This window comes from Ylistrum balloti, unplaced genomic scaffold, assembly GCF_031769215.1.
Source record: "Ylistrum balloti isolate Yb309-2 unplaced genomic scaffold, AGI_CSIRO_Ybal_v1 Utg371050, whole genome shotgun sequence".
NCBI classification, from domain to species: Eukaryota; Metazoa; Mollusca; class Bivalvia; order Pectinida; family Pectinidae; genus Ylistrum; species Ylistrum balloti.
The window spans coordinates 48,833-120,921 of NW_026782581.1; the positions used below are offsets into that span (position 1 = coordinate 48,833).

Below are 72,089 nucleotides of genomic sequence, written 5' to 3' on the forward strand. Positions count from 1 at the left end.
TTGTTTATAATTCAGGATTTCTAAATCGCGAATAAAAAATGGTAAATTAAATAAACTTGTTTCTTTATAATTACTAATGAATTATAACCATAATGATATGTTTAAAAAAGAAATATGAAAAAGCTACCGTAAACACCATTGTAAATGGTTTATAGGAGAGGGAAAAATAATAATGTATAATACTGGAGCAGGTAGCTGTATAATACTGGGCCAGGTAGCTGTATAATACTGGGGCAGGTAGCTGTATAATACTGGAGCAGGTAGCGTTATAATACTGGAGCAGGTAGCGGTATAATACTTGAGCATGTAGCTGTATAATACTGGGACAGGTAGCTGTATAATACTGGGGCAGGTAGCTGTATAATACTGGGACAGGTACCTGTATAATACTGGAGCAGGTAGCGGTATAATACTGGAGCAGGTAGAGGTATAATACTGGAGCATGTAGCTGTATAATACTGGGACAGGTAGCTGTATAATACTGGGACAGGTAGCGGTATAATACTGGAGCAGGTAGCGGTATAATACTGGAGCATGTAGCTGTATAATACTGGGACAGGTAGCTGTATAATACTGGGACAGGTACCTGTATAATACTGAGACAGGTAGATGTATAATACTGGAGCAGGTATCTGTATAATACTGGAGCATGTAGCTGTATAATACTGGGACAGGTAGCTGTATAATACTGGGGCAGGTAGCTGTATAATACTGGGACAGGTAGCTGTATAATACTGGAGCAGGTATCTGTATAATACTGGAGCAGGTAGCTGTATAATACTGGAGCAGGTAGCTGTATAATACTGGGACAGGTAGCTGTATAATACTGGAGCATGTAGCTGTATAATACTGGAGCAGGTAGCTGTATAATACTGGGACAGGTAGCTGTATAATACTGGGGCAGGTAGCTGTATAATACTGGGAGAGGTACCTGTATAATACTGGGACATGTAGATGTATAATACTGGTTATCTGTATAATACTGGAGCAGGTATCTGTATAATACTGGAGCAGGTAGCTGTATAATACTGGAGCAGGTAGCTGTATAATACTGGAGCAGGTAGCTGTATAATACTGGGACAGGTAACTGTATAATACTGGGACAGGTAGCTGTATAATACTGGAGCATGTAGCTGTATAATACTGGGAGAGGTAGCTGTATAATACTGGGGCAGGTAACTGTATAATACTGGGACAGGTAGCTGTATAATACTGGGGCAGGTAACTGTATAATACTGGGACAGGTAGCTGTATAATACTGGGGCAGGTAACTGTATAATACTGGGACAGGTAGCTGTATAATACTGGGACAGGTAGCTGTATAATACTGGGACAGGTACCTGTATAATACTGGGACAGGTAAATGTATAATACTGGGTAGATGTATAATACTGGAGCAGGTATCTGTATAATACTGGAGCAGGTAGCTGTATAATACTGGAGCAGGTAGCTGTATAATACTGGGACAGGTAGCTGTATAATACTGGGACAGGTAGCTGTATAATACTGGGACAGGTAGATGTATAATACTGAGGCCGGTAGCTGTACAATACTGGGACAGGCAGCTGTATAATACTGGGACAGGTAGCTGTATAATACTGGGACAGGTACCTGTATAATACTGGGACAGGTAGATGTATAATACTGGGTAGATGTATAATACTGGAGCAGTTATCTGTATAATACTGGAGCAGGTAGCTGTATAATACTGGGACAGGTAGCTGTATAATACTGGGACAGGTACCTGTATAATACTGGGACAGGTAGCTGTATAATACTGGGGCAGGTAACTGTATAATACTGGGACAGGTAGCTGTATAATACTGGGACAGGTAGCTGTATAATACTGGGACAGGTACCTGTATAATACTGGGACAGGTAAATGTATAATACTGGGACAGGTAGCTGTATAATACTGGGACAGGTAGCTGTATAATACTGGGACAGGTAGCTGTATAATACTGGAGCATGTAGCTGTATAATACTGGGACAGGTAGCTGTATAATACTGGGGCAGGTAACTGTATAATACTGGGACAGGTAGCTGTATAATACTGGGGCAGGTAACTGTATAATACTGAGACAGGTAGCTGTATAATACTGGGACAGGTAGCTGTATAATACTGGAGCATGTAGCTGTATAATACTGGGACAGGTAGCTGTATAATACTGGGGCAGGTATCTGTATAATACTGGGACAGGTAGCTGTACAATACTGGGGCAGGTAACTGTACAATACTGGGGCAGGTAGCTGTATAATACTGGGACAGGTAGCTGTATAATACTGGGACAGGTAGCTGTATAATACTGGGACAGGTAACTGTATAATACTGGGACAGGTAGCTGTATAATACTGGAGCATGTAGCTGTATAATACTGGGACAGGTAGCTGTATAATACTGGGACAGGTAGCTGTATAATACTGGGACAGGTAGCTGTATAATACTGGGGCAGGTAGCTGTATAATACTGGGACAGGTACCTGTATAATACTGGGACAGGTAGATGTATAATACTGGGTAGATGTATAATACTGGAGCAGGTATCTGTATAATACTGGGACAGGTAGCTGTATAATACTGGGACAGGTAGCTGTATAATACTGGGTAGATTTATAATACTGGGACAGGTAGCTGTATAATTCTGGGACAGGTAGATGTATAATACTGGGTAGATGTATAATACTGGAGCAGGTAGCTGTATAATACTGGGACAGGTAGCTGTATAATACTGGGAAAGGTAGCTGTATAATACTGGGACAGGTAGATGTATAATACTGGGTAGATGTATAATACTGGAGCAGGTATCTGTATAATACTGGAGCAGGTAGCTGTATAATACTGGGACAGGTAACTGCATAATACTGGGACAGGTAGCTGTATAATACTGGGTAGATGTATAATACTGGGACAGGTAGCTGTATAATACTGGGGCAGGTAGCTGTATAATACTGGAGCAGGTAGCTGTATAATACTGGGACAGGTAACTGTATAATACTGGGACAGGTAGCTGTATAATACTGGAGCATGTAGCTGTATAATACTGGGACAGGTAGCTGTATAATACTGGGGCAGGTAGCTGTATAATACTGGGACAGGTACCGGTATAATACTGGGACAGGTAAATGTATAATACTGGGTAGATGTATAATACTGGAGCAGGTAGCTGTATAATACTGGAGCAGGTAGCTGTATAATACTGGGACAGGTAGCTGTATAATACTGGAGCATGTAGCTGTATAATACTGGGACAGGTAGCTGTATAATACTGGGACAGGTAGCTGTATAATACTGGGGCAGGTAACTGTATAATACTGAGACAGGTAGCTGTATAATACTGGGACAGGTAGCTGTATAATACTGGAGCAGGTAGCTTTATAATACTGAGGCCGGTAGCTGTATAATACTGGGACAGGTAGCTGTATAATACTGGGGCAGGTATCTGTATAATACTGGTACAGGTAGCTGTATAATACTGGGGCAGGTAACTGTACAATACTGGGGCATGTAGCTGTATAATACTGGGACAGGTAGCTGTATAATACTGGGAAAGGTAGCTGTATCATACTGGGACAGGTAGCTGTATAATACTGGGACAGGTAGCTGTATAATACTGAGGCCGGTAGCTGTATAATACTGGGACAGGTAGCTGTATAATACTGGGACAGTTACCTTTACATTGGTTAGGAATTTTGGTACAGAATTAAGAACTGATGACGTCAGTTGTAATATGAAAAGATGTCCACGTTAAATATACGTGAATGAATTGGGGAAAGATAACGACATGTTGTAAATAATTTACAATGGCTAAGTTTGGTTCTAGAATACATAGGGACACAAAAAAGATTTCTACATTCCAATATATTGTGGTGTAAATGTATGTTTACTATTGAGTACCTAAGTTGCTAGAACTTGTCTCTGATCAACTTATCTGTTTCTGATACTAAAATATGTTTAAATCATCTGCTTCCACCATAGGGTCATAAGATGAAATTGTATGGAAGGTAGTACAGGTCACTCAATACCAGTGAGAAGGGGATTCCTTATCTGCCTTGCCCTTTTATAAAGTTAAATGCAGATTTTAAAACAGATCAATGAGGAAATACATTTTTATCGAATTTCTACAGATATCTTCTACCATGGTTGTTATCCATTACTAATTTCGGGGCGGGCGATACATCACGCATAAATTACAGTTTGCTGGGGTATAAATATAAATTTTGTAAACCTAGTGTTAAACAAACCTTATCTGAATTGACCACAGTACATTTTTACCATCTTGTGTATTGTGTGGTCTATAATCTGTTTACCATCTCGTCACACTAATTTCGACCTTAGTTTAAAAGGATGAATGTGCAGCCGAAATAATGGTCGATGCCGTTCCATCTCGTACACTACGTACGTCAGTGCTAGTACGTTCAACACTGGTCATTTGTCTGATGAAGGTGACCGTGTAGATCTCGTACACTACGTACGTCAGTGCTACTACGCTCAACACTGGTCATTTGTCTGATGAAAGTGGTCGTGTAGTCATAGAAACGTCACACTCTAATGTTCTACTGGTTGTGTTATAAGATGAAGGCGACCGTGTGGTCATAGAAAAGTCACACTAATCTTCTACTGACTGTGTTATAAGATGAAGGTGACCGTGTAGTCACGGAAACGTCACACTCTAATGTTCTACTGGTTGTGTTGTAAGAACTTCTATTCTAAATTGTATATACGTTCTCTGTTATAATTTTAAAACAATAACAAATAAAATCGATAAATCTAACAAATGAATGCAATATTTTATCTAATATATGTTTCTGTTGAAAGGAGGTAAATAAGAAAATATAAATACGTATAATGTATTGATAAAGTGTTTAGAAATTTAAGTTTTCTCGTATTAATTAGGTAAAGTTGATGTGTCGTATTTCAATTATCATATACATTTTAATACGGAATTAAACTTACGTTCAATGGGTCAGAAGGAATTTAACATAAATAAAATCCAAAAACACCGTGAGATAAAGTTTTGTTGGTGTTTTTTGATAAAGCTCAATCGTCATCAATATTACTAAGATTAAACTGACTTATTTACAACTCAGTGAAAAGAATCGTTATCACGAGTGTTTTAACACCAGCAGATACATAGAAAAAATGGGACGAAACAACAACAAAACAAAACAAAACGAATAAAAAAAGACTGCCTTCTTTATTTATTTATTTATTTTCATCGAATACTTATTCTCCTATCTGTTCTGTTTTGAAAATGAGAAGTCAAGCGCAGTTTAAAACATATAATTAGAATTCTTCTATATCTTAAATGTAATATTACTTTATTTTCTGTTTTATCTTGTCACGTGGGCTTATATTTGACAACTCTAGATCTTAAAACCACGCTGTCTTTGTATAATAATTGGACAAATGAACTTTCTTATTGGTTTTAATTGTCGGAGAGGTTAAATTGTTAAAAGTTAACATCTTCTCTTTATTTAAGAGACCCTGGATCCTAATATCGGGTCTGTAGCTTCCTGGACCAAAAATTATCAAGTTATTTGTAAATGAATTACCTTCATTTTCAATGTTATATGGGTCATCCGTATTAAAATTAAGTAACATCTCGTTATTCGAGAGGCCCTAAGAACTAATATTGGGTCTGTAACATGCTGCCTTTTGAAATGAATGCCATTGACTCACTTTCAAGGTTACAGGGGTGAAATGTATCACACTCTTTAAACAACATTTCGATAAACAAGAGGCCCAGGGTACAGATAATGCTTATACGAAATGCTACCACGTATGTTCATATGTATTATCTTGATCCATTATCAAGGTCGCAGGGGTCAAGGGCGTCATATTTTCATAAAAACTTTTTTCTCAATGACCAATAGGCCCTATGAAGTGATATTTTACCTGCAGCAAGTTTACATAATGAGTTACCATTGAATGACCTTCACCTTTATTGATTGTAATAGAAGTTAAATGATCAAATATCTTCTAAATACCAAAGCAATGGAGGAGGTGTGTGTGTGTTGGGGGGGGGGGGGGGGGGGGGGGTTGGAAATATAAGAGTGTATCTTGTACCATATTCAAACACCAGGATACAAGTTAGCTTTCGTTTCTCTATAAGCTACACACCTCGTAAAGTCAGAATAACGATGACATATCGATGTGAAAGCTGGCGTGGAATGAGACAAGTAGCACGGCAAATGTTAGCTGACCAGATGTCTGTTTGTGTGTGTGTAAGCGTGATGGGAACACAGGTGTAAACTTTCAGCGACGTATGTATACACGATGTAAGACAGATAAACAAGCTGACTCAGTGTAAACAAAGAGACAATAAGTGTAATCGTGTAAATAAAATTATGACTCCCTCTCCAGACAACCCATCCTATCACACGAAGCTATGATGTGATGTAAAAGGTCTAATCGTGATGTTTCAATGACAACACTTTCACTTTCATCAGACGTAAGTAGTGTCCGAGGTGGTAAGGAATCGAAAGGCTTTTTCGGCTGTACTATAATCCTATGTACACCACAATAGAACGTTCTTTTACGAGATGGTAAAAAGATAACTGTAACAATATACTGTAGTCGATTCAACTACGCTAAACACTTGGACATAGATGTGTGAGAGTCTATGGTCCCCCTCGTCCCTATTTAGTACTGCAGATTATCTATTTGGATTCCTTGACCAGCCGCATGAAAAGTTTTTTTTTTTTTTTTGCCTGTCGACTGTCTTGTGACCAAGAAGTAAGCGATGCTTTAAAGAGTCGATACATTTTTATCAAATCCTTGGGAAGATATATAAAAGGATATATTCAATGGAAAGCAACATAGTCATGCTTGTCTTTGCAGGACACTGCACTAAATAGAGGAACTCGTCTTTTATAGCTAAGTGGTTCCTTTACTATAATTTGTATCACACTGGGACCCGAAACTAATGGGCTTTATAGACAGGTACACATTGTATATAGTCAGCCTTTCAAACAGGTTTTACTATGGTATATTGTATATGAAAAACACAAGTCAAAAATACAAAATGTCAAAATAGCGAAAGATTTTATGTTAACGTTCTGCTTGACAAGATAATACCATTTTGAATTGGCTGCAGTGATATTTCAAAGTTCAAATAAACTGATTTTAGTAAATAGGAAGGTAGTAGACAGGAAATGGGTGCCACATGTGTGTAACTCTGTTAGCTTTACGTCACGTGAAGTACACGAGAGTGATGATTTAAAAGAATACGAATATTTTCTGTCATTTTGTACGCAAAATTCTGCTTTTTGATTCGCCAGAAAAAAAACTCTGCGTTCTTGTTAACGATTTGTGGGGTCAATGGCAACACGCCACCTTGCAATGGGTCTGTTTGGACTTATTTTTACGCGCATGCTTTCAGTTTGCAATTCGGTTTTTCCGTCATACCAGCTTGAAATTATAGAAAATACAGATGAAAGCTTGAGTGAAAGATTAAAATGATACACTATTAAGCTCATTTTTTCTGTCTTCTTTTAGATAGGTTATGAGAAATGTGGGTGTTGTCCTCTCATATTATCATAAATTCCAGAGGAAAGTAGTTCACTGAAATGAAAATGACTTTTGTATGATAATTATCATCTTGTGTCATGGTTATTGGAAAATCAATCATTTTTTTCTCAAGACATCGTAATTTATAAAGCAATTATTTTTTATGAAAATAAAAACGAAACGCCCTTGTCAAATAAATCAAGCCCTACTTTCACTTTCGTATTTGCACTACAAAGCTTTTTGTTTTATGTATGTCTCTGTTATTTCGGTATCCGATATTTTACGAACTTTGCACTTCCTGTTTGTACGTTTCTATATTTACCTTCAGAAACTTGAGACCGCGTGACAAACAACACTATCAGGTTATCAGTAACAGGTCGGCTGTTTAATTCTGGTGTACACAACCATGAACTTTATAAACAATTATATAGAAAATAGAACCGGAGAGAAAGGGAGATTACTTCACAGACTGTAAGCTAGTACCGGGACGTGTCAGAAGAAGGAGCATTTGTTAGCTTATCTACACCGTGTCATACATATATAAATGTCCTGACTACGATCACACGTTCTCCCAGAATGCATTACGGTTCGCTACCTGTAATCATACAGGGAAAAGTTAGTATTTTCCAGTTCTCGTTTAGTTCCCGGTTATAGGAATTTATTATCCGAGATATCATTGATTTTATCATTATCATTCCTTATGACAAGAATAACACCATGATTAAACAAACAGCTGTATAAAACAAGGAAACAACTTACATGTTTACTTAAACTTGTCCAAAGACTTTTGTTGAAAACTTTGCCAGGAAATGGTCGATATTATGCGTATCAAATCGAAGAAAAAGGAGTACAGGAATGTTGATCTATTTAAAATGTAAAATGAAATTATCTTGATTGTATACATGTAATTACATAGTTGTATTTGTATTATAGATTAATTATTTTTATACTTATGAGGAATGTTAACATTTAGGTTAATGAATTACCACAATTTATATAAATAATAATTATCTACAAAAACATTTTGTATTCATTTTTGATTTATCACTCAATAATTTTATTCTGATTATCAGGATTATTGGAATGTAGGGATGACTCACATTTCATATAATGTAAAGCCTGAATTGATTAAACAACATAATTAGCCCACTCAGTTTATTAATAATTACGCCCAATAACATTGCGCCATAACACTGCTAACCTGCCTTTTGTATACCGTCGCCTTTAAAAATTACTGATGTCATTTAGGTATTCATTGCCTCAGTGACGCTATGTCAATTTTGACCCCACTGCTTTACAGGGTCAACCGGAAGTTCTCAACAGACGTAAGTAAAAAATAGCTCCATAGGGCACCAGCAAGATCGTGAGCGAGAGTCGACAATTAGTTGCGCTTTCTTTTTACTGAGGTATTATACTGAGGTATATAGGTACCTGTAGATTTCCCGTGTATACAACCTACATGTGTATCCACATAACACACACACGGGATATTACAGAGTACATGCATTTTACGTCACGTGATCAGTGTTGGAAAATACGGGAGTTTTAAATTGAAGAAGCCTTTAATATCATCAGATTCAAGATCAAATGTTGTACAAGTATATATTATATACTCGCGAGAGCTCGGAGTTAAAGCAGGGGTGACATTTCAAGTATGTATACGCTCTTCAATACTATGACGCCTGTTCAATTGTTCTCAATAGACGCTCCCCGAACCGTGTAAATCCCTTAGTCTTTTAAAGGGCACAAGCTGACGGATTTTAAATTGACAAACTTATAAAAAATAATATAAAGAGTTTGGCTTGTTTCCAAATTACCGTAAGTATATACTGGGTATACGGGTTGCCTTTGTGAGTTCTGTGACAGCTATTATACAGACAGGCCCATACCAGTGCTACGACTCGCGAAACAAGCACCGTTCTATTCCAACATGGCCGGCCAGGCACCAGCTCCTGGTTAGCTCTGAAACGAATTCTTGGATTTTTTTACACCGTGAAACAATTATCCGACGAAAGCAAAGAAAAGTAATTCTTCGTTAATTGTTTGTACTTCTCCATAAGGATCGCCAGTTTCTAATCCTTAATTGATAACGTTTTGAGAGTTCGGTGTAACTCTTGGTCTTCCAGAGTTTTGATATTTTTGGATTTGGTGGTGGTTCCAAGCCAAACCAGCCAACATGGGAAATGGACTCTGTGTGGAGACTGGCAGTTCTATGACAGTGTTTGACTGGTACGTATATGGTCAAAAAGTGACCAATAGTGGACAATACTAACAAAACGAGTGTATTTACTAACCCTTCCGTACCTAACCCTGTGTTTACTTATCATGTTCCGTGATTGTTACACAGACTCATGTGAACTGCAAACATACTATGCTATTTTTTTTTTCATTGTCGTTCTCCGTACGATATTTAAACCTAGCATCAGTTATGAGGAATGAAAATTACTGTACTTAATACAGAACACACAACATTCGCGTGTTTTTAATTGGTTTATTTTTCATTTAAAATACATGTTTTTAAAACAGCTTCTATCCAACAGAGCATGAACGCTTAAACTGTTTTATTAATTATTATTTTGAATAAGACGTCAACATAAACAAACTCACACCGTACTAATAAACTTGTTCGAAGTATATATTATATAACATTTGGTAACAAATCAACTTTAAATTACGTTATGGTAACCCCTAGCTCTTGTCGGTAACAAATTCTGTTATCTTGCTAATAAACTGCACGCTCGTGTGTTTCTAATGGGTGCCACGCGACTCGGGGTCTGTTTAAGAATACTCTGCATAAAACTTACAGCTTATATTCAAGTATGACATATCTGTGATACCAACACGTATAGAAACTATAAACCTAATGCTTTATCATCTTCCTACAATATTAATTGATATCTTATACTTTCTAACTACTATGCACAAAATGCCCATCCATGTTCAGAATTCTTGTCATTTTACGAACTTTTGAGTCTATTAATACGTGGACAAATAAATCAATGCCCAACTTTTAATATTCCTGGCAGTAAAAATGTTAACTTGTATATATGAAGCTGTTTCTGCTTGGAGTCGTTTGACCCCCTGGTAAGTCGTTTGACCCCCTGGTGAGTTCTGGGGACTCCACAAGTACAGAATATCTCGGCCAGATGTCTTTCCACTGCATGTTTCTGACAAGATCATGTTTCACGAATGAGAACGTGAAAAATCCACTGACATACTTGTATAGGGGAAAGTTCCATAGTGTGTAGACCAATTAAGTGTACAGAGCCTGTAATGTAATTGCTAATAACACCCAGGATGATGGAAAAGACTGACGTTCTCTGAAAATAATTTTCCACCGCAACACTCACTCGTGAGATAAGCATTACGCATTGGTGGTGTATTCACATCAGAACAAGTCATAATGTGTACCCCGTGCCGTGATAGATAACCCTCTTGTAAAGATATCAAGACGTGCCCCACAGCTACTCATAATTTTTAAGTTAAAATGCTATCTTATAGGATTTAGTTTCATATTCTAAAAAAAATACTTCCCGTTTTCATATCTATAAACATATTCTTTATTACTGTGGATGACGAAACGTTGTGAGCATTAGTTTATCTTTAAGTTATCTAACATGATATAACATTTACTTCACATACATACCCATTTTAATACATTTCGTAATATAGCATATACCCTTAATTATATATTTTATAAGTGTTACGTAAAAAAGCTATCTCCCTTAGACACAACCACTAAGAAAATTCAAGATATAGATATTTCCTCATTTATGTCAGAGGTAATAAATATCAAATTACCGATTTATTTATGTATGGTTTTATATTCACTTCCAACAGTATATTCTATGATATTAATATTCTACTCTCCTGTAATACGTTTTGACAAAGCTGTAATATATCATTGTATGGGATAACCAGATTCAGTCTTACATTAATGTTACATTTATTAACACCTTAACATCAATTCATTGCGTGTTGGCTATAATAAAGATTGTACAAAAGGACACCAGTGAGAAGCACTTACGAATTCAGTATCAGATACAATAGGGCAAATAAATAATCAAACAGCATCATACAGCTGTTTCATCCTTTTCTGACTCGTCAGTGATACCGAATATTAGCCAAGCATTTCTGATACATTTCTACAACAATTTGTGTGTAGATACAGCCATAGGTTAGCTTTATGTAGGCAACGCATAGAAGAAACAGCATGTTACAGTATGAAGTTCAAAATGTACACGTGCATGTGTTATGAATTAGCTAGTATAGATGCAAGAACGAAAAGGAAAAAAAACAAAACAGAAGCACAATTAAAACTTCTGAAACATTGGTAAAAACCAGGAAAATAAATGAAAACACCAGTAAATACTTTACATGTTTTTATTTGTTTGTATAAGTAAAGATTAATTGTGTTAGTGTACCTGCCCAAACAGTCTATAAAGCATTAAAGAACAAAGACATGTTCTGTTTTATCCAAACTCTGCAAACCATCTGAGACAAAGCTGTCTAAATCCTGTTGCCAAGCAACATTATAAAATAAATGCTACAAGTTGTTGTGGAAAGGTGTAAAATTGAAAATTAAGAATATGTGATACTAACAATATGTTTCTATAACTACCCGTCTTTAAATAAACTAGAGCAACATTTTCTGCCGTATAAATTTGTAAGTGCCGAGAGCCTGTTTTCATGGAGACTGCATATAAGAGTGTTTTGATACTCAGCGCTTCACGACTTCTAAAGTGGTAGTAGTACACCCAACAGACTTTGCTAAATTTCCTGAAACATGTTTTGACCAGAATCATCAATGGTATTTTTATAAATCACAGAAAGTTAGAACTTAGTTCTTGTATCTTTTTTAGTTACATACGATTGAAAAGACGTATTACAGCAAGGCTACATTAGGAAAAGATGGGTGTATTTACCAATTAACAATTAATCACGAATGTTATCACTTTTATCAAATTATGTCCTTGGATCTCGTTGTGTTGAAGCACCAACCGTCGGAAAGAGCGCTTGCCTCCGTAACCTCAAGTGAAGGTCCGAGGCATATGAATCGAAGTTCTCAGTTTGTGGCGGTTTGTTTCTCAGGAAGCTGAGAAATGAACCGGTATCTGCTGTTCTGTCCTTAGACAAAACACTTAACCCTTGTTTTCTCTGGACAGCATTTGACGGGACCCCGCTAGTTGTTCAGCGAGGTAGTTACCAGGTACTAAAAGTATACCCTGCCATAAAAACAAAAGCACCAACCGACTATCATTGTTGCGAACAAGTTACATCCTTCTAGACAAACAATATTTTCACTTCATTTTGAGTTCCACAATCTTCAAAAAGACATATACTAAACATTTCCACGTGTTTTCTCTATATCACGTGTACTGCTGTAACCATCTGTCTGTCAGTATGTGTTTCCTTTATTTACAAAAAATATAGCCCCTTATAGACTCTTAACCATACAAAAACGTACAAATAAAAAGTTTTGGTATTTATTTACATAGTAAATAGGAATAAGTGTAATTCCACATGTTATTTTACGTGTGTTACAAAAATATTTATTGCATAGACAGAGTAGAGATAAATAAAATAAGAATGAAGACAAGATTTGGTATAGATGTTTAACAGATACCAGGTGTAGAATTGGAGGGTTACAGGAATACCAGCATTGTAACTCCACGATAAAACACAGAATCCATAAATAAACGAAGATCGACATTATCACTTATTAATCAGCCTTAAACAATTTCTTTGCTTCAGAAAAAACAAGAGTAAAATAAGTTATCCCATAACTAGTTGAACTTCAGTTTAATTCATTGTTTGACTCTACTTTATTTTATCCAAATTTGTATTAAATGGTGCTGTTCATTTGTGTCTGTTGTACAACTTGTACAAGTTTTCGGTTTTCTTACATGGACTGAGGTGATAAGGTTAACACCCTGTCCCTTCTTTCTGACCATTTCTCGATATTTAAGATGGTTTGTATGTCATTAACTTGTCGACGCGGTTAAAATTACGAGGTTTGTAAAACGTAATGGAGACGATATTTCCAAACATTTAATTTCTCAATCCGTGCTGACTATAGATACATGTAAGTATTACGCTTATTGTTACATACACCAACATTAAATTTAGAACCTAACCAAAATAAAATAAAATATGAACAATGCTAAATATACATTCAAACACGATAAAAATGAAAATAAGGTGTGTGAAACAAGAAAAGTTTTATGGCAACCCAATGAACATACCTTGATTAGGTCAAATCTAAGTAATTGACACATTCTTAAATATCAAGAAATGAGAGAAGACAAAGAGCCCAATGGAGAGACAAATAAACATTTTAAATAAGGCTGACCTTCACATCATAGATAGAAAATCAAATTTAAAAATTACCTCACGTCGATCAGAGAGAAAACCATTGCATCAAAACCGTCTCTAAGTTTGTAGGCATGTGGGATTATGGGGATATTTTTTCTTTTTAAACAATGGGTTTATTACAGAAGAAAAAGAATCACCATGTGTTTTGTTTCATCTATATAAAATATACTGCCAAAAACATACAAGCCGTTGTCTAAGCCATTAATACGAAATCACCATTAATATCGATGAACGCATTATATGCTATGATTAATATTATACCCATTCCAAATATATTTCGAAATATAACAGATCTACTTATTAACCTATTTTAAACAAAATATTAAATACGCTTGTCTATATAAAAAGGATGAGTAATATCTCATTTTTCGGACACCGTTCATCCTGCGGGTGGACGGAGTAATCGGGATTGAAAATCAGATTTAGAGGGAAAAGTAATGATTAGGACAACAGCCGAATAAAATAGATTATACAAGGGTGTAACAAATTATGGAAAAATAAATGATTATTTATCATCTTTTCACACGTGGATTCTGACTTTCATATTCAAACATATTTTACACTCTGCTAATACAATTACGATAAAAGTGATATTTTATATTCAATATATTTTTAAAGAAGCCGGTACTAATTAAGGTGATTTTTATATCACATGTGTAGAACTCCCATTGTCCTCTCTAGTTTCTGATATAGTATATTGTGTATACAAGTTCATTGATAATACCTTGATATGTAAAATATCATTACTATGATTGTGAAAGTGTGTAACCGATTTTTTTCAATTAAAACTTATTTTGGTATCCGGAATAAACTACATGAGCAACATATTGAACAGAATTCGTCTACGCCTATTTAATTACGGAGTCTATTCCACCGGCTGTTTAAATGATGGCGGTGATAAGACCAATTAGGTATTGTACGGCTACCTATCTTTGTTTAGCCGGTATCGTCCATTGTGACACATATAACGACCATTGTTTCGCGGGTAGAAACACACTACATACGGAGACGTAATTAGCTACAAATGTAGTTCATTACCTTACACGGTCGTGTGAGTAGAGTTACACTTAACATGTATATGGAAATAAACATGAAGGTATATACTCCGTACACTTGCTTTACACCTGATTAATTTCAAAATTATTTGTCATAAACGCTTTAGTTACATATTTTTTTAGTGCATTAATACGCAGGACGCGCCATTAAATACAATTTTATTGAAATAATGTATATGTTTAAGGTCAGGTAGAAGACGATTTGAATAATTATACCAGAATAAAAACTTTAAATCTGTATATTAGTCCCTGTCAAGTTTTTCTTTTTTTCGGCATTTATACTTTCTGTCAAAGAATGAATGGACATTAATGCTGCTTCTCAAATTTCTACGTATTGAATAAACTATGGCCCATTTAAAAACATCCTTTAGAACTATTATAAGTGTTTTTCGTTATAAGCCTTCCCATTACAAAGTCCCCGTGTAATATGACCTTTCTTCCTATTGAGGTTGGACTAATTGCGCTATGTCATACCGCATTGATATCGCAGTCGAGGGTGTCTTAAATCTAAACAAAAAAGAAAAGAAAATCAAAAAGACCACAATGTTTGGGATTTACAATCCATGTTATTTCGACAAGTGGTGAATAACCTTGTATGTTTCACAGATTTGACAAAGTGCTAATATTTCGAAATTTTAATCTGTTCAGTCAAATTTTAATAGCAAGTGGTAGTTGACATTTAGTAACCTGGAAAGGTTTTATAAAGAAACACACTAGGTTCTGCAGGGTTTATAATTGTCTACACCTGACACAAAAGCCAGTCACGTACTTTCTGTAAGCTGTATTTACTTAACAACTTACTTTTAAATATCGCTTTTACTTATACTTAACCATATACTACACGGACACCAAATGAATACACGATTTCAGTGCCAGATAATAACCCTTTATGATAACATCGCTATTCAGTAGAGCTGATCTGTAGAGAAAATATGTCCTTATCCCAGGTCGTGGAACCTGTCAGAACTAGTAGTCCTTTACAATTACTGCCCATAGCTGATTTTTTGCGGAGCCGTAATTACCGCGAATCGAATGTTTACTATGATGAGAAGCTTGTAGAAAATGTTTTTAACACAACAAGAAAAACCAATATGTCACCATAATCATAACCCAAACTCATATTTTGTAAAACTTTGACAACATATGAACAAAAGAAAGATTTAGATGGAAACTTCAGAACAAGTGCCTAGTGAATGAACGCCATCTTTATCGACGGCACCGTCAATCCAACAAAGTAATGTCACGTTCTGAAATGAGAACAATGTATACAACAACAAAGCTTACAAACTAAAGAGTACCAAACGTACCCCACTTTATATCGCATAAGAAAACAGAATATTTCTAAACGAGATCTTTTTGACAGTTAATCATTTTCCCCGTCATGTTCGTCAACAAATTATACCGTTTCTGTATAAAACAAAATGTTAATTCTATAAGTGTGTATGGTCTATAAAGTTGTGTTGATGTTTACTATTAAGAGATTTCCTCTCTGAATAAGCTTTCAATATAGAAGATTATTTTTACGGTATCCGAATTTTTCAAATGCTGTCCTAAGTAACAATAAGCAAATTAGGGACTGATCAACAAAATCCTCATTAACTCTAAAAATCTATCAAACAAATACAAATCATTAGCAAAAGATATATTTACAATGAGACACCCAGAAAGATAAAATGATAAGACCAGGTGTTCCGAAAAGGTAAGCTTCTGCTTCATCTACGACACACGTCATGTAACCTTTGTTAATCCGAGAAAGAAATGTCATGTTCTTAAATAAGAACAAAGTTAACAACAAATAAAAAAAAAACACCAGACACACGTATGAGTTTCTAACACGCTGACGACTACCGATGATCATAACTTTGACATCGATCTAGAATTTATACTAACACACAGAATCGATTACCTTGGTCAAGAATCGATCACAGCAGCTTAAGTATCTAATACATTACTTGACGTCACCCATCTTATAAAATATAATTTCAGATTGATCTGTAATGGAAGGCCATGTCAAAATGTTAACGGTGTTTGTAGTATAGGTTTCATAAGTCTCTGTTGATGTAGAAATTAAGTACTTCACTTATGGAATAAGATCTCATTAACAGTATTTTAAGCTATTGTCCCTGTAACAGAATCAATATTTTCGATACAAACGTCCTTTAAACTTTATAAATATCTAAGATTGATAAATGTAAACAAATAGTTTGTAGAGTCAGACATTGTAATGTTTTATTGAGTAAAGCTTGGTACCTGACCCATTGTATAGTTTTGTTGATCTTTGAATCAGGTCACTTGGAGATCCCGACAGGTTTTATCGAGGATGATCAGGTCACGATGTAGGGCATTTTGTGATATTCTAGTCAATTACATTTGGTCCTTTGAACATTTTATGTTGAGTTTAACACTATCTGATTTACAGAGCTGGCGGTACAAGTAGGTTAGATATTGTATGTACACAAGTGTACAGATATTTTTATATATAGTTTAAGCTGTCGCGGTTTATAAGTAGCTTCACGTAAAAACGAATAAGATTTCTTTGTTGATGATATTTGCAATGTATTTACAATGCATTTGTCTAAATTAAGTTCCATCCGCAACATCATCGTATATCTATCAACAACAGATTGAAATACAGACATTACAGAGAACCATCATTTTGATGAAACTGTACGATTATACATACGTACATCACAAAACCCTTACAGACAGGGAGATCAAACATAAAACCCATTTATATCGGTTTTTTGTTACTATATGTATACAAATAATTCGTCTGGTTTAAATATCGTAATTGAATACAATAAGTGATTAAGTAAGAAATACACAAAACCTGATCACAGAAAATTTTCAATCTAGCCAACTTGTTTGCTTACTAATGGCAAAGCAATGCTTTAAAATAATTACAGATAATTTTGTATCTATTTAAATGATGAGGTCGAAAACCATCGATAACGGCCAGGTTCATCGGACATGTGTTCCGTGACTAAGATATATTAGTGTAAACCAAGTAACAAATAATTAAAAGGACTTATCTCCCCCTGGCGGAACAATCTGACCAATCACATGATCTGTTTTATTTATATTCAATACAGTTCAATACATCTAACTTAAGTTTGATATGACATGTCGATGAACCATTACAAAAGGTAATATCTGACGTCAGTCAAAACCATCTAATGCTCCTACAGAACAGACACAACAATATATAGGGCACTGTGATATCACAACGTCCTGAGCACCTGTCAGGTGTACGGAATACATTGACAATTAAGAGAAGAAATATGTTACAAATTAGTGAAGATTAAAAAAAGACACTTTTGTTTCTAACTAAGCACATGTCTCGGCATTGTAAACTAGTGACCCTCCCTGAAAGCGCACCACACTTATCAAATATACTCATACTGTTTATTATTAACCAGATAAAAACACTGCAGTTGGAGGGATATACATTTCACTTCAATTTCATTGTATGATAAAAACAAAATGTGTAGAGTGTAGTGAACTGTCACTAAATAAAACAACGGCATTGAAAATTACCTGTTTATATATTGAGCCCAATGTAACATCTAAAACTATATCACTTACAAGTATATCACAGCCTTCCCAGCCTACGTTTGATTGCCAGAACAATATACTGAAAGCCATTGTTGTTGAATGGCCTCTGTGAACATTTTATGATAAGAAATGTATTCTTGATATCGTTTATCTTCATGGTATTTCCTTGTTTACACGTCGTTTACATGGCGATATAAATAGATAAGGTAACTATGAAATGTAGCTATTTTTAGATGATGTCATCCAACGTTTTATCACTCTTGGCTGTGTCTTTATTTAGAATTGATATTAAAACCTCGTAAATTTAAGTTTTTGTTAAGTTTCCGTAAATATCTTAACACACACTTCTTACTAAATTGCCTCTATAGAGTGCACGAACCACAAGTTACACACAAATTACAGCGGATCTTGTCGGTTTCATAACGTAACTGCAATGTAAAATATAATTTCAATTTGTACATACATTGATAAGAACACACAAGTATATAAATTATATTTGTTGATAAGTAAGAGGGCTGAGGAGAACACAAACCGCATGATAAAAGATCATAAAAGAATACTGAGACGGTGTATCCAGAGAAAATAACGATTTAGTAATTATTGCAAGAAACTCTTTAAAGTCAGGTTCCCTAAACACCTATACAACAAACATGTTCATTCACCTAGTCCTAATGTTACACATATACTCACGAAGGTCTTTTGTGGCCAGCAAATACCACCATTGAAATAGATAGATGTGAATGTCAAAAAAGAACCACAAACGATTGTGAAAAAATAACCTCTGTTACCATGGCGTTAGAGTGCAAGCCACAACTAATTATATTTCCTTTCATTTCATCGCTGGGTGACTTTTGCCAGAGATAGTAATTTGTTAACTAACTCAGTAAACATAGTCTCGTCTCATCATTTAATTATAAGAAGAATTGTAAAGAAATCAACCAGTACTGTGAAGGATAACTATAGGATAATGTACAATTAATGCTCGTGTTGCGTTCCTCTTAACTTCGGCATTACATTTTATTCTTTTTGAATTCTCACTAACTTGGCACTTCAAACTGATTTACTATTGATTCTGAATGTTCAACATTATTCATTTTTGTTGTAATTGTAAATTTTCTCTTCATGTTCGGATCTTTGATAAGTCACACCCGAAGTTTCAAAATCTAGAGCCTTAACATCACAAACAACCCCTAAAAATATATGATATGCTGATTTATTGGCTGGCTCTACTGATTATAAATTTGTACTGAAAAGTACTTTTCGGTTGTCAATACTGATTAAAAATCTTTCATATCGTCAATATCAATAGTTTACAGTTATCTTAGATTGACAAAGGGCGAACTCTAAATTTCATTTTTTTTTTTTTTTTTTTCATGATTACATCTAACGACCCTTCTCTGATAGCATACACGCACTTGTTTATGTTCCTCGATTATTGATGTCCTATAATCATTTCCGGTCAAGGTGCAACTTTTTGATCGTATTTTCTTGGAACTTTATCAGTTAGTGATGAACGAAACCAGCACTAGTGAATCATATCACAACCTCAGTGACCTCGGAAATGTTGAACCAGCTAATCATAGCACCAAGGATAGGAGGGTTATAAATCTTTCTATACAAATTCGTCCTTATAACTTTGTTGTCAGTTTGTGGACAGGGCGACGGGTGTGCTGTTAACTCTGTTTAGTAGTTTTCTCAGTACTTTAAACGTGAGTTGGGAGTTTCTTGGATTCGGATATCATGACTAACCTCAACGAAAATATTTTTGAACATTGATTTTTAATCCATGCCCTTCCTAACTTTAGTATATGGATTTTCATTGCAATCCATGCTTTTGGCACAAAGCTAAAGAGAGAATACAGTGCATTGTATACCATGCATATATCATGATGAAAATGTGCGCACTATTTTCTGAACAATTCATTTATTTATCTAACAAACTATCTTCTTACAGGATTTTCCTTCTCATCTAAAAATAAGGCCTGCAACACAGAAGATGTAAAGCTAATACAAAATATCACATTACACAATGGATTTGTTACTAGGCTACAACTAAGTACATGGTGAAAGTATTTGGTAGGTTACCTGTCACCATAAATAACCAGAAAGTCCCCAACAAATCACGTGATCACATACAATAAACTTTCTTGGGTTTTTCCATAATGATGCTTTACCTGAAATAGACTACAGGCAACATTGGTACAAAGTTACGTATCTGCTTGATATAGAAAAATAGGCAAAGATAACGATTTTTTTAAACCACATCAGTTGATAGTGACAGAAAGACTACATCTCTACCTAACATATTTGTTATGAACAAGCAAGGAATAACCAAGGGTAGTAACGCGATGTCAGCCGCTTCACACGCAATATTATGAAAACACTATAAATAGATTACAAACATGAGTCCACAAGAGAGCCAGGTGTTATCAGTTTCTGGTGTGAAAACCACATTCATTACCTTAGTGTTAACAGATGGCTGTAGTCAAGCCATCTTATTGTACTACTTAGAAGAACACACACTGCTTTCTACGTAGATAATTATTTATATTCCTAACTCGAGTACACAGTTCGATATATTAAACACATCGCTTATTTCGAGGTAGCCTCTCATTGTAGTTTTAACTCTATCTAATACATGGACATAGTGAAATCGTAATGTATTTTAATAACTACACAAAGAAATAATAGCAAATGAAATCACAAAGTAGTATTTGATTGCTAATTATCATAAACAGGGCATGCAAGGCCACACGGTAGTCTTAAGGTCAATTATCACAGTGGTTTTACTGGTCACCACGGGGTAGTTTCAAGACTCCATCATCATCACACGATTATTTATGTTCCAGACACCAGTTTTTACAATCAATCAAAACAACAACTTGAATATAAGACGAGGTGTAGTTGTTACAGACCATCAGTTAGTTTTACCGAACTAACAAATTGACTAAATTGTCATACAAAAATACAGTAGATACAGTTTTAACGACTTAAAAACATAATGACGTCATACAGGAACACACAAATCAACAAGACTATATTGTTGTACAAAAACGCAATACATTCAGTTTTAACGACCTTTAAATACGATGACGTCATTCCGGACCGCATACTAAATAACTCGTCCAAAGAGTATGACATATATGAGGCCTTTTCAGCGTCCTTATTTAACCTCAATACAGCGAGGGAATCAAATATGCGAAAACCTTCTTTGCATTCCCAGCAAATTTGTTACCAAAATTACCAAAATCAAAATGACTGTAAATTCTTAGTAGTTCTTCTGTTCCTATTCGCCCCTCGAGGTTGTCAACGTTACGGCGTGTCCTAAAGAGTAACTTCTGTGTTTTCCCTCCGCTGATATGGACGTGTATAGACTCTATTTATATATATATCGTACCGAGTGACTCCGTTTTAGCTTTCTTTGACTTTGACACTTTATAATGAAGCTGTACATTATCCGAGACAGACGCCTGTAGATCCGTAGAGATTCACGAAGAAGTGCAGCAAAGTCTTAATGAGGTGTTTGTTACCTACAGGAACTCTTATAAAGCTCCAATTTTTTGCCTTTAATCTCATTTGCTGTTACTGACAAAACGTCCCAACATATAGCACATGAAAAGTAACCCCAGTTACCTTAGCAACAGGAATACTCGTAGTTGGGTGTATTTTGTTTATGCAGATATTAAATAAAAGTCCATACTTTGATAAATGTGTCTAATTAAGTTTTAGAGGTACATTGAAATTTGCTACATATACTAACCTCGACTTTTGTTTACCTACACTGAAATTTGGTGTATACACTTACATCATTAAGAGCAGTACGTTGCGTACAATTGTACATCCTTAGAGCTTAAGGCATGTCTTACCGACCTGGCTAGCATACTAAAATAGGTCAAATTCATCTGTTATGTATTTTCTGTTAGGTTCTGTTACATCATATATGATCCTGTTTTGAACCCCAGTGCTCTAAATAGGACAATAGAGTATATATATATGTTAGTGATGAATTGAACATGACTGATTCTATGGATCAAAATGTCCCCTCCACCGAGGAATCATGAAATAACGAGAATAGCAAATCGTCATGCAGCCATCGTATATTTATTTATATGTAGAATATAACTATTTGTTTAAAAGTTTGATACCTCGTCAGAATAAAAGGTTGATATCAATGACATAATAACACTAAAACAGTAGGCTCGTCGACGAAACGTTCAAAATTAAATCCTTCTGTACTTGACCGCTTTTCATCAGACATTGTTAAATCAAACTTTTGGTATAGATAATACATCATGTGGGTTAATAGGTATAATCGAGATGAACCTAAATATAGATAGCTATGTTTAACACAAAATGGGTGACACGTTATCATATCTCACGATGATGATGACCATGTAAGCGTCACTCGAGAACAGAAACTGGTGTCAAGTTGACGTTTGTCACAAAGCACACAAGATGGTTGCATGGTAGGTAGATCTTATCGAGAAATATTTTTATTTTTAGGTCATATAAAGCTGGAAGTGGTTTATACTCGGTAGTTTGCCCAATGTTTCTGTTATTGTATACCTTGTTCTCATTTTAGAGTCTGGCATTACTTACTTGGATCGACTGAGATTAACATGGCATATGTAATGAAGCAGTAGACGCTTGCTCTTCCGAAACCTTTTTTATCAATATTTTTGTACATTGTGTATTTTTTTCTCTTGAATTTCGCTGTAGATTATGATTATGTTAACATGTTGGTGTATTTTGCTACTGTTGGTACAAGATGGTTGACATACACGAAAAACATATAAGGTGACATATAACATATATATTAAACCAAAGTATAATTAAAGCTCAAATTCAAACAGTTCAACCATATGCAATCGCTATATATATTCATGACTCCTATAACGTTTACAACCTACCCATCGTAAACTTACAAGGACATCTAAGCAGGATAACATTACATTATTTGTTTTGCTGTTTGATTGAGACGCGATAGATGGAAGGTATGCCAGAGCATTTCTTTCTTTCTTTTTTTTCTTTTAGATCGTCGTTTTATCCAATATCTAGCGATTTACTTTGGTTTTCTTCACCGTGACAAAAGCAATGACAACGGTACACAATTTTTGAAATGATGAGACGCTTGAACATTTTCTAGATGCCTTCTTGCTACTACAGAGGATATAATAAAATCTCGAAAAAAGACATAGTGAAAGTGAAAGTGTCTGTTTTAAGATTTAAGAATAATACATCTTGTTGTAATCTTTATGATAAAACCGCGAATATTGAAAATCAGTAACATAACATTTACAGTAACATATCAGCATACAGGTATTTGTGTTATAGTGTTAACAAATCAAAACACAAGGACAGCTATTTGACATCTAAGATTTTTCTTATTTATTTTTTTTCTTTTTCTCTACTGAATATCATTTTATATTTGTATTCAAGGGAACTACTAACTATTGTCTTTTGTACAATCCTTTTTATATGTGTGAGAATAAAGGGAATATAGTAATTTATATTTCTTTATCAACGCATGATATTTATTGCTTTAAGAGTTTGCTACTGACTTCGTCATGGTTTAACCTGCCTACAAGGTAACGTGTTTTTTATGAATTGAATTTTAGAAGGGATTATTGTATTTAAGGAATAGCATTTAACATAATATTTAAATATTTAAATCCAGATATGGCAGGTGACTCGACTTTCGGTAAATATAGTACTTAATCGTGACGTAATCAAAATCAGCTTATCTATTCTATTTTTGTTTTAGTACGATTACTTTCGTACTAATCTCTAATATCCACTGTAGAGAATAGCGACTTGTAATGGATTTTTTTTAGTTCATTATAAATCTAGAAATGAATTTTACTGGTATTTGCCGTATCATCATACAAGCTAATTCGCAAAGCTGTATGCTAGTCAAAAACATGACAATTTCTTTTCTGAATTTAAAAGGTAATATGACATAAAAAAAATCAGAATCAACGGCAATCTGAAAAAATAGAAACCGTTGTATCATATTCATTGTTATATAATCACATCCCAATAGACCTGGTCGTGACTGCCTGAAAGTCCTACTGTTGTATCATATCCACCGTTATATAATCACATCCCAATAGACCTGGTCGTGACTGCCTGAAAGTCCAACTGTTGTATCATATTCATTGTTAGGTAATGACATCCCAATAGATCTGGTCGTGACTGCCTGAAAGTCCAACTGTTGCATCATATTCATTGTTAGGTAATGACATCCCAATAGATCTGGTCGTGACTGCCTGAAAGTCCAACTGTTGTATCATATTCATTGTAATATAATCACATCTCAATAGATCTGGTCGTGACTGCCTGAAAGCCCAACTGTTGTATCATATCCATCGTTATATAATCACATCCCAATAGACCTGGTCGTAACTGCCTGAAAGTCCTACTGTTGTATCATATCCATCGTTAGATAATGACATCCCAACAGCCCTCGATTATATTAATTCTTATATATAATTTCTAACGCCATGTTTTTGTTTTTTGCCCACCAGGCTCGACCACGTGCTCGGGACAGTTGGACACACCATAGGACTGAAGTCTGTGTATGATGATGATTTCATCGACCGCTTAAGTCACTATTATACAGTGATAATTCTTATAATATTTACTGTTATAGTAAGTACTAACCAGTATGTGGGGGATCCTATTGAGTGTTGGTGCCCAGCAGACTTTACAGAAAATCGGGTGGAATATACAAATTTTGTCTGCTGGGTGTCAAATACGTACTACATCCCGATGCAGCATCAGATCCCTGTTGAAATCGAAGGTCGCCGCCAGAAGGAGCTCACTTACTACCAGTGGATACCAATGATCTTACTCACCATGGCGCTTCTCTTCAAAATTCCCCGGATGGTCTACAAAGTGTTTTCGGCAGCTTCCGGTATAAGTTTGGATCGACTGTGTACCCTGGCAAAGGAAACGCAGTATGCTAATCCAGAAGACAGAGAGAAGAAATTGTCATATATCGTGAAATATCTTGACCAGTGGATTGAAGGGGTTACTCAGTACAGAGCTGGCATGTGTGTCCGATTTCGTCAGAGGGTTGGCCAGGTATGTTGCTTCCTGTGTGGACGTCACTATGGAAACTACCTCGTGACTGCAGTGATGGCGGTAAAACTCCTTTACCTCGCTAATGCTATAGGACAGCTGTTTCTGCTAAACGCGTTTTTGGGTACGAGCTATAATGTTTATGGTTTTGAGGTGTTAAGCAACCTTGTCAATGGCGATGATTGGACTTACTCTCCACGTTTCCCACGTGTGACCTTGTGTGACTTTGAAATTCGTCAGATGACGAATCTGCAACGATGGACAGTACAGTGTGTGCTGCCAATCAATCTCTTTAACGAGAAAATCTTCATCTTCATGTGGTTTTGGATAGTATTGGTAGGAGCGTTATCGGCTTTTTCATTTGTCATAAACATTTACTCTGTCATCTTTCCTCAACATCGGCGATCATATCTTCGGAAATATCTACGATTAAATGACATGTACAAAAAATCTGAACTCGACAAAAAGGTCGTGAGAAAATTTGTTGAATCCTATTTACAACAAGATGGTGTGTTTGTTTTACGTGCAGTTAGTAACAATGCCAACGATGTAATTGCTTCTGAACTCATCAAGTTACTTTACATCAACTTCAGAGAAAAAATGGCAAAACAACGAAATTCTGTAGAGGAACACAGCAATGTATGACCTGTTGTAGACTCTCGTTATTCTTCATGACCCCATTGTATATAAATATATATATGGATTCTTAATTGTACCGTGATCATAAGCCTTTACAATGGATCGATCATGCATGTGCATTGATGACGAAAGTTTTATTTATATGAGTAGCATTCCGTGATTACTAAAGAAAGTATAAAACATCAGTTTTTATAGGAAAATCTAACATCGATTATGATGAGAGGAAACCCTACGCATATCTTGTTGCAAATATTGTGACAAAGGCCGTCGACACCTAGCACGGCCTACTTAATAACAGATCATCTCAATCTCGCCCGTTATAGTTAAAGATAGGATTGATACTGGTTACAGAGAAACCCTTAAACATGTAACACCTACATATAAGATAGATAGGTTAAGTAGTTATATCTTGGTTAAAAAGAGGTTCAATTTAATGTAAGAAGTACAAAGGTAAGGGATTTCCCTGTCGTCTATGATCTGGTTCAGGACACAATGTCTTTTCAGACTGCTCTTATTTTTGGACTTTACAAACAAGGACTGGGTTTCGCTATGGATACGAAATTCGGTTTTAGTAATATACGACCTTTATCGTGGCAGCAGGTCGATTCATCTATCACCAAAGTTCGTTATGATCGAAAAAAAGTATGAAAAAATCAAAATATAACAATCGTTGTCAATAATTCATTTGTCTACAACTATCTTCACAACTTCTTTAGACCAGAGATATACAATTCGTATCTCTACGTTACAATAAAAGTATTATCAAACTTTTTTTTTTTAGAGAAAAAATGTTGTCAGATCGAACTTAACTGAACGACATAGTGAGATTATGAGGTTTAGTTTTGGGTTGTTAAACAATTGGGGCTCCCATATATCACGGGTTCCTATAATATATTTATGGATGGATATTATTATCGATACAAAATGTTACATTTTTTCAATAAACCCTTTTCATATAAATATGAAATCTGACATTGTACATACTGATCAAACTGGTGTATTTTGTTTGCATTTTATAAATATTTCATTTGAAATGAAGATTCAATTTAAACCTTAATTAATCCTATCGTGTAAATCCATTGATAGCCTTTACCAACACGTTTAAATCGAATTTTATCTTTTGTTTTTAAATTTCATTTATGATTTCTGCATTTTTTCAAGTTGCCTACCCCTTGACAATTTTAATTATAACCGATATTCGGGACCTACGAGACATGATGTTTTTGAATCACAGTGTTGATGTGAGACCTATGGATCTAGTTATCAGAGTTTTAAATGTTTGTAATATATTGACACCAAAGTTTATTACGTTGATTTTTTTAATCATATCATATTCTATTACATGTTATATTCAAATATCATAGTTTATGCAACGGACATATTCTTTTTTTTTATTTTGTTTGGTGTGTACTGCTATATAAACACTAGTTATTTCAACGGTACAAAGAGTTCAATTTTGTGTACTTGTAAAGTACTTTTACAATTTATTTGTAAAGAAACACATTTTTCAAACAATTCTGTTACAAATCATGTAAGTAAACTTAAGCTTCATTTAAGAATGAAATAACTTTCAATGTCGTTTAGGGAGAAACAAAACACGTGCGGCTGTTTGTTTGTGTGTTGTGGTTTTATGTATTTGTTTTTATGATGTATTTGGATCAACTTGTAATAATAAATAATCGACACAAAATTATGATGGTTATTGATACACAAACATAAATTCTCATAAAAAAAAGTACTAAGTAATATTAAAAAACAAAAATTTATTCATTAAATTAAATTGAAAAAGGTTGTTCATGTACAAAAAATAGTTACACTTACGTAATTTTGCATTCCCTAAGCGGCATTCTGTCATTGTATGATCGAAAGCGATATCAATTTTTAAAAAAAGCAAATGATTATGAAATTATTATTCAACTTGATTATAACGTCATTGTTATTTCATTTTTTATCAATGAATAAACGTTTATTTTTGTCTGTGATAGAATTACCTTAATCGTGATACTATTCAAAATGCTTTTTTTTTTTTTTTTTTTGTTTTTTGTGTGTATATTGTGCGAGTGATAATGTTGGTGCAAGCTGTAGTGCTACGTTGATCGTTGATGTTTTATAAGGGACCACAAATCGAATTTTTTTTCTGCCTTCATGTAGTCATACCTACCTATTCAAACCTCTAAAAATAGAAACAAATGACACCAAAGAGTTCTGAAAGTAGCATTTCAAACAAAAGTATCTTTTAGATACATGTTATGCAATATCTCACGTAATACACAAAGTTCATCAACGGTGTCTAGCAAATAGATACAGCTTAGATTTTTTTTAAAATCAATAAATAAGATGTAACAGACGGTTTTGTGGTTCCATATTATATAGGAATATGTAGATAATATATTCATATTTATCATTTACATGGATGGATGGGTTTGCATATTATTGCTGGTTTTAATGGTATAGTCGATATACTTTATCATAAATAAATGATGGCATTATTCACGATAAAGCTTTATTTATTCATTCTTGTTTATATAGTATATGAGATAGACTAATATTTTACGTCAAAGACATATGACAGATCATCTAAAATAGAACCTAGAATTTCATGTAAACTTTTCTAACAAGACGTTATGATGTGTCTGTCTACATTCACAGTGCGGTATTCCCTTGCTTAGAGAGATGTCTTGTTTTATTCGATAAACCATCATTCGAATGCTTGTGTGTGGATGTACATGTTTCACTGCATAAGAAACCATTTAATGCTTTGGGATAAAAAAATCGATTATAGTGTGGGGCGGAATCGACATATCTAGAACAGTTTAACATGTTTGGAGAGAGTTGGAGCGAGATTACATAGTTTATACAATAGCAAGATGTCCGTAATTTTATGTTATTACCAGTGTCTGTGATGCCTTGTCTGTTGAATACCTTTTTCTGTGCCTTCCTACATACCGCCATGTAAATAGGTACAACATCTTGACTGCATTATCACAGTAAGAATGAGTGTTGCATGTCGGTAGTAAACACAGGATTGGGAAGGCTTACTTTCGCATTATTACTCACATCAGATACTGTAAAATCAGATATATTTAGCGGGTTTCGTTTTCGTGGCATTTCAAAAAATTAGTTTCATGGACAATAAAATTTCGCGGAATAAGATAGGTCAATAAATCTGTTTAATCGAATTTAAACAGTGCATGGACATATAAATTCTTTGGTTAATTAAAAAAATGTACGCGGAATGAATGAAATAAGACAGCCACGAAAATTTATTATTTTCCATCAAATAACTTGTTTTCGTTTGATATGAAAAAAAACTCTTCTTGAATCTTTTATGACATTACGAGATATGAACATGACATACATGTAACTGAGAATACCTTTTACGGTATATATATTGATTCACACTTTGATGTTTAATACTCAGAGGGTTGTGGTTTTGTTTGTAGACTAAGATGGAGAAAACCCGATTAATTCCTATTGTGATAACAGAAACTTCATTTTGAGTATATGTTGTATATTTTTACTTACTATGAAATTTCCCCCGCTAGTAATTACAAACATTCTATAAGTGTAATGTAAAGCCCGATTCTCTTGTTATCTACAAAAGGTTATACTGAGAAGTAAGATTACGCTACAAAACTCTAAATCCATTTTTATATAAATCATATAGGTAAACAATTCATCAACCATATTTAACTTTTGTATATTTATATCATTAATGTATTTCACATTGCAGTTCTGATAACGACAACCCTTTTTCACAGAAACTGTTTGAATTCAAAAAAGACATAGCACCACCTATCAAAGACTCAAAATTATCATGAGAAATTTTTTTTTGCCAAATTATGTTCACCATTATTTCCGTTTCCGGTTTTAATTACATATTGTATAACCAATCTTATATAGGTATATCATGTGTTTTAAGACAGCGATCTCAGTTATAACATTGCGTGTAATGAACTGCATCATATCCATGACGTCATATGAAATTAAACATTATAGAACAAAGTATAGTATGTGTTTACTTTTCTTTGTTTTCCAGTTTTTTTTTTTTTTTTTTTGTTTTTCAAGATTTTACAAAGGTATGCAACACACGATATATACTAGACTCACATACACATACACACCCTAGCACACATCACACTACACCCATGTACACTCACTCAAAACATGCACTCATTATTTCCTACTCTTTCCTCTTTGCTGACATGACATACAATGTACTACTGTGTTTCATTCACAAGCCCCAATAATAATACAAACTCAATGACTGCTGTCATCATCATCTTCATCATCATCATCATCATCATCATCATCATCATCATCATCATCATCATATCATCATAGTTATCATCATCATCATCGTATCATCATCACTTCATTATCATGATCATCACCATATCGTCATCATCATCATCACTATCATATCATCATCAGCAGTAACACATATTCAGCATTGTAATCATCATATCATCATCACCACTTCATCATCAACCTTTCATCCTCATTATCACATCATACACTGATCAACAACAGAGCTGTTTATTATTATTTGTGTTTTGCCTCATCATCATCTATTCACACCTAATCCCCAAACTTTATTCAAAATTATATGTTTTCAATAGTGTAATCCCAAACCAGAAGTGCAAGCATGGATTGGAAGTAGCGAGATACGCCCCACATAACAGCCTTTCCGTGTTGCAACTTCTGCTTGTTTGAAACAAAGTGTAATTCACGTTAAAAAAAAACATAAAAAAATAATTGAGGTGTGAATAGCTGGTGATGATTCTTTGTTATCTGCCCTTGTTGTCAAAGATTACACAGAGCATAGTACAACCAGACTAAATGAGAGCATAGAGGAAATATCAATAATGTTTTCCAGTTTTTTATCATTAAGTGATTCATACAAAATCATTTAATATGCCTATACGAAATGTAGACCTTGCCCAGCATATATTTCTAGAACCCTTCTGGGTCCCTTTCTATAAAGTTGTACAATATATGACTGATTACAATGAATTGATCGTAAGATATACCGTTCGAACATATCACGTAACTTCGAGAATTTGTCTCCATTTCTTCATTCGTTTATTCCTGCACATCCGGGGTTTATTACATAATCATTATATAACAGGGATCCGGTCACCGGTAAAGATTTCCGGAAAATTACAGAATCAAATCAAGAATTAATAAATCATGTGTAAATCAAAATTTGGATTTAATGTAATTGATTTTCTCTATATTCTACAATTTATCTACAATATGGACCAATAATATAACAACTGTACATGTAGAAATACTCAGTTCAGCATTCCTCCTTTTGCAAATTGGGCGGGAATGAAATAGGAGTTTAGAATTAAACTTATACTGAAATGTATTTTATCATGTATTCTAGATTAAACACTGGACATGTTCACCTCTTGATGAATGTTTCCGTGAATATGGTAGATGTATCGTGCTCTTTCAATCAAGAAGCAAATGCTTTTAAAGAGTTGAAAACTTTCGCCGCAGGACAAACGCAAGACATAAACTAATATTTGATATTTGATATGTCATTCTCGAGGAACGTGTTACAGGGATTTACCTTTCAAACAAAGATACAAGGCGGTACAAATATATGGCTGTGAGATATACTGGAACTATTTCGAGAAAAAAATCAAACTAGACAAGAAGTATACGGATATCAAAATCATAAATATGATCGAATTTCTGGTTGGTAATATCTTCCTGGATTTCCTGACAAAATCTTGATCTGGCATACATATGGGAACAAAATGAAAATTCCAACGTGTCAACATAACCATAATACCAACTCAAATTAAAAAAAACTAAGACAAAACGTGGCCAAAAGAATGATTCACACGAAGACTCCTGAAAAAGTACACGAAAAACAAGACAGAGTGTTCCAGAAAAGTAAGCCTCTTCTGCTTCATCGACGAGCCATTCTATTATCTAACTTAGAAAAAAATCATCAAAACAGGTAACAAATACGTTCATTGACAACTCTGGATATATTAATGTTGTCCTGCACTTAATGCCAATCTACATCTGTATACTTACTGGTATTGGAAATCAAGGACACAGCAGGATCTTGATAGTGTCTTTTCTGTTGACATGTCAGTACTGTCTGTGTTGTTTCTGTTGACATGTCAGTACTGCCTTTGTTGTTTCTGTTGACATGTCAGTACCGCCTTTGTTGTTTCTGTTGACATGTCAGTACTTTCTGTGTTGATTCTGTTGACATATCAGTACTTTCTGTGTTGTTTCTTTTGACATGTCAGTACTTTCTGTGTTGTTTCTGTTGACATGTAAGTACTTTCTGTGTTGATTCTGTTGACATATCAGTACTTTCTGTGTGTGCTGTTTCTGTTGACATATCAGTACTTTCTGTGTTGATTCTGTTGACATATCAGTACTTTCTTTGTTGATTCTGTTGACATGTCAGTACTTTCTTTGTTGATTCTGTTGACATGTCAGTACTTTCTGTGTTGATTCTGTTGACATGTCAGTACTTTCTGTGTTATTTCTTTTGATATGTCAGTACTTTCTGTGTTGTTTCTGTTGACATGTCAGTACTTTCTGTGTTGTTTCTCTTGACATATCAGTACTTTCTGTGTTGTTTCTTTTGACATGTCAGTACTTTCTGTGTTGTTTCTGTTGACATGTCAGTACTTTCTGTGTTGTTTCTTTTGACATGTCAGTACTTTCTGTGTTGTTTCTTTTGACATGACAGTACTTTCTGTGTTGTTTCTGTTGACATGTCAGTACTTTCTGTGTTGATTCTGTTGACATGTCAGTACTTTCTGTGTTGATTCTGTTGACATGTCAGTACTTTCTGTGTTGTTTCTTTTGACATATCAGTACTTTCTGTGTTGATTCTGTTGACATGTCAGTACTTTCTGTGTTGTTTCTTTTGACATGTCAGTACTTTCTGTGTTGTTTCTGTTGACATGTCAGTACTTTCTGTGTTGTTTCTGTTGACATGTCAGTACTTTCTGTGTTGTTTCTTTTGACATGTCAGTACTTTCTGTGTTGTTTCTTTTGACATGACAGTACTTTCTGTGTTGTTTCTGTTGACATGTCAGTACTTTCTGTGTTGATTCTGTTGACATGTCAGTACTTTCTGTGTTGTTTCTTTTGACATATCAGTACTTTCTGTGTTGATTCTGTTGACATGTCAGTACTTTCTGTGTTGTTTCTTTTGACATGTCAGTACTTTCTGTGTTGTTTCTGTTGACATGTCAGTACTTTCTGTGTTGTTTCTTTTGACATGTCAGTACTTTCTGTGTTGTTTCTTTTGACATGACAGTACTTTCTGTGTTGTTTCTGTTGACATGTCAGTACTTTCTGTGTTGATTCTGTTGACATGTCAGTACTTTCTGTGTTGTTTCTTTTGACATATCAGTACTTTCTGTGTTGATTCTGTTGACATGTCAGTACTTTCTGTGTTGTTTCTTTTGACATGTCAGTACTTTCTGTGTTGTTTCTGTTGACATGTCAGTACTTTCTGTGTTGTTTCTTTTGACATGTCAGTACTTTCTGTGTTGTTTCTTTTGACATGACAGTACTTTCTGTGTTGTTTCTGTTGACATGTCAGTACTTTCTGTGTTGATTCTGTTGACATGTCAGTACTTTCTGTGTTGTTTCTTTTGACATATCAGTACTTTCTGTGTTGATTCTGTTGACATGTCAGTACTTTCTGTGTTGTTTCTTTTGACATATCAGTACTTTCTGTGTTGATTCTGTTGACATGTCAGTACTTTCTGTGTTGTTTCTTTTGACATGTCAGTACTTTCTGTGTTGTTTCTGTTGACATGTCAGTACTTTCTGTGTTATTTCTGTTGACATGTCAGTACTTTCTGTGTTGTTTCTTTTGACATGTCAGTACTTTCTGTGTTATTTCTGTTGACATGTCAGTACTTTCTGTGTTGTTTCTTTTGACATGTCAGTACTCTCTGTGTTGTTTCTTTTGACATGTCAGTACTTTCTGTGTTGTTTCTTTTGACATCTTAGTACTTTCTGTGTTATTTCTGTTGACATGTCAGTACTTTCTGTGTTGTTTCTTTTGACATGTCAGTACTTTCTGTGTTGTTTCTGTTGACATGTCAGTAATTTCTGTGTTATTTCTGTTGACATGTCAGTACTCTCTGTGTTGTTTCTTTTGACATGTCAGTACTTTCTGTGTTGTTTATGTTGACATGTCAGTACTTTCTGTGTTGTTTATGTTGATATGTCAGTACTTTCTGTGTTGTTTATGTTGACATGTCAGTACTTTCTGTGTTGTTTCTATTGACATGTCAGTACTTTCTGTGTTGTTTATGTTGACATGTCAGTAATTTCTGTGTTATTTCTGTTGACATGTCAGTACTCTCTGTGTTGTTTCTTTTGACATGTCAGTACTTTCTGTGTTGTTTATGTTGACATGTCGGTACTTTCTGTGTTGTTTATGTTGACATATCAGTACTTTCTGTGCTTTTTATGTTGACATGTCAGTACTTTCTGTGTTGTTTATGTTGACATGTCATTACTTTCTGTGTTGTTTATGTTGACATGTCAGTACTTTCTGTGTTGTTTATTTTGACATGTCAGTACTTTCTGTGTTGTTTATGTTAACATTTCAGTACTTTCTGTGTTGTTTATGTTGACATGTCATTACTTTCTGTGTTGGTTATGTTGACATGTCAGTACTTTCTGATTTGTTTATGTTGACATGTCAGTACTTTCTGTGTTGTTTCTGTTGACATGTCAGTACTTTCTGTGTTGTTTCTGTTGACATGTCAGTACTTTCTGTGTTGTTTCTGTTGACATGTCAGTACTCTCTGTGTTGTTTCTGTTGACATGTCAGTACTCTCTGTGTTGTTTCTTTTGACATGTCAGTACTTTCTGTGTTGTTTCTGTTGACATGTCAGTACTTTCTGTGTTGTTTCTTTTGACATGTCAGTACTCTCTGTGTTGTTTCTTTTGACATGTCAGTACTTTCTGTGTTGTTTCTTTTGACATCTTAGTACTTTCTGTGTTATTTCTGTTGACATGTCAGTACTTTCTGTGTTGTTTCTTTTGACATGTCAGTACTTTCTGTGTTGTTTCTGTTGACATGTCAGTAATTTCTGTGTTATTTCTGTTGACATGTCAGTACTCTCTGTGTTGTTTCTTTTGACATGTCAGTACTTTCTGTGTTGTTTATGTTGACATGTCAGTACTTTCTGTGTTGTTTATGTTGATATGTCAGTACTTTCTGTGTGTTGTTTATGTTGACATGTCAGTACTTTCTGTGTTGTTTCTATTGACATGTCAGTACTTTCTGTGTTGTTTATGTTGACATGTCAGTAATTTCTGTGTTATTTCTGTTGACATGTCAGTACTCTCTGTGTTGTTTCTTTTGACATGTCAGTACTTTCTGTGTTGTTTATGTTGACATGTCGGTACTTTCTGTGTTGTTTATGTTGACATATCAGTACTTTCTGTGCTTTTTATGTTGACATGTCAGTACTTTCTGTGTTGTTTATGTTGACATGTCATTACTTTCTGTGTTGTTTATGTTGACATGTCAGTACTTTCTGTGTTGTTTATTTTGACATGTCAGTACTTTCTGTGTTGTTTATGTTAACATTTCAGTACTTTCTGTGTTGTTTATGTTGACATGTCATTACTTTCTGTGTTGGTTATGTTGACATGTCAGTACTTTCTGATTTGTTTATGTTGACATGTCAGTACTTTCTGTGTTGTTTCTGTTGACATGTCAGTACTTTCTGTGTTGTTTCTGTTGACATGTCAGTACTTTCTGTGTTGTTTCTGTTGACATGTCAGTACTCTCTGTGTTGTTTCTGTTGACATGTCAGTACTCTCTGTGTTGTTTCTTTTGACATGTCAGTACTTTCTGTGTTGTTTCTGTTGACATGTCAGTACTTTCTGTGTTGTTTATGTTGACATGTCAGTAAACTCTGTGTTGTTTCTTTTGACATGTCAGTACTTTCTGTGTTGTTTCTGTTGACATGTCAGTACTTTCTTTGTTGATTCTGTTGACATGTCAGTACTTTCTGTGTTGTTTATGTTGACATGTCAGTACTTTCTGTGTTGTTTATGTTGACATGTCAGTACTTTCTGTGTTGTTTATGTTGATATGTCAGTACTTTCTGTGTTGTTTATGTTGACATGTCAGTACTTTCTGTGTTGGTTATGTTGACATGTCAGTACTTTCTGTTTTGTTTATGTTGACATGACAGTACTTTCTGTGTTGTTTATGTTGACATGTCAGTACTTTCTGTGTTGTTTATGTTGACATGTCAGTACTTTCTGTGTTGTTTATGTTGACATGTCAGTACTTTCTGTTTTGTTTATGTTGACATGTCAGTACTTTCTGTGTTGTTTCTTTTGACATGTCAGTACTTTCTGTGTTATTTCTTTTGACATGTCAGTACTTTCTGTGTTGTTTCTGTTGACATGTCAGTACTTTCTTTGTTGATTCTGTTGACATGTCAGTACTTTCTGTGTTGTTTCTTTTGACATGTCAGTACTTTCTGTGTTGTTTATGTTGACATGTCAGTACTTTCTGTGTTGTTTCTGTTGACATGTCAGTACTTTCTTTGTTGATTCTGTTGACATGTCAGTACTATATGTGTTGTTGATGATTTTTGTTGCATTATTGTGCGGATCTAAGACAAGACGTAATTAAGCAGTTTAATGTAAGGCGAGAAATTACCAATAAGAAAATAATTTATCAAAAGAGGATATGTACAAAGGTAATCCCGGCTATATCTGTTTACGTCTCTCATCGGTGTGTTCATTCATCTATCCTGTAGACATACACACTCGATGACATGATACATAAAGTTTTACAAATACATGCAATGGGTTTGCAATGTTGATATGCTGCACCTGTGGAGTTAAACATTATACAGTTATAATAGCTAATTACCTTTGACCACGAACCATTCAATCAGTATAATTTCAGAACCTTATTTACAATATTAGACTGCATGCAAACTGGTGTGCACTTTACAGATAATGAAAAGAAAGAACAGATGTATCATTTACTATCCTTTAACATATTTCAGGATGATAAAATGGAATACAATTACACTATACAGCTGAATACGTCTGTAAATACTAAAGAAACATATCGAGTACCGAGCTACGACGTCGGTTGTATTTGAACATGGTTAACCCTTGGTGACAGTCGGTTAAAATCCATTGAGCTGGAACAGTTGGTGGCACATTTTAGGACAGTTACACATATAGAATATAGCAAAAGTTACCTTGTTAGATCGTCGAATTGAGGTCAACATAACGGTGATGTTTCTATAGCGAAATCAAATACTTTCATAAACATTAGCAGAAACTTTTGCAAAGAAACATTGAGAGGCATGAAGCAAATTGTTAAACCGTTGATAAGCAAATATAGAAACGTTTTAAATTATCATTACAATCGCTGCTGCAAATTTGAATTAAATATATTGGTTTAAATTTGAAAATACTGTATTATTGTATTTAGTTATATCATAATCAATTCAAAGGAAAGAAAGTTGACTTAGAATTAATCTAATCACAAAGTATCAAATTTGAAAATTATCTTTCGCGCATATTCAATTATTCATATTTCACAAACATTGCATGTACATTTTCAATACAGTCTATCTATAATTGATTGGTTACGTTAAGGGCACGGACAAAGACAATTTTGTAATGTACAATTCTATCGGCGACGTAATCAACAATGCCGAACCATACCTAGGGTTTTGTATCTCCTGATTATACAGGTACAATGGTATTCATTAGAGCGAGTTAATAGCCCTCTTAGTATCAGCGGATCGGGTGTACCGGCCCACGTAATGCTCACAAAAACAAATACCAAATAAGGGCATATGTTAATTATAAGGTATATCGTCTGATATTTTCGGACCTCTGAACTACAAAATTCAACCTAATAGTATTTCCTAAATAGTACATATTATGAACAATACAGTGTAGCTATATTGAAACGAATAAAATAGGTAAAACACGGCGCTTTTATTTAAATTAATGGACAGCATAGATATTTCAAAATTTATAAGCTAACTATGCCTGTTTTAACAGTAGTGCAATGGTCTGTAAAGCCATATGTACTGATAAAATAACAGACAACAGTATATAGCTACCCCGACCAGATAATATTCAGTCTACACAACAGTATAAAACCTATCTTTACTCTATTTAAACACGTGAAACGTTTGAAGTATTAACTGTATGATAATACGCGTAAGAGATTGATACAACAAATACACATACGAATTAATTAAGACATAAAGAAAAATTAACATACATATAACCAATAGTGATTTAAAAGCCAGTTAAATATATATATATCATTTCTGCCTGAACATGGACTTATCGGAACAAGCAACGATATAAACGTAGTGTATTACTTGACTTTTGAGGTCTACTATTTCATTTAACAATAAAGATTTATATCTTGAATACGCTTTAGATGACAAATAAATCTTCCGTTAACGTAGGTGGTAAAAGACGATCTTTCCATCCTGTTTATTAGTATCGCCAACCTTCAAACCTATTGTTCACTATCAAATATCCTACGCCACTTGTATATTTAATACAACTGAAATACCTTTATAGTTCCCACGCATTATGACTCCTGTCAAAACAAACTATTATATACTAATAACTATATGATTAGTAAGGGGATATAATTAGATAGGAAGTATTTTATCAGAGTTCAAATTTTATATCCTATTTGTAATTATCAGTTGATAACGTATCACATAAAATATTTAAACCACCCACTGATAATAAATAAATATGTACACAAAAAGGATAACTTCAGATAATTCAAGTGTAGATACACTGTAATATCAAACGAATTTTTTTATGAACATTTTTATATTTTTTTTTCATGATTCGTAGCAATTGCAAATATCTCTATTCTTGTCTTCATATAAAACAAATATTGCATTATCATTTTAAGTTGATCTTGTTACATTAAATGGTTAGGTATCCAGTAATAGAACTGTAGCAATATCAAGTTTCACTTGTATTGTTCTATGAACCCGTTATCACTTGAATCATTACGCGATGTTTGCTTTATATAGTGACCTTTGACAAGAATTTTCCCTATCTAATGATATCTGTCAATCTCTCTTATTATATCTTTAAATAAAGATAACATTACAAAGTCTGCTGAAAGTACAAAATACACGCATGTGAGCAGCACCTTCAAATTGCAAATCAAAAGTTTAAAAAATAAAAATAAAAAAAAGTTTCCTCAAAAACTAGAGCTTGTATCAAAGTGTAGATGGTTTGTATGTTTATGTTTTACGTTTAATGTCGATGACAGTAAAACTGAATCAGTTATGGTATTATTTTCACGTTGACGTTTCGTGCTTTTTAAAATTATTTTGCAGTTAATCTGGTGAAAAACAGTAATTCACAAGTTGAAGGACGTTCCCTGTACTGACACCGATATTAGATAAATAGTCCTCAGCTGGTTTGTGTTATCGCCGATATATTGCAATTTGCTTTAGCTGTAATCAGGGGCATACTTTTCTAAATGATGATAATTGTCTGCACCTTTACGCACCTTCTAATGTAGCGGATGGACGGTTAATGTTCATGCTGAAAGAGAATTCTACAATACACTTACAACATTTACTGAGATAGGTTAATGTTGATTGTGTTTTACCATAAAACTATTCGCTTAATAAGATTGTTTGGGTAATTAAATGCCGAAAAGAAATGATATAAAAAGAAGTTCTGAATACTTCGTTTAATATCAATGCGTTTGAGGGCTTTTTGTAATGTTGATGATAGCGTCTTAGTGATAAGAATGTTCATGTCATTATGAATGGTGCTGATATGAATGTTCATACTTTTCTGAATCGTAACCCGTTTCATATCATCGCTGGAATGTATTTACATATGTCGAACAGTATTATGACTTTTAATGCCAAGTGACGTCATAAAACGTGCACGTTATTGACGGTCTGGTCAATTACAGCATTTGTCTGTAGTAGATGACCACTGACTTCTTTATTACTTAATTACAAAGATATTGACAGTATATAATTTATGACCTGGCTAGTCCGTAAGTTCGTCTGTAAGTCTAGGACTACTGCTATCATTAAAATCATTTATGAAGTCAGGTAAAGAGTTTGAACGACTCGGGTGACTGGTGACGTCATCAATACGTCATTGATACCTGGGTAAATCACAGAGTTCGCCTTTACATCTAGGATTACTGGTTACATCAACAGTCATTGATACCTAAATTAGTTTGATACAGCTAGGCTGACTAGTAATAACAACTCATTTATGCCTGGGTAAATTAAAGAGTTTGAACGACAACGATCTAGTGACGTCATCAGTACGTCATTAGTGCCCTGACCACGGACAACCCTTGGTCATTTGTCTGCTTGCTCCAACTCTGTAATCCTCCTTTCAGGGTTTTAATTTACAGCATTTTCCAGAGTTTTCTCTCCATTCCCTCTTCCAGAATAGTTATAAATAGATATCGTCAAAAATATTCGACAAACGTTCCATTCTGTTAAAAGGCTCTTGTCATTATTAAGACGTCATGACCAGTAACCTATCACATCAATATTACTATTTATTTGTGAACGTCACCATTACCATACTATGGCCTCCTTAAAAAGGATATGACACTGCATTGGTGAATTTGCAATCCTTTCATATAACATAAAGTTACTTTTTAAAAAGTCTCTGCTTTTTGGCCTTAAACGCAGCACATTATGTTTGATAACATTGATAATTAACAACGGTTTTTAAACGGATATTAACAGACACACAAAATAATAGGACCTCAATCTTCCAGATAAAAAGTTCTTTAAATTAAATGCATTTCGATATTACAATACTTTTTCGACCTTGTCTTGACTTTTAATGGCAATTTTTTTTGTAGCACTTAAACCCAACTAAAGCTAGCCAAATATATTTATAAAAATGTTTGCATTCTCTCGGGGCTAACAGGTGTATCCGACGATCTGATTTGTATATGCATGACTCCTACACGGTAAAATACATTAATGTGTAAGCCATGACATGTCTGGTCATTACAAACCAATGGTATGAGTGTTTGTCAATACTATGTATAGGGATTAGACAATGAATGTCAGGCAACCTCATATGTCAGATATTATATAATTTTTTTTAATTCACATATGTAAAAAATCATCGCTATAGCACTGTTTTTACAAAAATACGAAGAAAATACTTTTTCATTGTTTTTGAAATCAATGATAATATGTCACTGGTCAAAGGATTGATTTTATATCCATTAGGAAAGACACGAAATCTTTATAATTGGATCCTGGTATAAGTAGTTGTACTGGTTTTATATATATAATGTTACATCTGGTTTAATTCAGGAGATTTTATAGTAGATATTCTTCAAGTTATTTCGATTTTTGTTTTAATATCTGTACAGAGTTAATCACCTGTAAAATTGACGTTACCCTACACCATATGCCAGATTGTCTGATACTGTACTTAGTCGTCGAACAATTTAATATGAACAAATATTGATATTCTGATTTACTTATCAATATATAGTATTACACCTGGGAGAAGTCATTACAGATCGTAATGTACTAAAGGACGACGGGAAAACAGTCTTTATTACTGTGCTGTCAGGTAAAGATGGACCCCACTGATTTCAGAAATGATTTAAACTGTTCATGGACACTGGAGTATATAATGGATAAAATTAAAATATAATCACCATAAGTGTTTATTAAGAACATTTACAAGGAAATTTTATAAGGTAAATTTAACCTTCACTAATCCAAGAAGGATAAAACAGCTTTATGATACGATTTAATTCGGTATTTGGCTATACTGTATCTCACTGCATCAAAATTAGTATTAAACGTGAATGTTTTGAATCATCAAGACGTTAAATTTAAATTACCTTTTCACACTTCATAGCAAAGTAAAATTGGGAATCAACAAGTGTTTGTTTAAGACGTTGCATTTGAATGACCCTCTCTAGATTTCGAGGTGATAATACAACTCGGTGTCAACCTATTCCAGTCATTTCCAACACTACGGGGAAACGACATATGTATGGGGTCAAGAGCTGTACAAAACTTCATGAAACTGAACAAGATACACTAAACAATGTCATCATTGATTGGAAGATGACCTAAAATAAATAATTTTTTATCTAAATTACATATAATTGGAATGTACGTATTTTTTTCAAAGGATTGGAACAGAATGTTGTTGATAACGGAAGAGGGATGTTTTGAAAATAAGAAAAAACGAAAATAACAGGAAGGCAACTTATGTCCAGCAATGTATCGCCTGTTTTTATGTTATGGACAAGGTGAATCCTTCTTCACGTTCTCATGTCCTGTCATGTAGGTATCTGTATGTAAATAGTCTAGACTATTTATTCAAAGGTTATAGCCTAACAGAGGAAAACTTTATACAAAATAGTGGGAAATGTAAATATTGATTTGTCCTTTAAATAAATGGCTTGGTTGTTCAAGGCCTCATAAGTTTAACAAATCGTCAATTCAACAAACTAAACTGAGTTTTATTTCTCAAACAACCCTCTTATATTATTCTATAAACTCTGATTTATATTTTAATACAGAATTGTTAGTGAAAGAACCGTTGTCATTAACTTGAATACACACTGTATTACAATGTATAACACTTTTTGAAAATAAAGTCTTCTTTTCTTAAAATATTATACGTAAACATATGCAATAAATTATTCTTTAGAGCTAAATTGACGATCAGTTGAAAAACAAACTTTGAAAAATTGCACGTATAACATAGACAATTTTCAGTATAATTTGATTGTAATAGCCGATCAATCTTTTAGTATGTGGTTTGACGTGACTAGATGGGAGGTAATCCGTGCATCATGGACACTCGATACCCCCATATATCACAGGTGTACTAAACATTCACCATTGTCGACTAAGAACTACGTCTCTACTCTAGCCTGTCGTCCAACATAGATACCATTCATACGGGTATATCTGTAATAAAATGCGATACAAGATAGTAATGTTGTTCGTGATTAATGACGGTTTTTAAATAAATCAAAACTATTACACGGTATCCATTAATGCTAGTATATCGTGTTGCTGAATTGAGTTAATAGTATCATTTCTGTTTAATACCTTATATCGATTTAAATTTGGACAAAATTGAATAAAAAGCAGTGACATTTCCAATTTTATCAGTTTTGATGATCACGTAGATACCAGGCATTCAATATATTTCATAAAAAAGACTTTCATAAAGATAATATCTATAAAATGAAGTATTTGTTTATGTGTTGCCGTCAAGATGTGTTCAGTATTTGTGTGTTAATATTCTATATATATAGTGTTTATATGTGTTTCTGCTGTGTTACATCGAATGTTTGAGTGCTGATATGTGTTATATAGTGTCAATATGTGTTGTAACTGCCATTTTGTGCTGATATGTGTTATATAGTGTCAATATGTGTTGTAACTGCCCATGTGTTATTGTGCAATATGTGTTGATATGTGTTATATAAATGAAGTATCAATATGTGTTGTAACTGCTATTTTGTGCTGATATGTGTTATATAGTGTCAATATGTGTTGTAACTGCCATTTTGTGCTGATATGTGTTATATAGTGTCAATATGTGTTGTAACTGCCATTTTGTGCTGATATGTGTTATATAGTGTCAATATGTGTTGTAACTGCCATTTTGTGCTGATATGTGTTATATAAATGAAGTATCAATATGTGTTGTAACTGCTATTTTGTGCTGATATGTGTTATATAGTATCAATATGTGTTGTAACTGCTATTTTGTGCTGATATGTGTTATATAGTGTCAATATGTGTTGTAACTGCCATTTTGTGCTGATATGTGTTATATAGTGTCAATATGTGTTGTAACTGCCATTTTGTGCTGATATGTGTTATATAAATGAAGTATCAATATGTGTTGTAACTGCTATTTTGTGCTGATATGTGTTATATAGTGTCAATATGTGTTGTAACTGCCATTTTGTGCTGATATGTGTTATATAGTGTCAATATGTGTTGTAACTGCCATTTTGTGCTGATATGTGTTATATAAATGAAGTATCAATATGTGTTGTAACTGCTATTTTGTGCTGATATGTGTTATATAGTGTCAATATGTGTTGTAACTGCCATTTTGTGCTGATATGTGTTATATAGTGTCAATATGTGTTGTAACTGCCATTTTGTGCTGATATGTGTTATATAAATGAAGTATCAATATGTGTTGTAACTGCTATTTTGTGCTGATATGTGTTATATAGTATCAATATGTGTTGTAACTGCCATTTTGTGCTGATATGTGTTATATAGTGTCAATATGTGTTGTAACTGCCATTTTGTGCTGATATGTGTTATATAAATGAAGTATCAATATGTGTTGTAACTGCTATTTTGTGCTGATATGTGTTATATAGTGTCAATATGTGTTGTAACTGCCATTTTGTGCTGATATGTGTTATATAAATGAAGTATCAATATGTGTTGTAACTGCTATTTTGTGCTGATATGTGTTATATAGTATCAATATGTGTTGTAACTGCTATTTTGTGCTGATATGTGTTATATAGTGTCAATATGTGTTGTAACTGCCATTTTGTGCTGATATGTGTTATATAGTGTCAATATGTGTTGTAACTGCCATTTTGTGCTGATATGTGTTATATAAATGAAGTATCAATATGTGTTGTAACTGCTATTTTGTGCTGATATGTGTTATATAGTGTCAATATGTGTTGTAACTGCCATTTTGTGCTGATATGTGTTATATAAATGAAGTATCAATATGTGTTGTGACTGCCATTTTGTGCTGATATGTTTTATATAGTGTCAATATGTGTTGTTACTGCCATTTTGTGCTGATATGTGTTATATAGTGTCAAAATGTGTTGTAACTGCTATTTTGTGCTGATATGTGTTATATAGTGTCAATATGTGTTGTGACTGCCATTTTGTGCTGATATGTGTTATATAGTGTCAATATGTGTTGTAACTGCCATTTTGTGCTGATATGTGTTATATAGTGTCAATATGTGTTGTAACTGCCATTTTGTAATGATATAACGTTTATGTGTTGCTGCTGTGGCACATTCTGTTTGTGTTCTTATATGTAAGAATGTTGTGTCTGTACAGTATACAATTGCTGTTGTAGTATATGACGTGGTATATACATTAAGTGTCAATATGTGTTGGTACTGTAGTGTATCACTTGTTTGTGTGGTGACACGTGGTATATACATTGTCAATATGTGCTGGTACTGTAGTGTATCACTTGTCTGTGTGGTGATACGTGGTATACACATTGTCAATATGTGTTGGTACTGTAGTGTATTACTTGTCTGTGTGGTGATACGTGGTATTACATTGAGTGTCAATATGTGTTAGTACTGTAGTGTATCACTTGTTTGTGTGGTGATACGTGGTATATACATTAAGTATCAATATGTGTTGGTACTGTAGTGTATCACTTGTTTGTGTGGTGATACGTGGTTTATACACTAAGTGTCAATATGCGTTGGTACTGTAGTGTATAACGTGTTTGTGTGGTGATACGTGGTATATACACTAAGTGTCAATATGTGTTGGTACTGTAGTGTATCACTTGTTTGTGTGGTGATACGTGGTATATACATTAAGTGTCAATATGTGTTGGTACTGTAGTGTATCACTTGTTTATATGGTGATACCTGGTATATACATTAAGTGTCAATATGTGTTGGTACTGTAGTGTATCACCTGTTTGTGTGGTGATACGTGGTATATACATTAAGTGTCAATATGTGTTGGTACTGTAGTGTATCACCTGTTTGTGTGTTGATACGTGGTATATACATTAAGTGTCAATATGTGTTGGTACTGTAGTGTATCACCTGTTTGTGTGTTGATACGTGGTATATACAAGTGTTAATATGTGTTGCTATAGTGATATCCTTAATTGTACCTGTTGATATCTGGGTATATCATGTTTTATATATGGTATATTATGTGTTTGTGTGTTAATATCTGGGTATTTCGTGATATGTGTGCTTATGTTGTGGTTTATTATGTGTTTGTGTGTTAATATCTGGGTATATCGTGATTATGTGTGCTGATGCTGTGGTTTATTATGTGTTTGTGTGTTAATATCTGGGTATATCGTGATTATGTGTGCTGATGCTGTGGTTTATTATGTGTTTGTGTGTTAATATCTGGGTATATCGTGATTATGTGTGCTGATGCTGTGGTTTATTATGTGTTTGTGTGTTAATATCTGGGTATATGTGTTATGTGTGTGTTAATATCTGGGTATATCGTGATTATGTGTGTGATGTGTTATTATGTATATCGTGATTATGTGTGCTGATGCTGTGGTTTATTATGTGTTTGTGTGTTAATATCTGGGTATATCGTGATTATGTGTGCTGATGCTGTGGTTTATTATGTGTTTGTGTGTTAATATCTGGGTATATCGTGATTATGTGTGCTGATGCTGTGGTTTATTATGTGTTTGTGTGTTAATATCTGGGTATATCGTGATTATGTGTGCTGATGCTGTGGTTTATTATGTGTTTGTGTGTTAATATCTGGGTATATCGTGATTATGTGTGCTGATGCTGTGGTTTATTATGTGTTTGTGTGTTAATATCTGGGTATATCGTGATTATGTGTGCTGATGCTGTGGTTTATTATGTGTTTGTGTGTTAATATCTGGGTATATCGTGATTATGTGTGCTGATGCTGTGGTTTATTTTGTGTTTGTGTGTTAATATCTGGGTATATCGTGATTATGTGTGCTGATGCTGTGGCATATTTTGTGTTTGTGTTTAATATCTGGGTATATCGTGATTATGTGTGCTGATGCTGTGACATATTTTGTGTTTGTGTGTTAATATCTGGGTATATCGTGATTATGTGTGCTGATGCTGTGGTTTATTATGTGTTTTTGTGTTAATATCTGGGTATATCGTGATTATGTGTGCTGATGCTGTGGTATAGTGTGTGTTTTTGTGTTAATATCTGGGTATATCGTGATTATGTGTGCTGATGCTGTGGCATATTATGTGTTTTAGTTTTGCAATTTGACATAAAGAGTTAATATGTGTTGCCGCTGTGGCATTTTGCTAATGTACTTATATGAGGGTATATGTGTCAATATGTGTGCCACTATGACGTTTTCAGTAGTTTTGCTTTAAAATGAGGGTATATAGTGTAGATATGTGTTGTCGTCTTGGCATAACTCGAGTGTGTAGGCCAAATAGTCAGTAGAATATTCCGTTGTACCATAATATTATGTATTTTGTTTGTTCAAAATAAAAGAATTACACCATTCGTGTGTTGTCGTTTTGGTCTGTTGCTGAAATATATAGCGTCATCCACACATCGTTAATCGGACATGTGTATTGTTTATCATTATTGTTGTCCGATTACTTCAAATGTGCGTGATTGATAGATTAGTAATGAGGTTAAAATAAGACTTGTCTGAACAACAAGTAATTAGTGGACAAACAACAAAGAATCAATGGGACGGTTATATTTCATACGTCTGATACAAAACAATGATATTGTTTGGATTTAAATACCGGTCAGTCAATAGATTTCCACCCTATGTAAAACAGTTATCTCAGCTTCTATATATAAATTACTCATATTTCTGAATTTCATATCATCTTATACAAATCATATATCAATGGAATTCGTAGAGAGCATGTTCAGTCATCTTAATAAGTAAATAAAAGATTTAGTATCATATATTAACTTTGATTTTAGCAATAAAAATATTGTTGTGCATTGTCACAATACTTTTTAATCATATGCATGCATAAAGATTTAAGAAAAGAAATCTGGACAATAAACAGAAAACAAAAAAGAAGTAAAAAAAAAGTCTCGAAAAGCAAAAAAGAAACAAATGGATTATAAATTTCAAAATATAAAATAATAAATGAAAAAGAACGAATTAGCTATTTTATAAGAAACAAGTTGATGATATATATATTGCATAACTTTTATTTAATGTATGTCGTGTTAAAATTTACGTTCAAATTCAAATTTAAATAGTGGCACGGTTCAAAAAAATACACATGGACTTGACGCTATTCTAAAATTATCTGATATATAAAAAAATAACGAAATTTATCGAATTATGGGGCTGTTGTACCTCCCCGTCTAGATTTTTGTCTTTTCTTTTGATCACTTTGAAGTTTTCCTCAGTCGCCTCTTAGGCTTCAAATATAATACCTTTAGTATCACTGACGAGTCCTAGAAGGACGAAACAGCTGTGTGATGTAGTATCACTGACGAGTCCTAGAAGGACGAAACAGCTGTGTAATGCAGTTTTCATTTTTGGCTCTACTTTATCTCATTCTAAACTATGAAAAGAAGCTTTTCACTTGTGTGTCTTTTATACAATCTTTTATAGTCCATGAAAGCATTCAGGTTTTACACATTTACAGGATAAATTTATATGCTACCTTTCTTATTGTAAAGATGTTTTCCTCGAATGTTCACTATACTTACTAGAATGTTTAATCTCATATTTTATAAAACCGTAACGATTCATGAATCTAATCATGCTTGTCAAAATTGATATCAAATATACATCTCAATTCTAATATTTCTAAGTTTAAAAGGTTAATAAAAAACACCGTACCTAATGCTCATAAGTTCCGAGCTTAAACAAAGCAGTGCTCGTCAGGCGCGCCAATGTTCGGTAATTTTGAAGCAACCCTACACCATCTGGAGTTAAAGACAATGGCAAATATTACAATGGGTTCGACTAGTGGCAGCTGTGTATTTCAACAGTGAGCAGTATACCTATATGAACTTTAAATAAACTTAGTATGATGGACGCCATCTTCCAAATCAGTCGAAAATATACCTGCACATCTAATTTTGAAATTATACGAATATTCTATTAACAACGATGGTAAAATATGAGTTAAAGAATTTAAATGGACGAAGAAACATGTAACAGTATACGATATCACCAGCATGAAGGTAAGACATTTACTTATTAATATGTTTACTTGTAGAAACTGGTCAATGGAGGTATGATAAAATGCACGTATCATCTTAACATGTCTTTAATAATTGTATCTGCCAATTTAGGATTATTTTAGACTTTATATGGATTAATACTTAAAATTTTTAATTTAGATAAATGTTCTTACAAGTTGATTGTTAGCAATATTATGAGCAGGTCTGATTAACAAGGATATTGAATAAATAAGCCGTGTATGAAAAAGCTTATTGTGATACTTCAAGCGAAGGCTGGTATTGGTGATCATTCTTCAAAACACAACTAATTGTTGAATTGTGTATCTGTGGAATCAGTAATCGTCAAACGACAGCATGGAGAAGCCCATTATACAAGTAAACCGTGATGGAACAAATCTAAAGCATCTTGACGCCATCTTTACATAAAACATACGAAATAAGTTTTAAACAGGATTAAAACACTTGCAGTAGGTTAATAAAAAACTAATTACATTTAATATGAAAGTGACATATGTATGTGCAGTTTGACAAACGCGTGAATGATTTGAGTAGATTTCCGCTTTACTATGACGTTATCATTGTTTGTTTCGACCCAATGTGAACTTTGTTTGCTTAAGACAATGACAATTTTGTCGGTTTCATTTTGTTTATTTCCATGGCATTGTAAACAATGTAAAAAGCACTTTTCCACCTGCAGTAGAAATAGAGAATCCAGTATGATGGCGATTGGGAGATTTTATGATGTCAACGAAGAAAAATCTGCCTTCTTGTGCGATATAAAGATAGACGTATTGACGTTTGTTGATATGCATAGCGGTTCCATTGTTGTTAACCTTGTTCTCAAGGTTTACATGGCGAGTGTCATCGATGGAAAAGAAGATGCTTACTATTCCGGAACACCTGGTCTTGTTTCTCATATTTCTTCCGGAGTCTCCGCGTAAATCCTTCTTTTTACACATATTGAGCTATTTTTATTGGTTTTGAGTTTGGATTATGATTACATCGACATGTTGGTATTGTCTTGTTGTTTTGAGAACACGGTAGTACATATTTGATCTGACCAAGGTTTACATTGCGAGTGTCGAGTGGAGCAGAAAACGCGTACACTTGCGGAACCTTGTTAATCCTGTACTTTTCCAGGAGTACTTTTTGCGGTAAACACATTTCAATATCGCTGTTACCTGACTTATAAGTATCTGCCCATGTGAAAAGGTAAAATTGATTTACTGATGGAATAAATTAAATGTTTTACTGAAGGGACAATTAATCATATTTTCGCATTTCAAAAGCAATGATTTGTTTTCCACAAAAAGTAAATATAGCTGTGTACCATAAAAAGAATTATATAACTCAATACAAATTTGTGGCAATTGTTTGTATACATAAACCATGCCACATCAAACGGTAAAAGGAGTTTTCAGGATATTTTTAATTGTATAGCACATTAGGAGACCAAGCTGATATTTGTTCTTTGGCAGGCGGTATGTTAAGATATACAAGACCCTCTTCATCTCACACGACGAAAATATATAATATTTTTTTTATCTTGGTGATAAATATTGCGTTAGTCAACGTATTCTCTTATATGGTGGAAAACATGCAATGTGTACTTTTTATCTTTTGATTTGAAATGAGATTTTCATTAATATAAAGTTAAACACTCAGAGTGTCGCACCTTCGGTGAAATGTCAATTTGCTGTATTTATTATAGTCATAAGGTGAACACTTGTCTGTTTTGAGATGTGTAAATTAGATACACGACAGACAATGTATACTTCATGGAATGCTCCCTATGTAATTCCTACAAACAATTTACGTGATACAGTTTAATAAGCATTCATTTTAACACTGGTAATACATAAACAGAGTTTGTATATAGTATTCAGAAATTCAGCTTTCTTTTAAAATGTTTTCTTCTCAAATTATGACAGTATTAAACACTTCACTATTCAAAGGGAGAGTACATATGCAGCTGTAAGTTTTGTAAAGGTTAACCTTAACTGATGGTGTGTGGTTACACAAAGCGTTATATAAAAGTAAAATATGTACGCTTTTTATAATTGCTTCATAATTTTATTCAGACTGATAAGAACACATCATTTGTTTCATTTTGATTGTACAAATATACATCACGCTGACATATGCTGATATCACGATGAGTTTGGTATTAGGCATTTCCTTTGATACTATTAAACAATTTAACCACAACTGTTATGTTAACGCCCACCTGAAAAGAACTTCTCTGTGAAGCAGTCTCCCACAAAGCCTAGGACATACACCTGCAAACCAGCTAACACGTTGTGACAACAAAATCCCCTCCCACGTTTCAGTCAAAACTTTGTGTAATTATCGGGATTATTGTACCTCCCTTCCTATATTACATATATGTAAACCGATCCTGAGTTTCCAGCTATAACTTAAGTGTATTTTTTTTCTATAATATGTATATCCCTTCTTACATTAATATGTATCGTGTAGCCGTGCTATCTAATTTATGCTCATGTACAAACCTTAAGCACTCTCCCCTCCTTCCCTTCTGAATAAGAAAATTGTCATTCTCTCTAACTGACAACAGACAACTACTTTCATCAGCAGCAATATACAGATTAACCTCCTTATTCTGATCTTGCTTACTATACATAAACCGCGGCATTCGACTGTACAAAAATAGACGTTTTGTTGTGCACGCACTGCCTATGCGAAGATATTTACTGTGTTAGATTCAGCTTGTTGTGTTCGTTTGCCAGATGAATTAATCATTTAAACAATTAATCGGTTTTTCCTATATTGTCATCTTCATTTGATTTGTTGTAAACTTACGTACATCATAAGCACAGAAAAAAAGATATGTCTGTTCTGCGAACAACCAAAACTATTGTCTCTTAACATTAGGGGTGACTTGGGAACCGTTGACTTTGGCCTGCATATCCAAACAAGCATTTAACAATTGTATAATATAATCTACATATTACATTTTAAATTTCGACATTTTTTGACTAAAACATTAATATTCAAGTGAAAATAACCTTAACTATCTTCCATGAAGCCAAAGTCATGTCCGTAATGACCAGTGGTTTACATTCACATTAAGTGGGATCATAACACAGTAGTAACACACTCACTACCACAAATGTCTGGGGTTCAATTAACCAAATAGACATTAAATTTGAACTGATACTCATCACATTTATACTTTGTCATTTCTTAATAGATTTAAGCATACCAGTGTTTTTCCCTTAGCAAATTAATCAAAACAAAATAGTGAATAAAACCTTGAATATGTCCAATTTTGCAAATTCAAAACAATTGTAAAAAATAATTAATCATTGACAGTGTTAAATTTCGTACATTTGACTTCAAAACAAAATATTGATTTAAATATCCAAAACTATTGTCTCTTAACATTTAACGTACATAAGCTATGTCTGTTCTTCAAAATATCACATAAAACTTTGGCCTGCATATCCATACAAGCATTTAACAATTGTATAATATAATCTACATATTACATTTTAAATTTCGACATTTTTTGACTAAAACATTAATATTCAAGTGAAAATAACCTTAACTATCTTCCATGAAGCCAAAGTCATGTCCGTAATGACCAGTGGTTTACATTCACATTAAGTGGGATCATAACACAGTAGTAACACACTCACTACCACAAATGTCTGGGGTTCAATTAACCAAATAGACATGAAATTTGAACTGATACTCATCACATTTATACTTTGTCATTTCTTAATAGATTTAAGCATATAATTTAGCACAACCAGTGTTTTTCCCTTAGCAAATTAATCAAAATCAAAATAGTGAATAAAACCTTGAATCCGATACCGTTTCCAACTTTCTTCAGTATCCCTAAGGTGTGCAAATTCAAAATCGAAACTTGTAAAAAACAAATATTGAATTTAGAATAGAAGAAGGGACAATAAGCAAAAGAGACGAATCATTAGTAGGATTGTAAAGAAAACAGCAACAGTGCGTAAACTTTGGGCGATATCACAGACAGGACTTAAATATTATAAACGGCAATATACGCTCACCTTCGTATAAACATGTTATTAAAACTTCTTCATACTGCAAATGATGGACACAAGAGCAAAACTATTATTGAACTGTATGCATTCACAATATCATGGAACTCTAATTTATACAGCCTGTTTGGCACTGTTTATTCTATGCCGAATTCTGTACCGTCTGAGTATGTATAGAATCAGTTGGAACCAATTATGACGTTATAGATCTCAGAGCTATTAAACAATTATCAAATGCTATCGTTTAGATCATATTGTGCGGAACTAGATTTATGTATCCTTTGAATGGCGTTATGCAATCGTTAATTAAATCTATGTTAACTACATGTCTTTACTAATTAACATGATAGAGTGTTTGTATAGAATACAATCGTATTCTGCATCCATAACATTGTGGTGGTATATCTTCCTTAATTTAGAACAATTAATCTAATTATTGATTTAAATAACTTTTATTTGTTTGTTTATATGAATCAATTATTCCTTCGCTTATATATTATGTCTATTTCTTTTTCTTGAATCTGAACAAAGAACTTTTACACTATCTTTTCTAATAATTAGTGGTATATTATTTATCGTTTAAGACCAACTAATTATCATCGATTGTATTTGCATTAATTAATCAGAAGACTGGTCAACTTTACAAGTCGCCGAAACATTGACAAATAAAGGTTTGTTTAAGCAGCAAAAAATGTTTTCGGGACAAGGGACCTAAATTCAGAGTATCCAATTATTCTTGACCTACAGGACGTTCTCTCTAACAGCAGTTTTATGATTAGCCACACAAGCTTTTAAGTTATCATTATTTGAAAACGACCAACGTACAATAGATAGTATAATAAAACAAGGATTTATTCAACGTTATATTTAAAGCATAATGGACGTAAGGCTTTTTATCAAATAAAAAGTATAATTCATATATATATTTATATATTGTGCTTTAACAACAGATCGTAGCCATCCTCACTTGTTAAAGATAGGAAAAAACAATCAATGACTTTGACTTTGAAAAACATTGCTTTACTGATTATTGAAATGACGTTTTCAACAACTAGTTATGATATCGTAATAAACCCCAGGCAGTAGGGCGTATCTGTAATTACCACCATAATTCAAGCCGTTTTGTCAAACATTTGGCTTTAAACATCAGCATGCAGATAGCATGAAACCATTACTACAATGACTACACTGGTAACAGTAAATACACGAAGAAATGATTTTTGTTGTAGTCACTTACCGGCGAAATAACGTAACTGTGTGTTAGGGGAAATTTACCCATAGTTTCGTAATCTTAAAGGATTTTCCTGGAGGCAATCTTATTTTATATCGCAGTCCTAAGATGCTTCAGCACAACAAAACATCTTAATACTCTTTATTTATAAGTGTATTTACGTCGTAAATTACTGGAAAAACTGATATCATAACAACTCGAAAAAAGCATGAAATTAAACCAGTTGATATCTAATTATGATAACAATATTCTTTATTTGTTACATATAAACATATTTAATGTATGTACACAGTCAAACGTGGTAGGTATGATAGAGGCGGATATTCATCCTGAAGGTAAAATATCCATTATCTCACATCACTAAATCTATTTCTCCACTTCCTCTTACTCTAATATATGAAGATTTGGAACGGCAATAAACTCGGTAATATACCAACATACCTACATCCGTAAGCTCATCATGACAGGCATGTAAAATATAATTGTCTTTGATCATGAAATGGAAAGAGTTGTTTAAAACAAGGTCAAGGAAGCTTGTCAAGCTGGCAAGCAATGCTGTGACGGCCTTTTGAGTTAACGTCCTCACGTAGCATTGCCATCTCATGGTCATTAGAAAAAAAAGTAACTGATCTGATCTCCTGAAATAGAGATGTTCAACATGGATGTTTCACATTGGATATGTGTCCCACATATAGGGAGGAGGAAGAACAACATTTTCTTTTACCCTGGACAAGCAAAGTTTCCCAGTCTCACCCTTGGGTTGAGACGGGAAACTTCCCTGTCATGATAATAGCACATCTCAACTATAACAATCACTGACGTCACGTCGACAATGTTTGACTGGTGTGATAAAGAAATCTTAACAGAGAATGATTAAGTTTCAATATGTGGGAAGCCACATGTTGGCTCACTTAAAACTCTTTCCTCAAGGCGTGAGATCTCACTTCCAAAAGGGGTTGTCCTGTATTATTATTCTTGATAATGCATCGTTTGCCCTGAGTACGCCGGACGTAAATAAAAAGATAACATTACTTGACGTTAACTCCTTCAAATCATGAAAAATTAAGAATTTATTTTTTATCATATTTACAATATAATGATTTTGTTGCATCCTTTAAACTCCTTTCTAACACAGTGTTTGTTTCATTGACAGGTTGAGATGGTCATTTAAGAACTGCGATAAGGACGCTTTACCATGCCAGTGGTCACCTAGTACGTATTGTTTCATATCAAGGGTATTACTTCTGTCTAGGTTTGTAGTAATAAAGTCCAGTTTCCTTGTATCAGTGTAGTTTAATTAGTGTATACGTAAAGGGGTATGTATGAGGAGTGACAAATATACCTGAGGTAGGGCTTTCGTTTATACTAACAGTTGAGTGATAACATATAGAGGTCAGATGGGTAGACCATACTCAGCTTGCTATTAGATATGATGGACCAAACAAGTGTCACATAAGTTACATAAGGCACCAGCACACAGATGAGCACCGGCACAAGGACCACACACAATTCGCATGGCCTTATCTATGCTGACCTGCGAGCTATTATTTAGATAATTAACTACATGTAACATTAGCTATAAATCAACAACAACCGCTGGCCATGTGTAAACTACCATTTGATCGTCTAACTTATGAGAACCTAGGAACAGTGTATATGCACAAGTAATAACTATACATTCGTATTTCAAACTAAATTTCTTTGCTATAGTAAAGTATAATGGTTAATTTATGAAACCATCGGAGCCAACTATTCCCTTTCCTTAACGCCACAGTGCTATTTGTTTATAACACAGGTCGCATTCACTAAATCTTCACCAAGAACAAGAGATATAAGACACTAAAACAATAACTGGTCTCCAACATTCTTTAATGCTTAAGCTAGGCTTCCGACTCACATCAAGAGAGACTTTATTTAAAAAGACATCCTGTCTTAGTAGCATGTCATCTTTGCTATTTGGTTGTTATTTATACTACACATACAAATTGGTGATTTTCACTGTTTATCATTATCTTCATTAACACAAAACTTCAATATAGGGCGGCGATTGCCCTACGTACAGTTGTAACCTCTGGTACACCGGAACAGTCTAAGCATCCTAAAAAAGCTATTGACTAAATCATATTCTTGCGAAAAGCGCTAAATTGAAATTACTTTAAAATTTGTACGTTTACGGATTCTAGTGCTTATACTTAAAGTCTTCAAATCTATTTAGAAAGATATTCTGCTATAAATAGTATAAAAAGAGAGTGTTTCACAGCCATTGGATATTGCTTCACCAGGATTATTTAACACATTTTGTATAAATTTTCTTTTTATTTCTAGTATCGACAGCCTCCTTGGGCCTATAGGAGCATATGAAGAACCGAGGACAATTCATGACAATAATTATATAGACAGACTCAGTCATCACTACACCATCATGTTGCTTTTCTTCTTCAGGTACGATACAATACTTAATAAAATAAATCCACTCCCTGGCACCAAATCTAAAGATATCACAATCGATGTCTCTTTAAAAAAGAAATAAATTAAAGATTTATTGAATAATGTAGAATACATATAATTATTTTTAACTACTATTTAAATTATTTAGCAAAAATTCGATGCATTCTGGTTAAATGATTTGATTCTATTAGCAATCTATCCCTAACTAGGATACACTTGCACAAGTACAAAATTTCATATATTGATAAACATTGATTTAACAAATAGGATTTTTTCATTATATTGATACGATATAGTTGTTATAAGGTTAAAGCTTGCGGGAGTTTACCAACGCTTGATGCAAAAGATATATTTTCCCCTTGAAGTCATGGAAAAGATTAATATATTCTTTATTATTCTTATCTTCAAGGTATTTATTTTTGCAATTTAATTCCATCCTCGAAACAACCGAAAATAACAACTGTTACTTTTTGTCTATTGTTGAAACTTTCAGTACTTATCTGACGACAGAAGAGTATGTGGGGGATCCAATCCAGTGTTGGTGCCCTGAACATTTCACAGACGAAGAGGTCTACTACACAAATGCCGTATGTTGGGTTAGCAACACCTATTACATACCCTTTACCAACGTCATTCCACCTCAGTATGAGCTCCGAGCAACGTATGAGATCAGCTATTACCAATGGACACCAATTATACTTCTGCTGATGGCACTTACCATGTACCTACCTAGAATGTTCTGGAAATACCACATCAATCGTTGTGGCATCACAATCAAGACAATTCTGGAAATATGCTACAATGCACAGAACAAGAAAAATCCCAAAGAACGTGACGCTGCACTGAAGAATTTAGCAACTTATATTGGGAAGTACTGTTATAGTGTTCATCTGTATAGGGCAGGCCTGTGTCCAAACTTACGGGAAATATTCGCGAAAAAATCATGTATCAAGATAGGGAGGCATCATGGAAATAATATTGTTACCCTTGCCATTTTTGTTAAGTTTCTCTATGCCATTAATGTCTTGCTTCATTTATTCTTTCTCAATGAATTCCTTAGTCACAAATTCTACATATTTGGTTATGAGGCGGTGATCAACTTCCTGGAGGGAGGACAGAAGGAGTTGTCTCCTAGGTTTCCTCGTGTCACTTTATGTGATTTTGACATGCGACAGATTTCAAATGTCCACCGATATACCCTGCAGTGCGTGATACCTGTAAACTACTATAATGAAATGTTCTTTGTTCTCCTGTGGTTCTGGCTTACTATCCTAGCTGTACTTGCATTTGCTAACTTTTCTTTCAGTCTCCTGTCGACGTTTGTGCCAATAAACCAAAAATCGTTCGCTAAGAAATACCTGCTTTTAAAAAACGAAGACGAATATACTGGAAAAAGAGCTTTTCCAAAGTTACTGAATCGATTTTTAAAACGGTACTTAAGAAGAGATGGACTATTCATATTAAAACTTATTTCCAAACATTCAAATACGTTCCTCTTGATAGAACTTGTGCATCATTTATGGAAGGACTTTTTAAATCGGGGAGGACATAAAGGAATAAAAAGAATTTCTACTTTAAAGAAGACTGTTAAGTTACGAAAACCGGACTTAGACGAAACAGTGCCTCTCCTAGTAAAAAATGGAGTGTTGGCAAGCATTTTAGAAAATCCCGTGCAAGCAAAACCGGAGAAGAGGGTCAGGTTAGATGTACCTGATGATAACAAACTACCCGAGTCGTACAAAAGAAAGTCTTATTGAAGAGAATTAAAACTCGTAACGGAAGATACATAGATATCATGTTAAAATTGGGAAGAACAAAATTACCTCACCTTTTGTAAGTTTTTTCTTTTTAAATTGACAATTACATTGGCATTTCTTTAACATCAAGGTGACGATGACATTATGAAACAAATGTCCAGTTATACATAATTCATGATCAGTGAGTGAGTAAATGAGACAGTCAGTTAGTAAGTCGTTCAGCGAGTGAGTCCGTGAGTCAGTGAGTTAATAAGTGAATCAGTCAGTCAGTGAGTCCGTGAGTCAGTGAGCAAGTGCGTCAGTCATTCAGTAAGTCAGCGAGTGAGTTTGTGAGTTAGTGAGTCAGTCAGTCAGTCAGTCAGCAGGTGAGTCCGTGTGTCAGTGAGTTAGTGATTAAGTGAGTGAGTCGGTCAGTCAGTCAGTCAGCGAGTGAGTCAGTGAGTGGTCCAGTGAGTCAGTGAGTGAAATAGTGATAACTAGTAAAAAGATATATTGTGATTTTGGTTATAGAATAGATTTTCATGCCACTGTTGACAGCATAAGATATTCTGTTACCAACAAGATTTGATTTTCCTCTCCATTATGTTTGGTCAATCAAATATTACCTGTGATGCCGATGAAATATTCTGTCCGTATATCATGCTTTTATTCTTATTGATAATATGTTGTATGTAATGTATACTTTCATATTTCACATATAAGAATTACTATCAGCAAGAATTTAACATATGTTACATTCATTGATGAAATCCAGCATTAACCTTACAACATAATGCAAAATTATGACATATAATAAAGAACATGTTAACTGTTGTAGTAGTTGTTGTGGTTCGACATGACATACAATAAAGGATATATGTTGTAGTAGTTGTTATGATCCGACATGACATACAATAAAGGATATATGTTGTAGTAGTTGTTATGGTCCGACATGACGTACAATAAAGGATATATGTTGTAGTAGTTGTCATGATCCGACATCACATACAATAAAGGATATATGTTGTAGTAGTTGAAAGGTCCGACATGACGTACATAAAGGATTTATGTTGTAGTAGTTGTTATGGTCCGACATGACGTACAATAAAGGATATATGTTGTAGTAGTTGTTATGGTCCGACATGACGTACAATAAAGGATACATGTTGTAGTAGTTGTTATGGTCCGACATGACGTACATAAAGGATATATGTTGTAGTAGTTGTTATGGTCCGACATGACGTACAATAAAGGATACATGTTGTAGTAGTTGTTATGGTCCGACATGACGTACAATAAAGGATATATGTTGTAGTAGTTGTTATGGTCCGACATGACGTACAATAAAGGATATATGTTGTAGTAGTTATGGTTCGACATGACGTACATAAAGGATATATGTTGTAGTAGTTGTTATGGTGCGACATGACGTACAATAAAGGATATATGTTGCAGTTGTTGTGGTCCGACATGACGTACATAAAGGATATATGTTGCAGTTGTTGTGGTCCGACATGACGTACAATAAAGGATATGTGTTGCAGTTGTTGTGGTCTGACATGACTTACAATAAAGGATATCTGTTGTAGTAGTTGAAAGGTCCGACATGACTTACAATAAAGGATATATGTTGTAGTATTTGTTAGTTTTACGTCATTAAAGTTATACATCATCTTGGATTCCGCACAAATATGTGTAGCAGGCGGCAGATGCTTCGCTGCCTGCTCGTGAAGACAGTTGCAAACATCCCATGTTAATGTGTACACTTAAGTGATAGAACTTGTGTTGCTGGCAGATGGTTTATCCATGTATAAATCGTTTACCAGGTTTGAATATTGCTTTATCTTGTACAATACGTGTAGCTCACGAAATTTGCAATGCTTTTTTCAAAACTTCCTAAATTACTATTCCTGGCTTTTCATAGAGGATGTTTACTTACAAGATACGTGAAAGGTTATGGGCGACATTATCAGCATCAAAAGAGGCTTAAAGTCTCATATCAGCAGGTAAACATGTTATCGTAAACAAGTAAAGATACGAAACTAAACATAGAATCAGTGTATGAACAGGAATGGTAGATCCAAAGAGCGAAGTATTGACAATGGTTAAAACATTGAAACCTCACCGGTAGATATAAAAACTTAAACAGTAGATTTAGAACAATTATCAGTAGCTGACTGTTTACAGTAACAATGTGTAACATTAACCATTTAATTCTTAAACATCAACAGTAGCTGTTTACAGTAACAATGTGTAACATTAACCATTTAATTCTTAAACATCAACAGTAGCTGTTTACAGTAACAATGTGTAACATTAACCATTTAATTCTTAAACATCAACAGTAGCTGTTTACAGTAACAATGTGTAACATTAACCATTTAATTCTTAAACATCAACAGTAGCTGTTTACAGTAACAATGTGTAACATTAACCATTTAATTCTTAAACATCAACAGTAGCTGTTTACAGTAACAATGTGTAACATTAACCATTTAATTCTTAAACATCAACAGTAGCTGTTTACAGTAACAATGTGTAACATTAACCATTTAATTCTTAAACATCAACAGTAGCTGTTTACAGTAACAATGTGTAACATTAACCATTTAATTCTTAAACATCAACAGTAGCTGTTTACAGTAACAATGTGTAACATTAACCATTTAATTCTTAAACATCAACAGTAGCTGTTTACAGTAACAATGTGTAACATTAACCATTTAATTCTTAAACATCAACAGTAGCTGTTTACAGTAACAATGTGTAACATTAACCATTTAATTCTTAAACATCAACAGTAGCTGTTTACAGTAACAATGTGTAACATTAACCATTTAATTCTTAAACATAATACAGTAACAATGTGTAACATTAACCATTTAATTCTTAAACATCAACAGTAGCTGTTTACAGTAACAATGTGTAACATTAACCATTTAATTCTTAAACATCAACAGTAGCTGTTTACAGTAACAATGTGTAACATTAACCATTTAATTCTTAAACATCAACAGTAGCTGTTTACAGTAACAATGTGTAACATTAACCATTTAATTCTTAAACATCAACAGTAGCTGTTTACAGTAACAATGTGTAACATTAACCATTTAATTCTTAAACATCAACAGTAGCTGTTTACAGTAACAATGTGTAACATTAACCATTTAATTCTTAAACATCAACAGTAGCTGTTTACAGTAACAATGTGTAACATTAACCATTTAATTCTTAAACATTAACAGTAGCTAACTGTTTACAGTTACAATGTGTAAACCTGGCGTAGATAAATGCACTAACCCAAACCTTGACCGTAGATAAATAAATAAACTAAACATAGTATATTTCTGTTTGTGAGCATGGGCTGTACATAAAACATATAATATAAAGATGTGTTTAATTAGCAAACAAAGTTATAAGCCATAGCGTCATTGCCGAGTCGACGAAAGACGAAACAATGTTATTAGACCGTTTTATGACTATGCTGTTACACCAAGGAATATCTGAATATTGACATGAATGGTACGGAACATCTCCTGTTATTTAGCAATACCACTGTGCATCTATAAATAGTACGTCCTCAACCTGAAAACGTCCTTCATTGGTTATTGTTTGGCATGAATTAGATCATTTGTGTAATGAACTTCTTTTTAATTCTTAAACTTACATCACTGGAAGCGTTTGTTAAGGATTCTAAAGATAAATGAACCGTTTTTCCAAATGACATTGGTTGAATTGTATGTATCTGATACATTGTTGGCACAACAACAGTCACCCTTGTCAACTAGAGCATGATGCAGGCGTTAGAAAGTACTGAGAACGAAATGATTTGTTCGTAAATGTTTGCCTATTTACTAATTGGTTAAATTTTATTTCACATATGATCTCATTTGAACTCAAGTGTCATAACAGCATGTATTGATAGGACGTCTGACTGGGCGGTCCATTCTTATTTTTATTCTCTCCATGATGTCGTCGGTCAAATTCGTTCCCATAAGCGAGGGATTCGCAAACAAGTTTAACGCAATTACACAGCTAGACAATTGTTATAAACAGACGGTTTCTTTGAGAGATTGAGACTCGCCCTACAATAACCAAACAAAAGGTCAGATTTCAACCTACATGTACAATTATATTTAGGCATCTTAGAATTATGGCGATTTGTACATTAGAGATATCGACTAACAAGCTGGCAACATACATCAATGGTATGACGACAATTGCTAATGAGAGAAGGCCTGGAAAATGGTACCAGCTTCCTGTACTAATTACAGACAGAATTATAAATCACACGTTTATCTCATCGTCAGCTACAAGTTATATAACCCACTCATATTGGCTGTGAGACGTAGTTTTGTTGAAGTATAACAAATGAAAGTTTAAGGCATAATTTCTCATTCGTTATACTGATCATAATGAATTAAATAACCGGTTTCAATATTCCTCTCGGACGCTTTGTTCAGATGAAGAAATGAGTGTTCTGCATAATGTTGACGTCAATGTTTGCCACACTATGTACTTTAAAAGCGTTTTCGCGAAGAGTCTCGAATTTTATGACTGCGGTCATGTCTACTTCACCACGCTATAATCCATTCGGTGATCCGTGATATATTCCCGTAAAAATTTACAGAAGTACAATTACGGAAATCACTTAGTTTACAGAATGCTCATCAATCTAAGTCAAAAAGAGAAAAACAAAATCAAACGAATAAAAAATTTGAAAGAATTACAAACAAAAAACATGGCGTAGATATCGTAAGATATTTTTCCATTTTGTTAGATGAAATTCTAATTAGATGATAATACGTTAACATACTTATAGACCTCACAACGCTGCTTATACTGAAAATTAGCATTTTCAAAGCATTAAATCTATGATATCCCTCATCCTTGATACTCTATGGGTTACAGTCACTTTCGCTCTCTGCACCCCTGGAACATTTTCGGCAAAATCGAAGGCTCAAGCAAAGCAATTTGCGTGGTTCCAGGAGAAAAAATCCCTATTCAGTCACAGGTTGATACGCTCTTTTGAAGATTACAAAAGAACGATACCCAATTTCAAAATTATTACAATATACAGTTATGCAACTTTGAGATTCGTTTGATGTACATCAAAGAATCAAACAAGTCATTCCGTGTAGTTCACAAGGTGTTGCATATGGATCTTCAATTTTGCCATGACATATTTCATGGGTGCAGAATGCGAAAGTGGTCGTAAGCCCTGGAGTATCGAGGATGAATCTCATTTGGTTCGTCTATCACTATGTGTGTTTGTTTGTTTGGTTTTTTTAAAATTTGATTTTCATATGATACACTAGCTAACACGTCTGACCTAAATCTACATATGAAACGAGAGTTGATAATTATACTCAGTGTACCCTGGAAACCCCTCAACCTCTCAACAACCCCCCTATCTCCCCACCCCCGAAAAAAATGAAATATACCATTCTTACTTTCAAAGTTTGTGAATCATGACTTGACTCCTGCATCGTATTTCTGTTTATGTAAATGTTACTTGTGGAAGTTCTTTCTCTGAATCAAATAATCAGTGTTAGCGACAGTGGGTCTCTCTGACCGCCCAAATGTTACAACTTTACTTAATGCAGAGTCCTTTGTCACGTTACAGTATCCTTTCTTAATTACTAAGGGACATAAAACATAATTACTATCACGTTAGTGACAAACTGGTGCCAAGGCAAGGCAATGATACGTTTGTCTAGATCGTTGATTCACATGCCGCATATTTTTTTCTGTCTGATAAATTTCATACATAGTCATCAACGATGGCGGAAACGTATATCTATAAGAATATGTATTTATGAATATCAGATTTCTAGAAAACCGAAAACACGCTTCAGAATACATTAACATGACATGTCCATCATCGCCAGTCGTTGGGTTGTCTATTCCTAGTGCTTGTACATTCCTATCGAGTGCGTTCGTAGGTCTGAGATTGAGTCCGGACTTGTTGTTACATACAAATGTGTTTGTCGCGGGTCGAAATTCGAGAATATAGACAGACACGAAGCTGTTCAATTTCGCATTACAATATATTCTCGACTTTGACCTTGAATGATATGGTACATGTGGTCACTACACTGTAATCTTGATGTTCTGTTAGACGCGACTTCGACCTTGAACATGATGGTAGACGTGGTCACTACACTGTGACCCTGATGCTCTGCTAGACGCGACCTTGACCTTGAATTTCAGATAGACGTGGTCACTACACTGTGACCCTGATGTGTTTTTAGACCTGATTTTGACCTTGAATATGATGGTAGACGTGACAATTACACGTGCTTGGTTCTTGTGCCTTGGAATTCTATTTTTATCAATCGTTTCATTACTTTTGGAGCATAACATTATCTACTTGGACTGACCAATCATTACATGGCAGGTGACGTCGACGAAGCATAATAATTGGTCTTATTCTCCTTGTACCCATTACCGGGTCTGAACTTCCAATTACACTAGAATGCATGAGTTTTGGTTTTAACACAAGACCAATTCGAATATTAAAACGACAAATGTCATGCTCTAACATTCGGTATATGTATTCGTTGTAGAATTACCAGTAAAAGTAGGAGACAATAGTACAATTGTATTTAGTTGTGATATTATAGCTGAAGTAGATCCCTGGATTGTGATTATCACACACTGTAACGGTTATCGTCTGTAACGACGTTCTGTCATTACTGTCAAACTCACTTGAAACCGCGAAGAACAATTCATCAGATAGCCGCCATCTTTGGGCTTACGTCAGAATTCACGAGTATATTTGGGATCAGATGATGAAAATTGTCCAATAAAAATGCGTTACATAACCATTGTGTTAGAAAACAAGATACCAAGTCATTGAAAAGAATAAAATCTAGTCCAGCACATTCAACAGTCATTGTACTCGATATGTCATAATCTATTGTCATAAGAACTTATAGATACACAATGTTAAAAGTAAACGACAAAAACAGGGCAAACTTCATTTCGAAATTGGACGCATAATAGATATCTCGAAAATTCAATAAATCCCGAAGGTTTAGATTGGATTTTTAAAGCTGGAAATAAAGAAAAATGAAAGCAATGTCCAACACATATGAGATAAAGGCGATCACAAGCCCCTCTAAATGACTACATTGTATGCGAGGGTGTAGGATAAATGACGGAATACTTACTTGTGTATCGTGACATTTAAAACCCAGGGGTGACCTTAATGAAACAGAGCTGTTCAAGACCTTGGTAACACATCTTACCCACAATTGTTCTGTCTAGGTCGCAAATAGACCAATTAGCAAATTCACATCAAAGCGATGATTCTCATCTACGACCGTACTCGCTGAATATCTCGACATAAAATGGTGTCAAGAGCTATCTTCCTATGTTGGAATGTGTTTGATAGATATGATAAAATCCTTACATCGTTGACTCACCTTTTTACCAATTAACGCATGTGTTATATATGTCAATATTAGGAAAGTCACGTGATACCTTGTTATCTCGTTTTAATTGGATTGTGCTCTCAAGCTATGTTTAAATATAGCATTTTAATATATCTCTATGTACATTTTTTATGAAAAGATAAGTCTCCGTCACAAAGTTGTTAAACTTCATGTCTGCAAATCTCCTTTAAAGTAATTAGTTTAACTGGTATTCCATCTGATTTATTAAATAGTTGTCTTGATCATTCTTTATTAATGATACACGAAAAATGTTTTTAAAAATTAAATTTAAAGTTAACTTTTCCGCAACTCATTGTTTTACCCATTCAGAGACATACGGTGTAGTTTTTGCAACTTTTTTTTTATCTATTTTCTATTGAAACCCATATAGAAATCGTTCTTGCACTGATAAACGTGTCATGTTTGTGAATTACGTATATGCTTTCTCATAATTAAATGTATTTATACTTATTATTCAGATGAAGATTGGAATTTTGCGGATTTCATCAGGTCTAAAGATAGTTGAGTTGGTATGTTTATAAACTGGGTTTTGTAGTGGAACAAACGTTTGAAGCCGATCTTTTAAATTACCTGTGATACAGCAGGTGTTTACTTAAATCTGGAGAGGTACATTAAAGTTTAATGTTTCTAAAAATCTATGTCTCCTTTGTTGAATATTGGTAATTCTATCTTCAAACCTTTTGAAATCGAAAGTGGCCATAAATTATTCTAGAAATCAATTGTCGCCTTGCAGTCGTAAACATAATTGAAAATGTCAAATGAAAACGATAAAATGTGTTTTTAACTGAAGATTTAAACGATTAATCTGAACGCAAACGAGCTGCTTGCAGAACATATCATTCATCATACGTTATGTTTATCCAAGGAGATGGTCGTGGCACAGTATGCATCAAATATATCTGATATAGTGAAAGTAAAACTACGTTGTTTTATTTTAATCTTGTGGTTGGCTTGGTGTTTGTGAAAGTATTAATAATCGTCGGATTGGGTGGCGATATTTATAGTGTACCTTTTTGCGTGTAATCTGGTAATGTTACAATTTGTGACAACATACATCTTTGTTACATATCACAGGTGAGGCAAGTTTATCTGAGGCAGAATTTTGGCACACTGCCAGATCTTTACGGTCTATATCTCAGCTCCTTGTGTGCATGCAGTCTCGTTATCGCCATTGGAAAGTACCACGATCTAAAAATAGAATCTTGCTCGTTTTCTTACTGCTTGCATATGTCACCGATATGCATCGAGGCAGAGACGTGTTTGATCTAAGCCAGGATGAGTACACGCCCTCACACATCTAACGTTGGAATGACTTTCAAATATCACTACACCATGTGCATCATAGTGCTGAACTTCCGGCAGACGTATGTAGTTGACCTTTGGTGACCCCCGATGTGCGACACGAGACAAATATATCATGTAAGTATGCTTCAGCTGCCATCTCTGTTTACGTTAAGTTGTTTTAGTATTGTCTCTATGATATGTGTGTCTGGGAGAAGGAAGAATCACTTTAGTCGGTAAGTCAGTCCACTGAACTATAATTAACTTCTTTAGAGTTGATCCATGATTCCATATTCCAATTAAAGATATTTAATAACATCAATACCGCTTCGCTATCTTATATAATATGCATTTCTCTATTTAATTTAAAGTTGAAGGCATTGAAAGTACAAACAATAAAACTCGCTTGCATGTTCTCGAGCCAGTCTTCTATTTGGATTGTGTATTACGCAAAGCTGTGTGTGTCATTTTAGGCATGTAGTGCAAACGAGAAAATATGTCTGCTTTTATCACGGGTTAACTTTTATTGATAAACAAAACTGAAAATGTTTATCTGTTAAACAAATCCAACCAGAACTTAAGTTATTAAAGATATAACTAAACCGGATGTGACGTAACAATTTCAGGTGTTTTTAAACTTTACTTTTGATGTTCACGTCATGTGATCGAAATGTTCATCACATTTTATTTACCGTATAATGCTAAATCGGGACATGGCAGTTTTAAAAGAACAAATACTATAGCATTGTTATAACATTTAATATGTTATGCTAATGAGTTTAACATTCATGCAACATGACATATTGCAAAATTCGAAGACAGAAAATATCTTGATCTATGACAAATACACGAAGTGACAAGATGTCTTTATTTCAGTGTTAGAGGAAAATACCAAGGAATAGTGTTATTTTTCACATTCAGGATGTAGTTGATAATTGTATTTGACGTAATGCATCGACTCATCAAGAAAACGTACGAAAACCACGATTAATTTATCTTGCTGTAATATAAAAGTGTAAAAATTGTAAACCGAACTGACAGTTAGTAAGAGTTAGTAAGTCGAACCCAAAATTTTTAGATAACAACTCGAAATTTCGACTTACTAACTCAAAATTTCGAGTTTCGGATACTCAAAGATATTTGTATTTGTGTATCGTAGTGATGTTATTACTAGAATGTTGATCTGTCGTAGTGCATGGATTAGTCAGCTAGAGTGCGTGATTAATGTATAAATTATATTAAAATTTAATTTCGTATTAAATACGATCACGGCTCATTAGTCACCGTGGTCAGAGAAAGGTGACGTGATGTGTATATTAATAGGTATTACATGTTTTTATTTCAATGCCCATGCATACCAATCAGAACGTAATTAGGGAGGACAGATTCCAGCTGTCAGATTCAATCAATCAATGTGTGCATCGGGGCACAAATGTGGAATTTGTTTTGTTAGAGTGGTTCGAAAGTGAAATAGAAATTAACTTAATAAGTTTGCAAGTTGAAACCCTTAAATATATAAATCGGCCAGCCTGATTGATTCATGTTCAAATGCCTCACACTGTCAAGATACCTAGGCCTTCTTAAAGCTTCCTATGAATTCCGATTAAAAAGATCATTCCTCATTGATTACCCCGATGAAATGTAAAGGTCAGGATGCTTCTTCATATAAAAAAAATTCATTCCCGTCTTACTTTGTAATGTGTTTTGGCACGATTTGTATAAGCTAATGCGATAAGAAATACATGAGGATGTGGAAAACAGCGATATTTTACATCATTTTTCCCTTTTGTATCATCATTCCATATACACCATCTTGTTTGCACACTAATTTTTCATCGCAAAATCAAAACCAATAAACCTGACCACGTGATCCAGTGATTGGTGCTGACCCAATAAACCTGACCACGTGATCCAGTGGTTGGTGCTGACCCAATAAACCTGACCACGTGATCCAGTGGTTGGTGCTGACCCAATAAACCTGACCACGTGATCCAGTGGTTGGTGCTGACCCAATAAACCTGACCACGTGATCCAGTGGTTGGTGCTGACCCAATAAACCTGACCACGTGATCCAGTGGTTGGTGCTGACACAATAAACCTGACCACGTGATCCAGTGGTTGGTGCTGACCCAATAAACCTGACCACGTGATCAAGTGGTTGGTGCTGACTCAATAAACCTGACCACGTGATCTACTGTTTGGTTCAGACCCAATAAACCTGGCCACATGATCCAGTGGTTGGTTCAGACCCAATAAACCTGGCCACATGATCCAGTGGTTGGTGCTGACACAATAAACCTGACCACATGATCCAGTGGTTGGTGCTGACACAATAAACCTGACCAGGTGATCCAGTGGTTGGTGCTGACACAATAAACCTGACCAGGTGATCCAGTGGTTGGTGCTGACACAATATACCTGACCACATGATCCAGTGGTTGGTGCTGACACAATAAACCTGACCACGTGATCCAGTGGTTGGTGCTGACACAATAAACCTGTCCACGTGATCCAGTGGTTGGTTCTGACACAATAAACCTGTCCACGTGATCCAATGATTGGTGCTGACACAATAGACCTGACCACGTGATCAAGTGATTGGTGCTGACACAATAAACCTGACCACGTGATCCAGTGGTTGGTTCTGACACCATAAACCTGACCACGTGATCCAGTGGTTGGTTCTGACCCAATAAACCTGACCACGTGATCTACTGTTTGGTTCAGACCCAATAAACCTGACCACGTGATCCACCGATTGGTGCTGACCCAATAAACCTGACCACATGATCCAATGAGTGGTGCTGACACAATAAACCTGACAACATGATCCAGTGATTGGTGCTGACACAATAAACCTGACCACGTTGTCCAGTGATTGGTGCTGACACAATAAACCTGACCACATGATCCAGTGATTGGTGCTGACACAATAAACCTGACCACATGATCCAGTGATTGGTGCTGACACAATAAACCTGACCACATGATCCAGTGATTGGTGCTGACCCAATAAACTTAACCACATGATCCAGTGGTTGGTTCTGACACAATAAACCTGACCACGTGATCCAGTGGTTGGTTCTGACCCAATAAACCTGACCACGTGATCCACTGTTTGGTTCAGACCCAATAAACCTGACCACGTGATCCACCGATTGGTGCTGACCCAATAAACCTGACCACATGATCCAATGAGTGGTGCTGACACAATAAACCTGACAACATGATCCAGTGATTGGTGCTGACACAATAAACCTGACCACGTGATCCAGTGATTGGTGCTGACACAATAAACCTGACCACATGATCCAGTGATTGGTGCTGACACAATAAACCTGACCACATGATCCAGTGATTGGTGCTGACACAATAAACCTGACCACATGATCCAGTGATTGGTGCTGACACAATAAACCTGACCACATGATCCAATGATTGGTGCTGACCCAATAAACCTGACCACATGATCCATTGGTTGGTTCTGACACAAGAAACCTGACCACATGATCCACTGATTGGTTAAGGACAATATATTCACACACAGTTTTGACATAAGATACCGACACCTTTGTATGTCATACTATTTCGACATTCATGTTGGCTTCATGTTTCTGAAACATGAAAACAAAAATGAGGATGAAATATGTTGAGTAAGCTATGGACGTAATGAATGATTATATATATATCATTTATCAGATGAGAAGTCATTGAAGGTTGTTTAGATAAATTGTGTGTTTAGAGATAAAACTCACCGTGTGCCTTAAACAGCAAATCGCGAGATAAACTTTAAGGTATTAGCATGTAAGTTTGACGTAATGTATGTAATTATGAAAAAAAACATTCCACGAATGTACTCTTCCATGCAAGAGTCTTTATCGATACTGACTACCGCTGTTTATCACATACACGGCAGTACCACGGCCAGGGTACGACATTTAGCGGTGAGTCAGAGGCGCCGCCAACTCATGTGCTTATCACGTGACATTACACACAGACATGTAAGGCGATCACCACAAGACTTGAGCGGGTGCTCGGTGAAAAGAAATCACAATAGAAGATCAATGAAACAACAACAACACTTTATTTCAAATCAAAATCTCAATAAAATCAAAATGAAAGTTACAGACCGGAAATAAGATTAATTCACTAATTCTAGAAAAGAAATCTGGTCCGCAGTTACAACTGTCATATCATTGACAGATACAGGATGATAACGAAATACCCACAAACTAATCATATTTTAATTGTTTTGTATTATGAAAACATTTAATTAATTTTCTTTTTTTTCTGTCAATTTAATCATATAGGTTTCTTCTTTAGCGTTTTGAGACATTTGTTTTCGGTAAGATATTAAAAAATCTATTAAAGCTAGATATTGTCAGGGATATCTCTGGTATGGAATATCTATATCGGAATTGATTTTGTGTGATCATTAAGGAAGTAAATATCTATTATATAAACAGGATTCTCACTTAAAAACTCCAGTGGCGTGCCATTGTTATGATTACAATGTAGATACCTGAATAGATTCATTTCTGATGTTGACTTAACTTTTAACTGCTTCTGATCAAGTAAAATCCCCCTTAAATCTGCCAGGTTAAACAACAACAATCTTACTTTAGTTATGTAATATTGACACAGTCAATATGAACTTTGTATTTGATTATCCGTGCTACACTC

At 34.3% G+C, this 72,089-nt stretch overlaps 2 protein-coding genes across 2 annotated transcripts; both read left to right on the plus strand.

Moving 5' to 3' along the window:
- The first annotated feature begins 9,627 nt into the window (after nucleotides 1–9,627).
- Nucleotides 9,628–26,288, plus strand: LOC132560342 (innexin unc-9-like). Its single transcript, XM_060225014.1, has 2 exons — nucleotides 9,628–9,738; nucleotides 25,022–26,288. Exons 1-2 carry the CDS (start codon nucleotides 9,686–9,688, stop codon nucleotides 26,220–26,222), a joined length of 1,254 nt encoding a protein of 417 aa, XP_060080997.1. The 5' UTR covers nucleotides 9,628–9,685; the 3' UTR covers nucleotides 26,223–26,288.
- Nucleotides 26,289–49,932: 23,644 nt separating this feature from the next.
- LOC132560341 (innexin unc-9-like) lies at nucleotides 49,933–58,686 on the plus strand. The gene is made up of 3 exons (XM_060225013.1): nucleotides 49,933–50,150; nucleotides 56,807–56,923; nucleotides 57,423–58,686. Exons 1-3 carry the CDS (start codon nucleotides 49,933–49,935, stop codon nucleotides 58,684–58,686), a joined length of 1,599 nt encoding a protein of 532 aa, XP_060080996.1.
- Nucleotides 58,687–72,089: the final 13,403 nt, after the last annotated feature.

Excerpts from the sequence above, each read along its gene's own strand:
- LOC132560342 (XM_060225014.1), top strand. The coding sequence starts at position 9,686 with ATGGGAAATGGACTCTGTGTGGAGACTGGCAGTTCTATGACAGTGTTT. Across the intron at positions 9,739-25,021 it reads TCTATGACAGTGTTTGACTG|GCTCGACCACGTGCTCGGGA; the intron begins GTACGTATATGG and ends TTTGCCCACCAG.
- LOC132560341 (XM_060225013.1), top strand. The coding sequence starts at position 49,933 with ATGGCGATTGGGAGATTTTATGATGTCAACGAAGAAAAATCTGCCTTC. Across the intron at positions 50,151-56,806 it reads ATTTCTTCCGGAGTCTCCGC|TATCGACAGCCTCCTTGGGC; the intron begins GTAAATCCTTCT and ends TTTTATTTCTAG. Across the intron at positions 56,924-57,422 it reads ATGTTGCTTTTCTTCTTCAG|TACTTATCTGACGACAGAAG; the intron begins GTACGATACAAT and ends TGAAACTTTCAG.